Genomic DNA, 66,216 nt, shown 5'->3' on the forward strand with positions numbered 1-66,216 from the left:
AGTATTTATTTCACACTAGAACTCAAAGATGACGACATATTTAAGAGTTCTGTAATTTTTCCAAAAGTCAGTTTTGACTGGATATTAAATATGGAAACATATTTAATAGATGTGGAATCTGGTTTACGTCTGTCTGGATCAAATCAATATATAATCTAAAGATAAATAATCTGATCCGTTTTGGTCAATGTAGAAACAGGTTTAGACAGAACGGGTCAAGTATTCAGTGTTCCATCTGGTGAATGACCTGCTGTGACCGACTCGCTAACGAACCTTAAGGTGTTTACACTGTTACCCCGGAGACCAAGCAGCACCAGAATGACCTTCAGTGTTTCTATTAGAAACCATTGATCAACCATGTAGAAAGCAAACAGCGCCGGGCCCCACCGGGCCCCACCAGGCCCCACCGGGCCCCACCAGGCCCACCGGGCCCCACAGGGACGGGACGCTCACTTCCTTTCCTCCAGCAACCAGGAAGAGGTTCGGCCATGTTGGAGAACATGAACTGTTTACAGAGTCGCTCAGGTTGAACTTGACGGAAACTAAAGTCCCAGAGGCAGCAGCAGCAAACTAGCTGCAGTCCAAAAGAAAAGGCTGGTTCTGGTTCTGATGGCACCCGGGCCCTTTGAGAGTCCTCCACAGGACCACAGTCAGCAGGCAGCCAATCAGCAGGCAGCCAATCAGCAGGCAGCCAATCAGCAGGCAGCCAATCAGCAGGCAGCCAATCAGCAGGCAGCCAATCAGCAGACAGCCAATCAGCAGACAGCCAATCAGCAGACAGCCAATCAGCAGGCAGCCTTCATCTCATTCATTTATAAAATGATTTAGTTCACATCACAAAGTGGACATTGTGTTCCCAGTGCTCCCAGTGGGCCGCCCTGTCTGTCCTGGAACAGTAACCAGTCTCCTGTTCCTCTGCGGACTCTGAGCTCAGCTCCATCACGATGCTCTTTGTCCAAAATAGCATAAAGTTTGACAGAAACATGTTGAGATTCCCCTGCAGCGGCTGAACAAGCTGATTCATGTTTTTTTAATGTTTTCCAATAAAAGCCTCTGAATGATGCTGAATTACTGATCACTGTGAGAAACAATGAATCATTGTGGTTTGACCTTTGACACACATCACTTGGATTAGCTCTGCGATTTAATTTAATCCAGACTAAATCTCATTCCTACCATTCCTGAGCTGACCTCTCAAACCACAAATCACTTCCTTGCTTTAAAATATCGTCGTAAACCAAATGAGACATTATGCCAGGTAACAATCTGATGTTTTATTTAGAATAAATTGTTTTAGTTTCAAACTGCACATTTAAATACTGATTGTCATGTATGGAACTTTGAACCTGATCTGGGATTACAAGATGTTTTAATAAAGAGTAGAATCTATTAAATCCATAAAATGTTCCGACTGCAAAACTTTTATTGATCATACTCTCGTTTTATATAAGATCAATATCTGAAACATTTATGTACGCTTAAGGAACATTCAAAACTGTAATGTGAACATTTACCAAAGTTAGAAATCCTGTGAATTAGTTTGAAATGTTAATTTAAATATTTATTTTACTATTAAGTGAGCAAATAAGTTTAAAATGCCATCATAAACCTGCTTATCCTGTTTGACAGAGTACTGACTTGATTGAAACATTTATTGTCATAATTGTTCAAATAAAGTCATATGACATAAATATAATCATAAAATATGATGACTTTATTCTCATAGTAATATAATTTCATTCTTAAAATACAGTGTTTATTACCATATTATTACGACTTTATTCTGTAATATTACAACTTTAGACTTTATCTCGTAATGTCATTTTCTCAGTGTGACCCCAGTACTCTGCGTGCTGATGACGTTGGTTTATCTGCTTCCGGTAATCTCCCGCCTTCAGCAGGTTCAAACCGGCCGTAGCCCCGCCCCCTGTGAGCCTTTATAAGGGAGCGGCTCTGCGCTGCGTCACAAACTGCTTCCAACTGCCGACCCTTGACTGTCGGAGAGAAGGAGACAGCGGCTCAAAATGGTGAGAAACCCGCATTTATGTCGCAAAAGACGGTTGTTGAAGCTATTTTGGTGAATCGTACTTTAATCATGTTCTTTTCTATTAATTTTCGTCGAACAAGGCCATGTTGGCGCAGATTAAAATGATCGAAATAAAGTTTCACAGTTCCGTTTTCTGGCCTCTGGGCCCGCTGGTGTTTTCACAGATTCAGTTTAGTTCTTTAAAAAGGACGCGGCTCCGTTTTTAATGCCATTTAGCTGAAAGAGTTCTGGGCGGGAACTCCAATGTGAGGCGAACAGATAACGCCCTGCAGGTCCGTGAACGTTACATGGGGTGGGGTGGGGCAGGAGCTCGATGGGGCTTTTCTCCATGATGTGAGGAGTAATAAACTCTCACGTTACCCGGTTGGATCCAACAAGCCTGCATTGAGACACCTGAGGCTGGAATCTACGTCACTGCTCCTGGGGAGGTGCGTTCAAGGTGCACCCGGAAATCCGAGGATTAAACGTAGAAGTTAAAGCCTTGAAACCATAAAGAAAATCTAGAAAATAGATGTAGGAACCTGATTATCACAGAAACCAGATTCTGTGGTAATCTGGTTTCGTGGCTGAACTTGACGAAAAACTGCTTAAGTACTTCACGGCGCAGCATCTGCTAATGTTTACTGATACAGTTCTTCTTAAAGGGCCGGTGTACCGCTCAGCCATTTTTCATACCTGGCATAAAGTCACAAACCATGAAGCCTGATCACTTTTCTCCTCTTCTCCACAGCGTGAGTGTATTTCTATGCATGTGGGCCAGGCCGGCGCCCAGATGGGCAATGCATGCTGGGAGCTCTACTGCCTGGAGCACGGCATCCAGCCTGACGGACAGATGCCCAGCGACAAGACGATCGGAGGGGGAGACGACTCCTTCAAACGTTCTTCAGCGAGACGGGCTCTGGGAAGCACGTCCCCAGAGCCATCTTTGTGGATCTGGAGCCCACCGTGATTGGTCAGTTCTGCCCGCCTGGAAACGCTTAAACATAGAAACATGTTCAGAAAACATGGCTGACACTGAAGGTTTTCCCTCCAACAGATGAAGTCCGTACAGGAACTTACCGGCAGCTCTTCCACCCTGAACAGCTGATCACCGGCAAGGAGGATGCAGCCAACAACTACGCCAGGGGCCACTACACGGTGGGCAAGGAGATCATCGACCTGGTTCTGGACAGGACACGCAAACTGGTGGGTCAGGGTTTTGTTGGATTCAAGGGTGGAGGTGTGGTTGAGACAATGCCCAGCTGAGCCAAGGGGTCATGGTCCGGATGGACTGAGGTCTGGTTGGACTGAGGTCTGGATGGACTGAGGTCTGGATGGACTGAGGTCCGGATGGACTGGGGTCTGGTTGGACTGAGGTCTGGATGGACTGAGGTCTGGTTGGACTGAGGTCTGGTTGGACTGAGGTCTGGTTGGACTGAGGTCTGGTTGGACTGAGGTCTGGATGGACTGGGGTCTGGTTGGACTGAGGTCTGGATGGACTGAGGTCTGGTTGGACTGAGGTCTGGTTGGACTGAGGTCTGGTTGGACTGAGGTCTGGTTGGACTGAGGTCTGGATGGACTGAGGTCTGGATGGACTGAGGTCTGGATGGACTGAGGTCTGGTTGGACTGAGGTCTGGCTGTGTTACAGTCCTGGGTGGCCTCAGAGCGTCTCCTCAGAGCGTCTCTTGCTGAAGTTCTGGGTGTGTTCTGCTTGCAGGCTGACCAGTGCACCGGCCTGCAGGGCTTCCTGATCTTCCACTCCTTCGGTGGAGGAACCGGCTCCGGCTTCACCTCCCTGCTGATGGAGCGTCTCTCTGTGGACTACGGGAAGAAGTCCAAGCTGGAGTTCGCCGTGTACCCGGCCCCCCAGGTGTCCACGGCGGTGGTGGAGCCGTACAACTCCATCCTCACCACCCACACCACCCTGGAGCACTCGGACTGCGCCTTCATGGTGGACAACGAGGCCATCTACGACATCTGCCGCCGCAACCTGGACATCGAGCGCCCCACCTACACCAACCTGAACCGCCTCATCGGCCAGATCGTGTCGTCCATCACGGCGTCGCTGCGCTTCGACGGCGCGCTCAACGTGGACCTGACGGAGTTCCAGACCAACCTGGTGCCGTACCCGCGCATCCACTTCCCGCTGGCCACCTACGCGCATCTCGGCCGAGAAGGCCTACCACGAGCAGCTGACGGTGGCCGACATCACCAACGCCTGCTTCGAGCCCGCCAACCAGATGGTGAAGTGCGACCCGCGCCACGGCAAGTACATGGCCTGCTGCCTGCTGTACCCGGCGACGTGGTGCCCAAGGACGTCAACTCGGCCATCGCCACCATCAAGACCAAGCGCTCCATCCAGTTCGTGGACTGGTGCCCCACCGGCTTCAAGGTGGGCATCAACTACCAGCCGCCCACCGTGGTGCCGGGCGGAGACCTGGCCAAGGTGCAGCGCGCCGTCTGCATGCTCAGCAACACCACGGCCATCGCCGAGGCCTGGGCGCGCCTCGACCACAAGTTCGACCTGATGTACGCCAAGCGGGCCTTCGTCCACTGGTACGTGGGCGAGGGCATGGAGGAGGGCGAGTTCTCGGAGGCCAGGGAGGACATGGCCGCCCTGGAGAAGGATTACGAGGAGGTGGGGACGGACAGCGTGGGCGACGAAGACGAGGGCGAAGAGTACTGAACTCGTTTGATCATGTTTGTGCCTTCAAATGAATAAAGCTGTTCTGAAACCTGATTGGTCGAGTCATTTACACAGGAAGTCACACAGCTGCTGCAACACAAACATTTATTGAAGGTCACACTTACAAAATCAGCTTTATTTTTGGAGTTTTTTCTTGCTGGAGGTTAACGACTACACAGACAGGAACGCGCGGGGGGGCTGGGGGGGTCCATGAGCAGCAGAGGAAACCTGAAGCGGATCCGGCTCCGCAGGTTCTGCTACAACAACACCAGCGGTCTGGGCGGGTAAAGCTCGTGGTGCATTCACATGCACGTTTCACACTCCTGAATGCTCCTGAACACATCGTCCTGAGTCGGTGCCGGGGTCGTCCGGGGGTCACTGGGGCAGCGCCTTGAGGATGGCGTTCACCTCCTCTGCAACCGCAGTCAGAGCAAACTCAAACTGGTCCTGGAGAGGAAGACAAGATGGCGGCGTTCACTTCCATTTCCTGGGGTCACCAAACGTTCTGAACTAGTTCAGATCTGGACTTTAAACTAGAGCGGAGCGACCCAAACCGCTGACCTCAGGGGTGACATGTGGAAATGTTTATTACTATATAAGGGTCATAATTAGTTGTTTATTGAGTTAAAATGTGATAAACATAACAGCAAGTAGAGCAGCTGCTCCGTTTATCAAACGCCTTTTCTTTTTACGTCTTTTATCTCTTGGACCAGGGAGTCCAAACCGTCCGGCACCAACATCCAGTTGTTCTCCCAGCAGCCGCTGAGATTCACCAAACGACACCAAGACACAGAAACTGGATATGAAACCATGTTGATCATTTCTATACAAATATCCATCAGTTCTATCAGAAATGATAGAAAACCTGATGCAGGGACCAGGTTACTGGTTTCAACAGGTTACTGGTTTCAACAGGTTACTGGTTTCAATAGGTTACTGGTTTCAGTAGGTTACTGGTTTCAGCAGGTTACTGGTTTCAGTAGGTTACTGGTTTCAGTAGGTTACTGGTTTCAGCAGGTTACTGGTTTCAGCAGGTTACTGGTTTCAGTAGGTTACTGGTTTCAGTAGGTTACTGGTTTCAGTAGGTTACTGGTTTCAGTAGGTTACTGGTTTCAGCAGGTTACTGGTTTCAGCAGGTTACTGGTTTCAACAGGTTACTGGTTTCAGTAGGTTACTGGTTTCAACAGGTTACTGGTTTCAGTAGGTTACTGGTTTCAGCAGGTTACTGGTTTCAGTAGGTTACTGGTTTCAACAGGTTACTGGTTTCAGCAGGTTACTGGTTTCAATAGGTTACTGGTTTCAGTAGGTTACTGGTTTCAACAGGTTACTGGTTTCAACAGGTTACTGGTTTCAATAGGTTACTGGTTTCAGTAGGTTACTGGTTTCAGCAGGTTACTGGTTTCAGCAGGTTACTGGTTTCAGTAGGTTACTGGTTTCAGTAGGTTACTGGTTTCAGCAGGTTACTGGTTTCAGTAGGTTACTGGTTTCAGTAGGTTACTGGTTTCAGTAGGTTACTGGTTTCAGCAGGTTACTGGTTTCAGCAGGTTACTGGTTTCAACAGGTTACTGGTTTCAGTAGGTTACTGGTTTCAACAGGTTACTGGTTTCAGTAGGTTACTGGTTTCAGCAGGTTACTGGTTTCAGTAGGTTACTGGTTTCAACAGGTTACTGGTTTCAGCAGGTTACTGGTTTCAATAGGTTACTGGTTTCAGTAGGTTACTGGTTTCAACAGGTTACTGGTTTCAACAGGTTACTGGTTTCAATAGGTTACTGGTTTCAGTAGGTTACTGGTTTCAGCAGGTTTACTGGTTTCAGCAGGTTACTGGTTTCAGTAGGTTACTGGTTTCAGTAGGTTACTGGTTTCAGCAGGTTACTGGTTTCAGTAGGTTACTGGTTTCAGTAGGTTACTGGTTTCAGCAGGTTACTGGTTTCAGCAGGTTACTGGTTTCAACAGGTTACTGGTTTCAGTAGGTTACTGGTTTCAACAGGTTACTGGTTTCAGTAGGTTACTGGTTTCAGCAGGTTACTGGTTTCAGTAGGTTACTGGTTTCAACAGGTTACTGGTTTCAGCAGGTTACTGGTTTCAATAGGTTACTGGTTTCAGTAGGTTACTGGTTTCAACAGGTTACTGGTTTCAACAGGTTACTGGTTTCAATAGGTTACTGGTTTCAGTAGGTTACTGGTTTCAGCAGGTTACTGGTTTCAGTAGGTTACTGGTTTCAGTAGGTTACTGGTTTCAGCAGGTTACTGGTTTCAGTAGGTTACTGGTTTCAGCAGGTTACTGGTTTCAGTAGGTTACTGGTTTCAACAGGTTACTGGTTTCAGTAGGTTACTGGTTTCAGTAGGTTACTGGTTTCAGCAGGTTACTGGTTTCAGTAGGTTACTGGTTTCAGTAGGTTACTGGTTTCAACAGGTTACTGGTTTCAGTAGGTTACTGGTTTCAGCAGGTTACTGGTTTCAAAAGGTTACTGGTTTCAATAGGTTACTGGTTTCAGTAGGTTACTGGTTTCAGCAGGTTACTGGTTTCAGTAGGTTACTGGTTTCAGTAGGTTACTGGTTTCAACAGGTTACTGGTTTCAGTAGGTTACTGGTTTCAGCAGGTTACTGGTTTCAATAGGTTACTGGTTTCAGCAGTTACTGGTTTCAGTAGGTTACTGGTTTCAGCAGGTTACTGGTTTCAGTAGGTTACTGGTTTCAGTAGGTTACTGGTTTCAACAGGTTACTGGTTTCAGTAGGTTACTGGTTTCAGCAGGTTACTGGTTTCAGTAGGTTACTGGTTTCAGTAGGTTACTGGTTTCAATAGGTTACTGGTTTCAGTAGGTTACTGGTTTCAACAGGTTACTGGTTTCAGTAGGTTACTGGTTTCAGCAGGTTACTGGTTTCAGTAGTTACTGGTTTCAGCAGGTTACTGGTTTCAGTAGGTTACTGGTTTCAGTAGGTTACTGGTTTCAGCAGGTTACTGGTTTCAGTAGGTTACTGGTTTCAGTAGGTTACTGGTTTCAACAGGTTACTGGTTTCAGTAGGTTACTGGTTTCAGTAGGTTACTGGTTTCAGCAGGTTACTGGTTTCAGTAGGTTACTGGTTTCAGTAGGTTACTGGTTTCAGTAGGTTACTGGTTTCAACAGGTTACTGGTTTCAGAAGGTTACTGGTTTCAGTAGGTTACTGGTTTCAACAGGTTACTGGTTTCAACAGGTTACTGGTTTCAGTAGGTTACTGGTTTCAGCAGGTTACTGGTTTCAATAGGTTACTGGTTTCAGTAGGTTACTGGTTTCAGCAGGTTACTGGTTTCAGTAGGTTACTGGTTTCAGTAGGTTACTGGTTTCAGTAGGTTACTGGTTTCAGTAGGTTACTGGTTTCAACAGGTTACTGGTTTCAGTAGGTTACTGGTTTCAGCAGGTTACTGGTTTCAATAGGTTACTGGTTTCAGCAGGTTACTGGTTTCAGTAGGTTACTGGTTTCAGCAGGTTACTGGTTTCAGTAGGTTACTGGTTTCAGTAGGTTACTGGTTTCAACAGGTTACTGGTTTCAGTAGGTTACTGGTTTCAGCAGGTTACTGGTTTCAGTAGGTTACTGGTTTCAGTAGGTTACTGGTTTCAATAGGTTACTGGTTTCAGTAGGTTACTGGTTTCAACAGGTTACTGGTTTCAGTAGGTTACTGGTTTCAGCAGGTTACTGGTTTCAGTAGGTTACTGGTTTCAGCAGGTTACTGGTTTCAGTAGGTTACTGGTTTCAGTAGGTTACTGGTTTCAGCAGGTTACTGGTTTCAGTAGGTTACTGGTTTCAGTAGGTTACTGGTTTCAACAGGTTACTGGTTTCAGTAGGTTACTGGTTTCAGTAGGTTACTGGTTTCAGCAGGTTACTGGTTTCAGTAGGTTACTGGTTTCAGTAGGTTACTGGTTTCAGTAGGTTACTGGTTTCAACAGGTTACTGGTTTCAGTAGGTTACTGGTTTCAGTAGGTTACTGGTTTCAACAGGTTACTGGTTTCAACAGGTTACTGGTTTCAGTAGGTTACTGGTTTCAGCAGGTTACTGGTTTCAATAGGTTACTGGTTTCAGTAGGTTACTGGTTTCAACAGGTTACTGGTTTCAACAGGTTACTGGTTTCAATAGGTTACTGGTTTCAGTAGGTTACTGGTTTCAGTAGGTTACTGGTTTCAGCAGGTTACTGGTTTCAGTAGGTTACTGGTTTCAGTAGGTTACTGGTTTCAGCAGGTTACTGGTTTCAGTAGGTTACTGGTTTCAGCAGGTTACTGGTTTCAGTAGGTTACTGGTTTCAGTAGGTTACTGGTTTCAACAGGTTACTGGTTTCAGTAGGTTACTGGTTTCAGTAGGTTACTGGTTTCAACAGGTTACTGGTTTCAACAGGTTACTGGTTTCAGTAGGTTACTGGTTTCAGCAGGTTACTGGTTTCAATAGGTTACTGGTTTCAATAGGTTACTGGTTTCAGTAGGTTACTGGTTTCAGCAGGTTACTGGTTTCAATAGGTTACTGGTTTCAATAGGTTACTGGTTTCAGTAGGTTACTGGTTTCAGCAGGTTACTGGTTTCAACAGGTTACTGGTTTCAGTAGGTTACTGGTTTCAACAGGTTACTGGTTTAATAGGTTACTGGTTTCAGTAGGTTACTGGTTTCAGCAGGTTACTGGTTTCAACAGGTTACTGGTTTCAGTAGGTTACTGGTTTCAACAGGTTACTGGTTTCAGTAGGTTACTGGTTTCAGCAGGTTACTGGTTTCAACAGGTTACTGGTTCAGTAGGTTACTGGTTTCAACAGGTTACTGGTTTCAATAGGTTACTGGTTTCAGTAGGTTACTGGTTTCAGCAGGTTACTGGTTTCAGTAGGTTACTGGTTTCAGTAGGTTACTGGTTTCTCAGTCAAAAGCTCGTTGCAAACCTGAGGTCAGCAGCTGTCAGTCAGTTCTGGTGGATCTGAACTTTGACCTCAGTATGAGAAACTGCAGACTGATAGGAGGAACCAAAGAGCTCTGTTAAAGGCAAATCTTCTGAATCTGGGATTTAAATCATTTCATTTCACATAATCATGGTGGCAGAAACCATTTGTTAAAACCTAATCAATATATTTGTCCTATTGATGTTTGACGTTTCCTCCAAACGAACGACGTCATCAGTCCAAGTTTATCGTTTATTGATTGTTCAGAAACTCTGTGATGAACCACAGCAGAGGTCAACAAAGGTCACCAAAGGTGAACCAACTCGGAACCATCACATCTTTTTACTCTCCGTCTCACTTTGCCGTTTAAACACACCCGTTGCCGTGGCAACCGCCTGCGCCCCACATGCCGAGCAGCGATACGTTAAAAACAAGGTTGATATTTATCGATTATTAATGAGCCTCTCATGAACACAGCGGTGGCTGATTGGCTCATTTAAACTCCTATTTTGATAAGTCAGAACAGGAAGTGCTGCCTCAGCTTCCTGGAGGCCCTCAGGTCGTCAGGTAGATTTGGTCCGGGTCGCTCACTCCAGCTTTATTTACTGGCTTCATGATGAAACTTTGCATTTACAATATTTTCATTTCTATGTTTTGGTGAAAATTGTATAACTTCACCTACAACCTTGAGCTAAAAGTTTTTATTTAGTGTCAGGGGCCCTAGGAGGCCCCAGGGGGGTCCCGGAGGTCCCAGGGGGGTCCCGGAGGCCCCTGGAGGTCCCAGGAGGCCCCTCAGGCCCCTGGAGGCCCTAGGAGGCCCCAGAAGACCCCAGGGGGGTCCCGGAGGCCCCAGGAGGTGCCAGGAGGCCCCTCAGGCCCCAGAAGGCCTCTGGAGGTCCCAGGAGGCCCCTCAGGCCCCAGGAGGCCCCAACGGGGTCCCGGAGGCCCCAGAAGGCCCCTGGAGGCCCCAGGAGGCCCAAGGGCCCTCTGGCCTGCACTCAGCACCAGGTCAGTTCCATCTGCCACCAGCAGGTGGCGGCATTGCTCGGGTTAGGGTTAGCAGGAAGAGAATCTGCTCTAGACATTAGTTTTAGGTTTGGGTTAAACGCGTTTGGTGTATCGGGGCGGTCCGGTCCAGGCGGTCCGGTTCGGACTCACCTTGCTGCGGACCATCCCGGGCCGCTGGTCCCGGACGTGCTCCAGCGTGGCGGCGATGTCGATCTCCTTGACGCCTGCGGGGAACCAGAATCAGTGGGTCAGTGTCTGGAGCGGCGGCGGCGCTTCGCCCCGCGTCTACTGCACCTTTAGCCATGCGGTTCAGAACCATGTCGATCAGGATGTACGTCCCGGTCCGCCCAGTGCCGTCGCTGTGGAAACACAGGGAGAACCAATCAGAAACAGTCCCTTGGTTGTACCACCTGGGATCAGCGGACTGTACCTGCAGTGAACGATGATGGGGCAGGAGCGTCCACGGTAGCATTTATTCACCTTCCTGAGAGACAAACGGACACGTGAGGGATTCACATCACCACTGAGGAAAACAACCAATCATCCAGAAACCTGCAGCCAGGGAAACTGCACTACCTGCGGAAGTCCAGCAGGGGGCGCGTGGCGGTGGGGATTCCCTGCGCCGGCCAGCTGAGGAAGTGGAACTGCGTGAGCGTGCGCGTCTCCTGAGTCTGGACGTTCTTCAGGTAGAAACTGCGCACCAGGAAGTCATTACACCAGATGTGCTCCGACACCAGGTTCACCTGCAGGGGAGGGAGAGCGGGGAGTCCCACCTGTCCCACCTGGAGTCCCACCTGGAGTCCCACCTGTCCCACCTGAAGTCCCACCTGGAGTCCCACCTGGAGTCCCACCTGGAGTCCCACCTGTCCCACCTGGAGTCCCACCTGGAGTCCCACCTGTCCCACCTGAAGTCCCACCTGGAGTCCCACCTGGAGTCCCACCTGGAGTCCCACCTGTCCCACCTGGAGTCCCACCTGGAGTCCCACCTGTCCCACCTGAAGTCCCACCTGGAGTCCCACCTGGAGTCCCACATGGAGTCCCACCTGTCCCACCTGGAGTCCCACCTGGAGTCCACCTGTCCCACCTGAAGTCCCACCTGAAGTCCCACCTGGAGTCCCACCTGTCCCACCTGAAGTCCCACCTGGAGTCCCACCTGTCCCACCTGAAGTCCCACCTGTCCCACCTGAAGTCCCACCTGTCCCACCTGAAGTCCCACCTGGAGTCCCACCTGTCCCACCTGAAGTCCCACCTGCAGTCCCACCTGAAGTCCCACCTGGAGTCCCACCTGTCCCACCTGAAGTCCCACCTGGAGTCCCACCTGGAGTCCCACCTGGAGTCCCACCTGTCCCACCTGAAGTCCCACCTGGAGTCCACCTGGAGTCCCACCTGGAGTCCCACCTGTCCCACCTGGAGTCCCACCTGGAGTCCCACCTGTCCCACCTGAAGTCCCACCTGAAGTCCCACCTGGAGTCCCACCTGTCCCACCTGAAGTCCCACCTGGAGTCCCACCTGTCCCACCTGGAGTCCCACCTGGAGTCCCACCTGTCCCACCTGGAGTCCCACCTGCAGTCCCACCTGAAGTCCCACCTGGAGTCCCACCTGTCCCACCTGGAGTCCCACCTGGAGTCCCACCTGGAGTCCTGGAGTCCCACCTGGAGTCCCACCTGGAGTCCCACCTGTCCCACCTGGAGTCCCACCTGGAGTCCCACCTGTCCCACCTGAAGTCCCACCTGAAGTCCCACCCTGGAGTCCCACCTGTCCCACCTGAAGTCCCACCTGGAGTCCCACCTGTCCCACCTGGAGTCCCACCTGGAGTCCCACCTGGAGTCCCACCTGTCCCACCTGGAGTCCCACCTGCAGTCCCACCTGAAGTCCCACCTGGAGTCCCACCTGTCCCACCTGGAGTCCCACCTGGAGTCCCACCTGGAGTCCACCTGAAGTCCCACCTGAAGTCCCACCTGTCCCACCTGAAGTCCCACCTGAAGTCCCACCTGTCCCACCTGAAGTCCCACCTGGAGTCCCACCTGTCCCACCTGAAGTCCCACCTGTCCCACCTGAAGTCCCACCTGTCCCACCTGAAGTCCCACCTGAAGTCCCACCTGTCCCACCTGAAGTCCCACCTGGAGTCCCACCTGTCCCACCTGAAGTCCCACTGCAGTCCCACCTGAAGTCCCACCTGGAGTCCCACCTGTCCCACCTGAAGTCCCACCTGGAGTCCCACTGGAGTCCCACCTGGAGTCCCACCTGGAGTCCCACCTGTCCCACCTGAAGTCCCACCTGGAGTCCCACCTGGAGTCCCACCTGGAGTCCCACCTGTCCCACCTGGAGTCCCACCTGGAGTCCCACCTGGAGTCCCACCTGAAGTCCCACCTGAAGTCCCACCTGGAGTCCCACCTGTCCCACCTGAAGTCCCACCTGGAGTCCCACCTGTCCCACCTGGAGTCCCACCTGGAGTCCCACCTGGAGTCCCACCTGTCCCACCTGGAGTCCCACCTGCAGTCCCACCTGAAGTCCCACCTGGAGTCCCACCTGAAGTCCCACCTGTCCCACCTGAAGTCCCACCTGTCCCACCTGAGTCCCACCTGGAGTCCCACCTGTCCCACCTGAAGTCCCCACCTGCAGTCCCACCTGAAGTCCCACCTGGAGTCCCACCTGTCCCACCTGAAGTCCCACCTGAAGTCCCACCTGGAGTCCCACCTGGAGTCCCACCTGTCCCACCTGGAGTCCCACCTGTCCCACCATGAAGTCCCACCTGTCCCACCTGTCCCACCTGAAGTCCCACCTGGAGTCCCACCTGCAGTCCCACCTGAAGTCCCACCTGGAGTCCCACCTGTCCACCTGAAGTCCCACCTGAAGTCCCACCTGGAGTCCCACCTGGAGTCCCACCTGTCCCACCTGAAGTCCCACCTGCAGTCCCACCTGAAGTCCCACCTGTCCCACCTGGAGTCCCACCTGGAGTCCCACCTGGAGTCCCACCTGTCCCACCTGGAGTCCCACCTGAAGTCCCACCTGGAGTCCCACCTGTCCCACCTGGAGTCCCACCTGGAGTCCCACCTGGAGTCCCACCTGTCCCACCTGAAGTCCCACCTGTCCCACCTGAGTCCCACCTGTCCCACCTGAAGTCCCACCTGGAGTCCCACCTGTCCCACCTGCAGTCCCACCTGAAGTCCCACCTGGAGTCCCACCTGTCCCACTGAGTCCCACCTGAAGTCCCACCTGGAGTCCCACCTGGAGTCCCACCTGTCCCACCTGAAGTCCCACCTGGAGTCCCACCTGGAGTCCCACCTGTCCACCTGGAGTCCCACCTGTCCCACCATGAAGTCCCACCTGCAGTCCCACCTGAAGTCCCACCTGCAGTCCCACCTGAAGTCCCACCTGCAGTCCCACCTGAAGTCCCACCTGTCCCACCTGGAGTCCCACCTGTCCCACCTGAAGTCCCACCTGGAGTCCCACTGTCCCACCTGAAGTCCCACCTGTCCCACCTGAGTCCCACCTGGAGTCCCACCTGTCCCACCTGAAGTCCCACCTGGAGTCCCACCTGAAGTCCCACCTGGAGTCCCACCTGGAGTCCCACCTGTCCCACCTGAAGTCCCACCTGAAGTCCCACCTGGAGTCCCACCTGTCCCACCTGAAGTCCCACCTGAAGTCCCACCTGGAGTCCCACCTGTCCCACCTGGAGTCCCACCTGGAGTCCCACCTGGAGTCCCACCTGTCCCACTTGAAGTCCCACCTGGAGTCCCACCTGAAGTCCCACCTGTCCCACTTGAAGTCCCACCTGGAGTCCCACCTGTCCCACCTGAAGTCCCACCTGTCCCACCTGAAGTCCCACCTGAGTCCCACCTGTCCCACCTGGAGTCCCACCTGAGTCCCACCTGTCCCACCTGAAGTCCCACCTGTCCCACCTGAAGTCCACCTGTCCCACCTGAAGTCCACCTGGAGTCCCACCTGTCCCACCTGAAGTCCCACCTGCAGTCCCACCTGAAGTCCCACCTGGATCCCACCTGTCCCACCTGAAGTCCCACCTGAAGTCCCACCTGGAGTCCCACCTGGAGTCCCACCTGTCCCACCTGAAGTCCCACCTGGAGTCCCACCTGTCCCACCTGAGTCCCACCTGTCCCACCATGAAGTCCCACCTGCAGTCCCACCTGAAGTCCCACCTGAAGTCCCACCTGCAGTCCCACCTGAGTCCCACCTGTCCCACCTGAAGTCCCACCTGTCCCACCTGGAGTCCCACCTGTCCCACCTGAAGTCCACCTGGAGTCCCACCTGTCCACCTGAAGTCCCACCTGTCCCACCTGAAGTCCCACCTGTCCCACCTGAAGTCCCACCTGGAGTCCCACCTGAAGTCCCACCTGGAGTCCCACCTGAAGTCCCACCTGGAGTCCCACCTGGAGTCCCACCTGTCCCACCTGAAGTCCCACCTGAAGTCCCACTGGAGTCCCACCTGTCCCACCTGAAGTCCCACCTGAAGTCCCACCTGAGTCCCACCTGTCCCACCTGGAGTCCCACCTGGAGTCCCACCTGAGTCCCACCTGTCCCACCTGGAGTCCCACCTGCAGTCCCACCTGAAGTCCCACCTGGAGTCCCACCTGTCCCACCTGGAGTCCCACCTGGAGTCCCACCTGGAGTCCCACCTGTCCACCTGAAGTCCCACCTGTCCCACCTGAAGTCCCACCTGGAGTCCCACCTGTCCCACCTGAAGTCCCACCTGGAGTCCCACCTGTCCCACCTGAAGTCCCACCTGCAGTCCCACCTGAAGTCCACCTGGAGTCCCACCTGTCCCACCTGAAGTCCCACCTGAAGTCCCACCTGGAGTCCCACCTGGAGTCCCACCTGTCCCACCTGAAGTCCCACCTGAGTCCCACCTGTCCCACCTGGAGTCCCACCTGTCCACCATGAAGTCCCACCTGCAGTCCCACCTGAAGTCCCACCTGAAGTCCCACCTGCAGTCCCACCTGAAGTCCCACCTGCAGTCCCACCTGAAGTCCCACCTGTCCCACCTGGAGTCCCACCTGTCCCACCTGGAGTCCCACCTGGAGTCCCACCTGTCCCACCTGAAGTCCCACCTGGAGTCCCACCTGGAGTCCCACCTGGAGTCCCACCTGTCCCACCTGGAGTCCCACCTGGAGTCCCACCTGTCCCACCTGAAGTCCCACCTGGAGTCCCACCTGGAGTCCCACCTGAGTCCCACCTGTCCCACCTGGAGTCCCACCTGGAGTCCCACCTGAAGTCCCACCTGAAGTCCCACCGGGAGTCCCACCTGAAGTCCCACCTGAAGTCCCACCTGGAGTCCCACCTGTCCCACCTGGAGTCCACCTGGAGTCCCACCTGTCCCACCTGGAGTCCCACCTGCAGTCCCACCTGAAGTCCCACCTGGAGTCCCACCTGTCCCACCTGGAGTCCCACCTGAGTCCCACCTGGAGTCCCACCCTGTCCCACCTGAAGTCCCACCTGTCCCACCTGAAGTCCCACCTGAAGTCCCACCTGTCCCACCTGAAGTCCCACCTGGAGTCCCACCTGAAGTCCCACCTGCAGTCCCACCTGAAGTCCCACCTGGAGTCCCACCTGTCCCACCTGAAGTCCCACCTGAAGTCCCACCTGGAGTCCCACCTGGAGTCCCACCTGTCCCACCTGAAGTCCCACCTGGAGTCCCACCTGGAGTCCCACCTGTCCCACCTGGAGTCCCACCTGTCCCACCATGAAGTCCACCTGCAGTCCCACCTGAAGTCCCACCTGAAGTCCCACCTGCAGTCCCACCTGAAGTCCCACCTGCAGTCCCACCTGAAGTACCACCTGTCCCACCTGGAGTCCCACCTGGAGTCCCACCTGTCCCACCTGCAGTCCCACCTGAAGTCCCACCTGGAGTCCCACCTGTCCCACCTGGAGTCCCCACCTGGAGTCCCACCTGGAGTCCCACCTGTCCCACCTGAAGTCCACCTGTCCCACCTGAAGTCCCACCTGTCCACCTGAGTCCCACCTGGAGTCCCACCTGTCCCACCTGAAGTCCACCTGCAGTCCCACCTGAAGTCCCACCTGGAGCCCACCTGGAGTCCCACCTGTCCCACCTGAAGTCCCACCTGTCCCACCTGAAGTCCCACCTGGAGTCCACCTGTCCCACCTGAAGTCCCACCTGCAGTCCCACTGAAGTCCCACCTGGAGTCCCACCTGTCCCACCTGGAGTCCCACCTGTCCCACCTGAAGTCCCACCTGAAGTCCCACCTGTCCCACCTGAAGTCCCACCTTCCCACCTGAAGTCCCACCTGTCCCACCTGGAGTCCCACCTGTCCCACCTGAAGTCCCACCTGTCCCACCTGAAGTCCCACCTGAAGTCCCACCTGTCCCCCTGCAGTCCCACCTGGAGTCCCACCTGTCCCACCTGGAGTCCCACCTGTCCCACCTGGAGTCCCACCTGAAGTCCCACCTGCAGTCCCACCTGAAGTCCCACTGAAGTCCCACCTGCAGTCCCACCTGAAGTCCCACCTGAAGTCCCACCTGCAGTCCCACCTGAAGTCCCACCTGCAGTCCCACCTGAAGTCCCACCTGGAGTCCCACCTGGAGTCCCACTGTCCCACCTGGAGTCCCACCTGTCCCACCTGAAGTCCCACGTGCAGTCCCACCTGAAGTCCCACCTGCAGTCCCACCTGAAGTCCCACCTGAAGTCCCACCTGGAGTCCCACCTGTCCCACCTGAAGTCCCACCTGGAGTCCCACCTGAAGTCCCACCTGGAGTCCCACCTGGAGTCCACCTGAAGTCCCACCTGGAGTCCCACCTGAAGTCCCACCTGTCCCACCTGGAGTCCCACCTGGAGTCCCACCTGGAGTCCCACCTGTCCCACCTGGAGTCCCACCTGGAGTCCCACCTGAAGTCCCACCTGTCCCACCTGGAGTACCACCTGAAGTCTCACCTGTCCCACCTGGAGTCCCATCTGGAGTCTCACCTGTCCCCCGGAGTCCCACCTGTCCCACCTCCACCCACCTCGTAGATGTGGTAGAGGGAGGAGCCTTCATCTGGCCAGTAGCGGTCACTGCTTCTCGCCGTCCTCCACCAGAGCCGTCATCATCACGATCACAGTGCAGCCGTTCTCCCAAACCATCTGCTCACACACACACACACACACACACACGCACACGCACACACACACAGCCGCCATGTTGGTTTTCTGACGTGGCGTTGGTCGCATGACGCCTGCTTCCCTCTGATCTCACCTGCCAGAAGTCAGAGATGGTGTGAGGCAGTGGGCCCTGGGTGGCGATGTAGGCCGGCATCCTGGGGTCGTGTTCAATCTGCAAGGTCACAACGAGGTCCAGAAGAGGTCGAGCAGAGGTCAGCTCCCCGACCAGAACCGGACATGGGTCTGAGCGGACTTACGATGGTGCTGGCGTTTGACGTAGTCGGAGCGAGACGGGTTGCCGTCGGCCTTCAGCTTCACCCTGGAGTGGTCATCTGCAGAACACGTGACCCGTTAGGTTCTGGTTCTACCGGGCCGGTGTCAGTGCATGGATAACTCACAGGGCACCGAGTCGGGCAGCGGTTCTTCTTGGCGTTGGCGTCGCTCTGGGCCACTGAGACGGCGCTGGGTTCCGCCTGGTAGGAGCAGAGAGGGCCCACTCCTTCAGGAGCCGGTCCTTGTTCCGCAGGTGGTCCTCCATGTAGGCCTGTGGAGCCAGAGGAACCGGACCGGGTCACACAGGACCGGACCGGTCACACCTGCTGTGATTTGACTAGGACAGTGTGGCGATGTGCGGTTCTGACCAGGATCATGTGACCCGTTGAGATGTCCATGTTGGCCTGCGCCGGCTCCTCGCACCAGGACGGCGTGCTGCTGTGGGAGCTGGGACTGGGCTGGGCGCCGTCGCTGAACTGGGACGACACGCTGCTCACCCTGGAGTCCGGCCCGACCGCCGCCGCGCCGGCTCCGCCCCCCGCCGCGCCGCCGGCCCCGCCCACCGCGCCCAGGGCGGCGGCCTCCAGCCGGCCGAAGGCGCCTTTGGAGGCCATGTGTTGCCGACACAGATCCTGGTGACAATGTTGGCATGATATCAATACATCTGGAGCAATAGTCACCAATAATCAACATCAATCTACATTAATTGATTAATCAACTCATTGGCTGAAGAACCTGAATTATCCATTAAAATCATTTAATTTCACTTCAATCTCCCAGATTTTCCTCCTGGGTCCAGCTGGGTGTCCCTCAGCATCACTGCGTCTCCTCCGTGTCTCCAGGTCATGCAGGTGGGCGGAGCCTCACCTGGTACTCCTGGTGGGTGAAGCCGCCGCCGTTGGGGCCCAGGCCCAGCTTCTTGGCGGCCAGGCGGTGGGCGTGGCGGCGCAGGCAGGCGATGGTCATGGCCGCCACCAGGAAGCCGCCGATGCACGCCACGGACACCAGCGTGGCGAACACCCAGCGCGGGCCGGGCTGGACTCTGGTCGCCAGGGCAACGACGACTTCCTCTCATCCGTCTGCACAGAAACAGTCGTCAGCGCTCGTCAACAGAACCGGAACGGAACCAGGTGTGCGGTCGCACCTGTTGGGCGCTGCTCTGCAGAACCTTTAGGCCCGTCTCAGGATCCAGGAAGTTCTGTCCTGCAATTGAAGAAGGGCTCTGATTGGCTGAAGGGTTCCGATGGAGGATCCGCGCCTGGCCTCTGAGCCCCGCCCACTCTCACCTGGTTGCCGTGCAGCCGTCAGGTTCCTGGAGTTGGGTCTGGTTCTGAAGCTGACGGTCGGTCCGAACGCGCTGCAGAGGAGAACCGAGTCAGAACCCTCAGATCATCGTCATGTTGATCTGGTTTTAGTACCGGCGGGTTTCTGCCCAGAGCGGCAGGGCGGACGGGGCGTCCAGAGGAAGAACGCTCTGACGTGACTCGCTGAAACCACAGGAAGTAGAGGCAGCCGTACCTCTGATTGGTGAGTCCGGACAACTTGGCTCCGCCTCCTGCATCCTGATTGGCTGGCTCCTTCTGTCCTCCGGCAGTTGGGGGCGGAGCCTCCTGCAGAGCCGCCTGATATGCCATTAAGGCCTCTGTGAGCTGATTGGTTGAGACAGAAACGCATCACCTTCCGCTCCGAGGCCGACGCAGTAGCTAAAGCCAACGGAGCCCAGACCGGTTCTGATTGGACCAGCAGGACTCACCTTCTGCTTGGCTGCTGCGCCGTCAACCAGGCCATCTGCTGGAGGACAATAGAGATTACTGACCTCTGACCCCTGACCTCAGACCTCTCTGACTGCTCACCAACCTGCGACTCCGTCCCTCTGCTGGGGGACGGAGGACGAGTCCAGCCGCTCGTCCTGCCGCACTGCAGACGGGTCCAAACCGTCCAGCAGCAGAGACAGTCTGCTGAGAGCGCGGCCTGGAGACAGAGACAGGAAACTACAGGAAACTGATGTCAGAACTCCAGGCTGAACTACGGGACGTGAGGAACTACAGAAACTCCAGGCTGCAGTAGCCAGTGTGTCGGCGAACCGTCCAATCCTGACAGGACGTCCAGGTCCTGCTTCCTGAGCTGAGGATCCTGGGAGTTGTAGTCCTGGCTGTAGTCCAGAGGGAAGTCCAGGTCGGGCAGCGGGGACGAGCCGGCGGCCGGCGCCCCCCGGTGGCGAGGCGGCGCCGACGGGGAGGCCAGGTAGAGGGACAGCAGGTCCTGCAGCAGCAGCCGGTTCCGGTCCACAGCGTCGCCCCGCAGGAAGGTCGGGTTCTGGTCCAGAGAGTTGAGGGAGCGCTGCTCCTGGTTCTGCAGCACAGACAGCGGGTCACTTCCTACTGACGTCACCTGGGGCCGAGCCGAGTCCTACCTGATGGTACGAGTCCAGAACCAGGTAGTCCAGGTACCGCTGCATCAGCTCGGGTTCTGCTGGACCACCAGGGTCCGGTTCTGTGTGAGGGGCCGGGCCTAGCAGCCTGGAGGACCTGGGGAACCAAATGGACCTGGGTTGACTCGTTAACGGGTCTCCTGGCGGTTCTGATTCGTTATTTGACTCGTTAACGGGTCTCCTTACGGTTTGGGCGGGTTCTCCTCCCGGTCCGGGTCCAGATCCGGGTCGGCGGTCGGAACCCGGCTCAGCTCCTGGCTGATGATGGACTGGGTCAGCTCGTCCTGCCAGGTCAGACCTGGAGGTCACATGTCACAGTGTGACTCTGGTGGGCGGGGCCTAACTCCTCCGTTGTGGGCGGGGCCTACACTCACCTTGAACCATCAGGTCTTTCAGGACTTCCTGCAGGCGCAGCAGAACCGGGCCGGAGACTCGGTACCGGACCGGCTCCTGGTCCGGAGCGCGGCAGCGGCCAAACAGGCCGTCTGGACGGGACGACACAGGAGGTCAGCCTGGTTCTGAAGGTCGGTTGACCAGCGTCTCCAACCGTCACCATGCTGAGACTCCGACACGGCTTCACATTTAGCATGAACCCGCTTTCACTGATCGTTAGCTTGGTAACCATAGCAGCAGCTATGAGGGACAACATGAGGGAACTTGGGCTGCTGATGTCACTGTTGTCATGGAGACAGACAGCCACAGCAGCGATTGGCTTAAGCAGAGGTCAAGTTTACTCTGCTGAGGCTTCAGTAATCTGCTGTTTTGTTAAACATTAGCTTCATTAGCTACTAGCTTCTTTAGCTTCATTAGCTATTAGCATCTTTAGCTTTATTACCAACTAGTTTCATTAACTATTAGCTTCATCAGTTTTTAGTTTTATTAGGTACTAGCTTCTTCAGCTAATAGCTTCATTAGCTATTAGCTTCTCTAGCTTTATTAGCTTTTAACTTTTTTAGTTTCATTAGTTTTTAGTTTCATTAGCTACTAGCTTCATTAGAAACTAGTTTCCTACAGAGAAAAGCAAAAACCTGAAAATAATCCACAATATAATAAATATTAAACGTCTCCTTTCTTTCACTCATGAAAACTTTTCTGTGTTTATGGTTTGGGTTTTCTAGAAGCAGTAACTGATGTTAGATCAGCAGAAAGTTCCTGTCTTTCCCTTTTTGAAGAGTCGCTCACAGAAAGTGGCCTCATGCTGCTGGAGGCCTCAGGAGGTTCCTGTCATCTGATTATCATGCATTTAGTATTGATTAGTATTGATTTAAACTGACCGTCGCTGCAGAGCTGACCTCTGGGGCAGATCTTCTTCTCAAACAAACAACCTGCAAAACACAGAAAAACATAAATGTTACCATGGAAACCAGGTGAGGCGACCTGCTGATGTCACAGCGATGACGTCATCTCCATGGCAACTCGCTATCTGCTCCCCAAGGCGGGACAGCGGGTTGCCATGGCGTTGTCATTACCAGCAGCCCCAGTTGGACTCAATCAGCACTTTGTGATGGTTAGATACCTAATCAGCGCTCTGTGATGGTTAGATACCCAATCAGCACTTTGTGATGATTAGATACCCAATCAGCGCTCTGTGATGATTAGATACCCAATCAGCACTTTGTGATGGTTAGATACCCAATCAGCGCTCTGTGATGGTTAGATACCCAATCAGCGCTCTGTGATGGTTAGATACCCAATCAGCGCTCTGTGATGGTTAGATACCCAATCAGAACTTTGTGATGTTTAGATACCCAATCAGCACTTTGTGATGATTAGATACCCAATCAGAACTTTGTGATGGTTAGATACCCAATCAGCTCTCTGTGATGTTTAGATACCCAATCAGCGCTCTGTGATGGTTAGATACCCAATCAGCGCTCTGTGATGGTTAGATACCCAATCAGCTCTCTGTGATGTTTAGATACCCAATCAGCGCTCTGTGATGGTTAGATACCCAATCAGCGCTCTGTGATGGTTAGATACCCAATCAGAACTTTGTGATGGTTAGATACCCAATCAGCACTTTGTGATGATTAGATACCCAATCAGAACTTTGTGATGGTTAGATACCCAATCAGCACTTTGTGATGGTTAGATACCCAATCAGCGCTCTGTGATGGTTAGATACCCAATCAGCGCTCTGTGATGGTTAGATACCCAATCAGCGCTCTGTGATGGTTAGATACCCAATCAGAACTTTGTGATGTTTAGATACCCAATCAGCACTTTGTGATGATTAGATACCCAATCAGAACTTTGTGATGGTTAGATACCCAATCAGCTCTCTGTGATGTTTAGATACCCAATCAGCGCTCTGTGATGGTTAGATACCCAATCAGCGCTCTGTGATGGTTAGATACCCAATCAGCTCTCTGTGATGTTTAGATACCCAATCAGCGCTCTGTGATGGTTAGATACCCAATCAGCGCTCTGTGATGGTTAGATACCCAATCAGAACTTTGTGATGGTTAGATACCCAATCAGCACTTTGTGATGATTAGATACCCAATCAGAACTTTGTGATGGTTAGATACCCACCAGCACTTGTTTGGTTAGATACCCAATCAGAACTTTGTGATGGTTAGATACCCAATCAGCACTTTGTGATGGTTAGATACCTAATCAGCGCTCTGTGATGGTTAGATACCTAATCAGCACTTTGTGATGATTAGATACCCAATCAGCACTTTGTGATGGTTAGATACCTAATCAGCGCTCTGTGATGGTTAGATACCTAATCAGCACTTTGTGATGATTAGATACCCAATCAGCGCTCTGTGATGGTTAGATACCCAATCAGCACTTTGTGATGATTAGATACCCAATCAGAACTTTGTGATGGTTAGATACCCAATCAGAACTTTGTGATGGTTAGATACCCAATCAGCACTTTGTGATGGTTAGATACCCAATCAGCGCTCTGTGATGGTTAGATACCTAATCAGCACTTTGTGATGATTAGATACCCAATCAGCGCTCTGTGATGATTAGATACCCAATCAGCACTTTGTGATGGTTAGATACCCAATCAGCACTTTGTGATGATTAGATACCCAATCAGCACTTTGTGATGATTAGATACCCAATCAGCACTTTGTGATGGTTAGATACCCAATCAGCACTTTGTGATGGTTAGATACCCAATCAGCACTTTGTGATGGTTAGATACCCAATCAGCACTTTGTGATGGTTAGATACCCAATCAGCACTTTGTGATGGTTAGATACCTAATCAGCGCTCTGTGATGGTTAGATACCCAATCAGCACTTTGTGATGATTAGATACCCAATCAGCGCTCTGTGATGATTAGATACCCAATCAGCACTTTGTGATGGTTAGATACCCAATCAGCACTTTGTGATGATTAGATACCCAATCAGCTCTCTGTGATGTTTAGATACCCAATCAGCTCTCTGTGATGTTTAGATACCCAATCAGCGCTCTGTGATGTTTAGATACCCAATCAGCACTTTGTGATGATTAGATACCCAATCAGCACTTTGTGATGGTTAGATACCCAATCAGCACTTTGTGATGGTTAGATACCCAATCAGCACTTTGTGATGGTTAGATACCCAATCAGCACTTTGTGATGGTTAGATACCTAATCAGCGCTCTGTGATGGTTAGATACCCAATCAGCACTTTGTGATGATTAGATACCCAATCAGCGCTCTGTGATGATTAGATACCCAATCAGCACTTTGTGATGGTTAGATACCCAATCAGCACTTTGTGATGATTAGATACCCAATCAGCACTTTGTGATGATTAGATACCCAATCAGCGCTCTGTGATGTTTAGATACCCAATCAGCTCTCTGTGATGTTTAGATACCCAATCAGCGCTCTGTGATGTTTAGATACCCAATCAGCACTTTGTGATGGTTAGATACCCAATCAGCACTTTGTGATGGTTAGATACCCAATCAGCGCTCTGTGATGTTTAGATACCCAATCAGCGCTTTGTGATGGTTAGATACCCAATCAGCTCTCTGTGATGATTAGATACCTAATCAGCGCTCTGTGATGGTTAGATACCCAATCAGCACTTTGTGATGGTTAGATAACCAATCAGCGCTCTGTGATGGTTAGATACCCAATCAGCACTTTGTGATGATTAGATACCCAATCAGCTCTCTGTGATGGTTAGATACCCAATCAGCGCTCTGTGATGGTTAGATACCCAATCAGCGCTCTGTGATGGTTAGATACCCAATCAGCGCTTTGTGATGGTTAGATAACCAATCAGCGCTCTGTGATGATTAGATACCCAATCAGCGCTCTGTGATGGTTAGATACCCAATCAGCACTTTGTGATGATTAGATACCCAATCAGCTCTCTGTGATGGTTAGATACCCAATCAGCGCTCTGTGATGGTTAGATACCCAATCAGCGCTTTGTGATGGTTAGATAACCAATCAGCGCTCTGTGATGATTAGATACCCAATCAGCGCTCTGTGATGGTTAGATACCCAATCAGCGCTCTGTGATGGTTAGATACCCAATCAGCACTTTGTGATGGTTAGATACCCAATCAGCACTTTGTGATGGTTAGATACCCAATCAGCGCTCTGTGATGGTTAGATACCCAATCAGCACTTTGTGATGGTTAGATACCCAATCAGCGCTCTGTGATGGTTAGATACCCAATCAGCGCTTTGTGATGGTTAGATACCCAATCAGCACTTTGTGATGGTTAGATACCCAATCAGCGCTCTGTGATGGTTAGATACCCAATCAGCGCTTTGTGATGGTTAGATACCCAATCAGCACTTTGTGATGGTTAGATACCCAATCAGCTCTCTGTGATGGTTAGATACCCAATCAGCGCTTTGTGATGGTTAGATACCCAATCAGCGCTCTGTGATGGTTAGATACCCAATCAGCTCTCTGTGATGGTTAGATACCCAATCAGCTCTCTGTGATGGTTAGATACCCAATCAGCACTTTGTGAGGGTTAGATACCCAATCAGCACTCTGTGATGTTTAGATACCCAATCAGCACTTTGTGATGATTAGATACCCAATCAGCTCTCTGTGAGGGTTAGATACCCAATCAGCGCTTTGTGAGGGTTAGATACCCAATCAGCGCTCTGTGATGGTTAGATACCCAATCAGCACTTTGTGAGGGTTAGATACCCAATCAGCGCTTTGTGAGGGTTAGATACCCAATCAGCTCTCTGTGAGGGTTAGATACCCAATCAGCACTTTGTGATGATTAGATACCCAATCAGCACTTTGTGAGGGTTAGATACCCAATCAGCACTCTGTGATGGTTAGATACCCAATCAGCACTTTGTGATGATTAGATACCCAATCAGCTCTCTGTGAGGGTTAGATACCCAATCAGCGCTTTGTGAGGGTTAGATACCCAATCAGCGCTCTGTGATGGTTAGATACCCAATCAGCACTTTGTGAGGGTTAGATACCCAATCAGCGCTTTGTGAGGGTTAGATACCCAATCAGCACTTTGTGATGGTTAGATACCCAATCAGCACTTTGTGATGATTAGATACCCAATCAGCTCTCTGTGAGGGTTAGATACCCAATCAGCGTTCTGTTATCCACTAATCGAGTCTGATGAAGTCCGGAGGGACGAACTGTCAGTGACATTTATTCTGAAAGTCCAGAGAAAACCTCTTCCAGTTTGAAACCATAAAGTTATGATGGCTGCCATCATATAAACAGGAACAACCTGACACCGCAAAGTGCTGAGTCGGTGCTTGCTATGGCAACTCACGCTTCTGCAGACACTTGGCCTGAAACACACAGCAGCTAAAGCAGAATAAATGTGAATATTGATCCCACAATGAGATATCAATATCTGTTAGAGGTTCAGCTGCAGGTTCTTCATCTGTTTAAGACAAAAAACTGAAAATAAACATCAACTTGAAGGATCAGAGCAGAAAACGGCAACTTCCTGTCAGCCACTTCCTGTCAGCGCCTCAACATGATCTCTAACAAAACATCATTTAGTTTATTGTGGCTTTAATGTGCAGGTCATGAAACGCTCCGTCATCGTATCAATCGATGTGATAAAGCTGGATAAAACACTGTGATCAATAATATGTGTTCATAACGAAGCAATAACCTGAAACTATTGATCAATAAACATGAACACAATCAGTTCATCTGGGCTTCATTAATGTTCACATAAAGAATGAAAAACACTGATCTGAAAATCAAACCGGAAGTGTGTCTGATTGGAAACTAAAGATAGGAGAACATGTTGAGATAGTTCACTCTGACTGGTATTTAGGATCTGGACATTAATAATATGAACATGACATCTGATGGAATAACTGGAGACGTTCTGTCATGTTGAAGGTCAGAAATCCAGAATCAATAACCAATCAATAACCAATCAGCGGGTCAGGCCTGACGCTGTCCATGGTGCTGAAACATCATCAGCAATGACTCAGAACTGCGTGACGTGGTTCAGCAGCCCGCAACACAAACATGCTGCGGGACGTGGCGGGAGGGAGGGTCTCCTGGGACCAGAACCTGGAACCAGAACCTGGGACCAGAACCTGGGACCAGAACCTGGGACCAGAACCTGGGACCAGTCTGGACTCTGGGTCCAGCCAGGCCCAGATGGTTTACACTCATCATAACAATAATGATCATCATGTTTCCTGGCGGCAGCTTCACGTTGCGTCTCTTCGGAACCACAAACGGAACAGGCGCCGCTCAGTCTTGGCGCCACAGCGGACTGGGCTTCATGCCGGGTCCAGTTCTGGTTCCGACTGACATCAATCCGGTTTCATCCAGAATTAACGCAAACAACTTCCAGAGAAATAAAGCGTCACATTTTAACAGTCCAACTCTCTCCAGTCATCCACATCCCGGACCGAACCGGAGCCGAACCGAACCGGGTCTTACCGTGTCGGGCGGCCGAGCAGAGGCGGCAAGAGGCGGTGAGGAGGAGGCAGAGGGCGGCGCAGAGCCGCGGAGACATCATGGCAGCTCCGCTGGATCCGGAGGAGGAAGAGGAGGAGGAGGAAGAGCAGCCAGCAGGGGGCGCCACAGCGCAGCAGCTGAAGAAGCAGATCAATTAATTATTACATGAATATGATCGGAATATGATAACAGATTTAAATCCTTCATATCAGTGATGATGAAACGAACAGATACACAAACACACACACACTCAGCTACACACACACACTGAGCTACACACACACAGCTAGAAAAACACACACTCAGCTACACAAACACACACTTAGCTACACACACACACTCAGCTACACACACACTCAGCTACACACACACTGAGCTACACACACACACTCAGCTACACACACACTTAGCTACACACACACACTCAGCTACACACACACTTAGCTACACACACTCAGCTACACACACACTGAGCTACACACACACAGCTACACAAACACACACTTAGCTACACACACACAGCTACACACACACACACTTAGCTACACACACACAGCTACACACACACAGCTACACAAACACACACTTAGCTACACAGACACACTCAGCTACACACACACAGCTACACAAACACACTCAGCTACACACACACAGCTACACACACACAGCTACACACACACTGAGCTACACACACACTGAGCTACACACACACACTCAGCTACACACACACACTTAGCTACACACACACAGCTACACACACACTGAGCTACACACACACTGAGCTACACACACACACTCAGCTACACACACACACTGAGCTACACACACACAGCTACACAAACACACACTCAGCTACACACACACAGCTACACACACACAGCTACACAAACACACACTTAGCTACACACACTCAGCTACACACACACACACACTTAGCTACACACACACAGCTACACACACACTGAGCTACACACACACTGAGCTACACACACACAGCTACACAAACACACACTCAGCTACACACACACAGCTACACACACACAGCTACACAAACACACACTTAGCTACACACACTCAGCTACACACACACACACACTTAGCTACACACACACAGCTACACACACACTTAGCTACACACACACAGCTAGAAAAACACACACTCAGCTACACAAACACACACTTAGCTACACACACACACTCAGCTACACACACACACTGAGCTACACACACACACTCAGCTACACACACACAGCTACACACACACACTCAGCTACACACACACACTGAGCTACACACACACAGCTACACAAACACACACTTAGCTACACACACACAGCTACACAAACACACACTCAGCTACACACACACACTGAGCTACACACACACTCAGCTACACACACACAGCTACACACACACACTCAGCTACACACACACACTCAGCTACACACACACACAGCTACACACACACTGAGCTACACACACACTGAGCTACACACACACAGCTACACAAACACACACTCAGCTACACACACACAGCTACACACACACAGCTACACAAACACACACTTAGCTACACACACTCAGCTACACACACACAGCTACACACACACTTAGCTACACACACACAGCTACACACACACTTAGCTACACAGACACACTCAGCTACACAAACACACACTTAGCTACACACACACACTCAGCTACACACACACACTGAGCTACACACACACACTCAGCTACACACACACAGCTACACACACACAGCTACACACACACACTCAGCTACACACACACACTGAGCTACACACACACACTCAGCTACACACACACAGCTACACACACACACTCAGCTACACACACACAGCTACACACACACAGCTACACACACACTCAGCTACACACACACACTGAGCTACACACACACACACAGCTACACAAACACACACTTAGCTACACACACTCAGCTACACACACACACACTCAGCTACACACACACACACTGAGCTACACACACACAGCTACACACACACAGCTACACAAACACACACTTAGCTACACACACACAGCTACACAAACACACACTTAGCTACACACACACAGCTACACACACACACACTCAGCTACACAGACACACTCAGCTACACACACACAGCTACACAAACACACACTCAGCTACACACACACAGCTACACACACACACACTTAGCTACACACACACAGCTACACACACACACACTCAGCTACACACACACTCAGCTACACACACACACTGAGCTACACACACACAGCTACACAAACACACACTCAGCTACACACACACACTGAGCTACACACACACAGCTACACAAACACACACTTAGCTACACACACTCAGCTACACACACACACACACTTAGCTACACACACACAGCTACACAAACACACACACAGCTACACAAACACACACTTAGCTACACACACACAGCTACACACACACTGAGCTACACACACACACTCAGCTACACACACACACTGAGCTACACACACACAGCTACACAAACACACACTCAGCTACACACACACACTTAGCTACACACACACAGCTACACAAACACACACTTAGCTACACACACTCAGCTACACACACACACTTAGCTACACACACACAGCTACACACACACTTAGCTACACAGACACACTCAGCTACACACACACAGCTACACAAACACACACTTAGCTACACACACTCAGCTACACAAACACACACACACTGAGCTACACACACACAAAACACACACTCAGCTACACAAACACACACACACTGAGCTACACACACACACAAACACACACTTAGCTACACACACACACTGAGCTACACACACACACACTGAGCTACACACACACACACACACACACTTAGCTACACACACACACTGAGCTACACACACACACACTGAGACACACACACACACACTGAGCTACACACACACAAACACACACTTAGCTACACACACACAGCTACACACACACTGAGCTACACACACACACTCAGCTACACACACACACTGAGCTACACACACACAGCTACACAAACACACACTCAGCTACACACACACACTTAGCTACACACACACAGCTACACAAACACACACTTAGCTACACACACTCAGCTACACACACACACTTAGCTACACACACACAGCTACACACACACTTAGCTACACAGACACACTCAGCTACACACACACAGCTACACAAACACACACTTAGCTACACACACTCAGCTACACAAACACACACACACTGAGCTACACACACACACAAACACACACTCAGCTACACAAACACACACACACTGAGCTACACACACACACAAACACACACTTAGCTACACACACACACTGAGCTACACACACACACACTGAGCTACACACACACACAAACACACACTTAGCTACACACACACACACTGAGCTACACACACACACACACTGAGACACACACACACACACTGAGCTACACACACACAAACACACACTTAGCTACACACACACACACTGAGCTACACACACACAAACACACAATTAGCTACACACACACACACTGAGCTACACACACACACACTGAGACACACACACACACACTGAGCTACACACACACAAACACACAATTAGCTACACACACACACACTGAGCTACACACACACACACACTGAGACACACACACACACTGAGCTACACACACACACACACTGAGACACACACACACACACTGAGCTACACACACACAAACACACAATTAGCTACACACACACACACTGAGCTACACACACACACACTCAGCTGCTCCTCCCTTCAGCCTCTCAGTAAAAGCTTCAGAACTAAATTCCACCTGAAAGCCTTTTGGAGCTTCAGCTCAACATCATAACTGGAAACACGGCGGCGGCAGCGTCATGCTGTGGGACCCTGTGAACGTTTGCAAATATTGATCTGAAATCTAACTGGGAAAATGTCTGAACATAACCAGCTATGACTGGTAACCATGGGAGCTGTGAAGGGACATTCAGTCTCCAGGACAGGATAGCAGAAGCTGCAGGTCTACGTTGCCCCTCCCCCACCTGATGCTGCTTGTCTGAGCCAGCAGAGCTCAAGCTGCAGCTGCTGAGGAGGAACAAACACACAACTAGAAGAAAGACACCCAGACTCTGATCAGATTCATCAACTTTATTTCTGAAGCTGATCAATAAAATCTTTCAGATTAAATCAGCGACTTCCTGTCATCAACAGGAAGTGGAGAGCCGAGGTCGTCCTGTCCTCAGTCGACGACCAGCGAGTTCCTGATGGACGGAAACAGCTCAAAGAAACCCTGGGGACCAAGCAGACAGGAAGTGGAGGTCAAACAACAGGAAGTAGAGGTAAACAGGAAGTGGCAATGAAAACTCAGGGAGCCGGAGCTCAGCGAGGATCTCCATCTGCCGAGTGACGAGTAGCAGATGGGAGGCCGTGGTTGTTTACGTCTGTTTCCCAGACGACGGCTGGTCCTTTAACACAAACACAGGCTGACCGCAGGTCATGTGACCAGAAGCTAAACCAGCAGCTAAACTAGCAGCTAAACCAGCAGCTAAACCAGCAGCTAAACTAGCAGCTAAACTAGCAGCTAAACTAGCAGCTAAACCAGCAGCTAAACCAGCAGCTAAACCAGCAGCTAAACCAGCAGCTAAGCTAGCAGCTAAACTAGAAGCTAAACCAGCAGCTAAACTAGCAGCTAGTTAGTTTGCTGCTAAACCAGCAATTAAACTAGCAGCTAAACTAGCAGCTAAACTAGCAGCTAAACAAGCAGTTAAGCTAGCAGCTAAACTTGCAGCTAAACCAGCAGCTAAACCAGCAACTAAACTATCAGCTAAACTAGCAGCTAAACTAGCAGCTAAACCAGCAGCTAAGCTAGCAGCTAAAGCAGCTAAACCAGCAGCTAAACCAGCAGCTAAACCAGCAGCTAAACCAGCAGCTAAACTAGCAGCTAGTTAGTTTGCTGCTAAACTATCAGCTAAACTAGCAGCTAAACTAGCAGCTAAACCAGCAGCTAAGCTAGCAGCTAAACCAGCAGCTAAACTAGCAGCTAGTTAGTTTGCTGCTAAACCAGCAACTAAACTAGCAGCTAAACTAGCAGCTAAACCAGCAGCTAAGCTAGCAGCTAAACTAGCAGCTAAACAGCAGCTAAACCAGCAGCTAAACTAGCAGCTAAACCAGCAGCTAAACCAGCAGCTAAAACAGCAGCTAAACCAGCAGCTAAACTAGCAGCTAAACCAGCAGCTAAACCAGCAGCTAAAACAGCAGCTAAACCAGCAGCTAAACTAGCAGCTAAACCAGCAGCTAAACCAGCAGCTGAACCAGCAGCTAAAATAGCAGCTAAACTAGCTGCTAAACCAGGAGCTAAACTAGCAGCTAAACTAGCAGCTAAACTAGCAGCTAAACCAGCAGCTAAACCAGCAGCTAAACCAGCAGCTAAACCAGCAGCTAAACCAGCAGCTAAGCTAGCAGCTAAACTAGAAGCTAAACCAGCAGCTAAACTAGCAGCTAGTTAGTTTGCTGCTAAACCAGCAACTAAACTAGCAGCTAAACTAGCAGCTAAACTAGCAGCTAAACAAGCAGTTAAGCTAGCAGCTAAACTTGCAGCTAAACCAGCAGCTAAACCAGCAGCTAAGCCAGCAGCTAAACCAGCAGCTAAACCAGCAGCTAAACCAGCAGCTAAACTAGCAGCTAAACCAGCAGCTAAACCAGCAGCTAAACTAGCAGCTAGTTAGTTTGCTGCTAAACTAGCAGCTAAACTAGCAGCTAAACTAGCAGCTAAACCAGCAGCTAAGCTAGCAGCTAAACCAGCAGCTAAACTAGCAGCTAGTTAGTTTGCTGCTAAACCAGCAACTAAACTAGCAGCTAAACTAGCAGCTAAACCAGCAGCTAAGCTAGCAGCTAAACTAGCAGCTAAACAGCAGCTAAACCAGCAGCTAAACTAGCAGCTAAACCAGCAGCTAAACCAGCAGCTAAACAGCAGCTAAACCAGCAGCTAAACTAGCAGCTAAACCAGCAGCTAAACCAGCAGCTAAAACAGCAGCTAAACCAGCAGCTAAACTAGCAGCTAAACCAGCAGCTAAACCAGCAGCTGAACCAGCAGCTAAAATAGCAGCTAAACTAGCTGCTAAACCAGGAGCTAAACTAGCAGCTAAACTAGCAGCTAAACTAGCAGCTAAACCAGCAGCTAAACCAGCAGCTAAACCAGCAGCTAAACCAGCAGCTAAACCAGCAGCTAAGCTAGCAGCTAAACTAGAAGCTAAACCAGCAGCTAAACTAGCAGCTAGTTAGTTTGCTGCTAAACCAGCAACTAAACTAGCAGCTAAACTAGCAGCTAAACTAGCAGCTAAACAAGCAGTTAAGCTAGCAGCTAAACTTGCAGCTAAACCAGCAGCTAAACCAGCAGCTAAGCCAGCAGCTAAACCAGCAGCTAAACCAGCAGCTAAACCAGCAGCTAAACTAGCAGCTAAACCAGCAGCTAAACCAGCAGCTAAACTAGCAGCTAGTTAGTTTGCTGCTAAACTAGCAGCTAAACTAGCAGCTAAACTAGCAGCTAAACCAGCAGCTAAGCTAGCAGCTAAACCAGCAGCTAAACTAGCAGCTAGTTAGTTTGCTGCTAAACCAGCAACTAAACTAGCAGCTAAACTAGCAGCTAAACCAGCAGCTAAGCTAGCAGCTAAACTAGCAGCTAAACAGCAGCTAAACCAGCAGCTAAACTAGCAGCTAAACCAGCAGCTAAGCTAGCAGCTAAACTAGCAGCTAAACAGCAGCTAAACCAGCAGGTAAACCAGCAGCTAAACCAGCAGCTAAACTAGCAGCTAAACCAGCAGCTAAACCAGCAGCTAAACTAGCAGCTAGTTAGTTTGCTGCTAAACCAGCAGCTAAACTAGCAGCTAAACTAGCAGCTAAACTAGCAGCTAAACCAGCAGCTAAGCTAGCAGCTAAACCAGCAGCTAAACTAGCAGCTAGTTAGTTTGCTGCTAAACCAGCAACTAAACTAGCAGCTAAACTAGCAGCTAAACCAGCAGCTAAGCTAGCAGCTAAACTAGCAGCTAAACCAGCAGCTAAACTAGCAGCTAAACCAGCAGCTAAGCTAGCAGCTAAACAGCAGCTAAACCAGCAGCTAAACTAGCAGCTAAACCAGCAGCTAAACCAGCAACTAAACTAGCAGCTAAACTAGCAGCTAAACTAGCAGCTAAACCAGCAGCTAAGCTAGCAGCTAAACTAGCAGCTAAACCAGCAGCTAAACCAGCAGCTAAACTAGCAGCTAAACCAGCAGCTAAACTAGCAGCTAAACTAGCAGCTAAACCAGCAGCTAAACCAGCAGCTAAACTAGCAGCTAAACTAGCAGCTAAACCAGCAGCTAAACTAGCAGCTAAACTAGCAGCTAAACCAGCAGCTAAACTAGCAGCTAAACCAGCAGCTAAGCTAGCAGCTAAACAGCAGCTAAACCAGCAGCTAAACTAGCAGCTAAACCAGCAGCTAAACCAGCAACTAAACTAGCAGCTAAACTAGCAGCTAAACTAGCAGCTAAACCAGCAGCTAAGCTAGCAGCTAAACTAGCAGCTAAACCAGCAGCTAAACCAGCAGCTAAACTAGCAGCTAAACCAGCAGCTAAACTAGCAGCTAAACTAGCAGCTAAACCAGCAGCTAAACCAGCAGCTAAACTAGCAGCTAAACTAGCAGCTAAACCAGCAGCTAAACTAGCAGCTAAACTAGCAGCTAAACCAGCAGCTAAACTAGCTGAAACTCCTTCGTCCTCCGACTGACGACCAGACGGACAGTGGCAGGAAAACATCCAGAAGACAAAACATAGTCAGGTGTGGAACCTGAAATGTTCCAGCAGAGGCATGGAAGCATTTCTGAGTCTCCAGGCTTTATGAGGAGATTAGACATGTTGAACAACGCTTATTTACTGAGTTACTACGGCAACACCGTCAGGTCAAAATGGCCGCTGAGCTTCCAGCTGTTTACCCCAGAGACTGGTCACCTTGAACAGGGTGGTGCTCTGCAGCACGCTGGAGGTGCAGCACATCTCCCGGATGGAGTGCATGGCCAGCTGCGGCGCTCCGATGTCGGCCACGGGAACGCCGAGCCGCGCCGCCAGGATGGGGCCGATGGTGGTCCCACAGGGCTGTCGTTACGCACCATCACATCCTGCAGGGGCCACACGGACAGGAAGTCTTATTCTGAAAGGACTCCAGGCATGTAACGTTTGTCCTCTAGTGGTCGTTACTGTGAACTGCAGGCGGAAGCTGCTCTGTTTGCTTCCATTTCTACAGTTTACTTTATTTAGACCGTTCTGGATGCCTGTAGGAAGGGTTGACGAAGTCAATTCAGTGCAGATGCTATGAGTGTTAGCATATCAGCATGGCTGTTTGCGCCAGCTAGCTCCATCATGGCTCAGGTGTTCGGACTAACTGATGTAGATGTGACATGAGATTATCAGCTTCCAGGCGAACAGGAAGTGGGCGTGGCAAACAGGAAGTAGGCGTACCTGCAGTGGCACGCCGACGCGGCCCGCCACCTCCCGGACCACGCAGGCGGTGACGGCGGTGGTGGCGTAGCGCTGGTTGCTGTTGAACTTGATGACCGGGCCCTGAAAGCAGAGAGCGCTTCAGTAAAAGCTGCTGCTATTGGACGGTTGAGGCGGCCAATCGGGGGGCAGACTGACCTTGTGGAAAGCGGTGGTTCTCTTCATGCTTGTCCCTGAGAAAACAAGCACAGCTCCAGGTTAGCAGCTGGTTGGTTGACTTTACCCAGTTAACAACAGACTGGATCCAGCAGCCCGCAGCATGACGCTGCCTCCGCCAGCAGCTGGCTGAAAGCCCCGTCTGGATGAAATGCTTGCTGATTTGGAGCAAAGCGGATCCAGACGTTGCCGTTGAATCAGACTGACGTGTAGTTGGGGTGGACGGCGTGCGCCATGTCGGCGCTGATCATGAAGGAGCGCGGCGCCGCCTGCTGGAAGGCGCTGGGGTTGCAGGCGGAGGCGGCCAGCCGACTGAGGATCAGCTCCGTCAGGTTGGACTGCGCTCCCTGGGCGCTCTCCGACCCCACCTGCAGCGGACGCAGAGTTCACTGAGGGGCTGGGTGGGGGTCGAGTCAGAGTCAGAGGTCGAGTCTACTCACCTCCTCGTTGTCGAACAGAGTGATCATCCTAATGTTGGGGTCAGAGGTCAGAGAGTCTGTGCCGCAGGACTCCACCAGGCCCTGGAAGAGGAAGCAGATGGAGGAAACGCTCTGCAGGAGGCGGAGCTGCAGGTGCAGTACCGGCTCTGACCTGCAGGGCACAGTAGCAGCTGTGCAGGTTGTCCAGACGGGGGGAGAAGATGAACTCCTCGTAGACTCCTCCCAGAGCCTGCAGGAAGACATGGAGGTCAGAACGGGCCGGCCCAAAGCACACGCAGTGGCGGGTGGGGAGGGCGGCGGTGGCGGGTGGGGAGGGCGGCGGCGGCGGGTGGGGAGGGCGGCAGAAAACATTGATGTTCATTTAAATTCTGCACTGATTCAACTGCAGAGCAAATTATTTCAAATAAAACATCTAATAATAATAATTGACTTTGTTACTGCAGACAACTGACATACATGCCTGCTCCTTTTGCTATGTACTAGCATGTAGCGTGTTGTAGCGTGTTCGTTAGCGTAGCTACTCAATATGTAGCCAGTTGCTTTCGTTCAGCTGAACCTTCAGTGGCCTAATCAAAGGCCGTCCTGCTCACAGTGACATTTCCTTTGGCTGGTTCACTCAAAACATTTCAAATATGAAGCAGAAGCAACAACATGGCGGTCGGCCCGTTTCTGATCTCCCTGGTAACCGACAGGAAGTGCAGACTCACCGCCGGCTGCGTGTCGACCAGACACAGCTCGAAGTCCAGCAGAGAGTCCGGCTGGACGCCCAGCTCCGAACACAGAACCCTGACCAGGGCGGGGTGGTGCTTGTCAGCCTGGACCCAAACAGAATCAGGATCAGAACCAGAACCAGAACCGGGCCAGGCGTCGAGAAGAACTGGCTTCACCGTGTTGGTGGCAGAGGAAGCGTCTCCAGACGAAGACGATCCGGTCTCCAGCTCCTCCTGGACCGCCGTGCCGAGGATGGGAACCCTGAAACAAACACGGTGCGTTCACTGCAGCTGGGAAAACACAGAGCCCTTCGTGTTCCCTGCCGCTGGGCTCACAGGTGGTTCTCCTTGTTGGGGCCGAAGGCGTCGTTCACGTCGCGCTGCAGGTGGATGGCCAGGTGAGGCACCCGGAGCAGAGGGCGGGGCACGTGGACCAGGCGCTGGACCAGCTGGCCGTCGCTCTGCGGAGGAGGAGGAGGAGGAGGAGGAAGAGCGCACACATCATCATCTGCAGGATAAAACTGTTACTTTGTATTTCAGCCTGTCCAAGGCCACAGGGAGCCAATCAGATCTGCAGATCATCTCTGAGCCACTGAGCGCAGAAATCCTGTTTCACACCTAAAAGTCACAGACATTCGTCGTTATCGTGAGCTGTAGCTCACTTTGAAGTGATGCGTAACCGTCACCACAGCAATCAGAGTCAGACAGCGTGAGGTCAGAGGTCGAGCTGAGAGCAGATGTGAGTTTAAGGTCTGGTTCACGGTTTAAGGATCGTTGGACGATTTTCCAAACCTCAGTGATCGTTTATTGAATGCTGCTCAATACGTCGATCCCAGAAGGTTTTCAGTTTGTGGACGTAACAAAAAGAAAAGGCGTTTGATGAAAGGAGCTGCTCTATATTTGCTGCTCTATATTTGCTGCTATATTTGGAGGCGAGTTATGGTTTTTCACAGTTAACATTTTAACTGAATAAACATAACCACATATAATAAACATATACAAAAATGACCTTAATATCTTGTAATAAACATTTCCACATATCACGTCCGATGTCAACGGTTTGGGTCCCTCTCGCATCACCGCGCGTTCTGATTGGGTCCCTGTCACATTGGACAGGCTGCGATGATGGAGCCGAGACCCTGCTGCATATTCAACAAGCCGCCACACACTGAACACTGTCATAAAGGGCAAATTGGGGCAAAAAAACAGAAAACGAATAAGCTGACGCACCCCTCCCCGGAGCAAAAAGTGCCAAGTCTCCACCTGTAATCAAAAGGCTGGAGATCACTGACATAGACAACGGCGCCCCCTGCTGCTCCCTGGGTGAACTACCTTCGTCATGACGCGGCCGGCCACCGTCAGGTCTCGGTCGAACCAGGTGTTCCAGATGCCGCCGCCGTAGCACTCCACGCCCACCTGCAGCACGCCCTGCTTGGTCCTCTTGGAGCGCGGCTTCACCTGCAACGGGAAGCAGATGCAGCACCGGTGGAGGCGAGGGGACGGGCGGGGTCGGAGGTCGTACCCTGAGGCAGGGGCTGTCGGTGTGCGCTCCGATCATGGAGAAGCCGTTTCCTGGCACATACTTTCCTCCCACGGCGAAGGCGATCAGGCTGGAGAAATTCCTCGTCACAAAATACTGCAGAGAATATCTTTGTTAGCTTCCGCCCGCTAGCTCCCTCTGACCTTTGACCCCCACACCCACCTTGCTGGCGGGCCGGATGTCCCAGCGCTCCGTCTCCTTCAGCTCGGTGAAGCCGGCCTCCAGGAGGCGCCGCCTGCATCCTCCACCACTGCAGGGAACCACAGAAGAAGAAGAACAGCGTCGCTATGGTGACATGTGTTGAACTGAGAGGGGTCAAAGGTCAGACCATCTGGCCCCTCTATGTCTTATCTAAAGCGGGACCAGGTCAGCCTCCTGCTGACCCAACAGAACCGCTGGTCCAGCCACCAAACCCAACCGGGTCAATCAGAACCAGAACCAGAACCGGAACCAGAACTTGAACCTGGAACCAGAACCAGAACAGGAACCAGAACTAGAACCAGAACCAGAACCAGAACTAGAACCAGAACTTGAACCGGAACCAGAACTTGAACCGGAACCAGAACCAGAACCAGAACCAGAACTAGAACCTTGAACCAGAACCAGAACTTGGAACCAGAACCAGAACTAGAACGGAACCAGAACTAGAACAGGAACCAGAACTAGAACCAGAACTTGAACCGGAACCAGAACTTGAACCGGAACCAGAACCAGAACCAGAACTAGAACCAGAACCAGAACCAGAACCAGTGGGTTGAACAGAAACTGTTCATGTCTCCACTGGGTAAAACTAAAACCTATCAGCAGGAACCGGAACCCAACAGAACCTCGGTGTGAACCGGTCAGAACCCAGAAATGATGCTGTTCATGGGTCGCACAGATGTTGTAAAAGAAGTTTGGATCAAAGTTCTCTCTGCATCCGCAAAGTCATGTTGGACCCTCAGGTTCGGGGTCAAAGTTCAGGTATCATTTTAGATTTTGAGCTGATAATACAATAGCAGCTTCTTGTCAATTAATTACTCTACAAAGTTTGCCGAGTTCAAAAAGCAGCTATAACGAGTTAGGAAAGTGATCACGATAATAATTATTCATTTTAAAACGCCCTGAGAATAAAGAAATGCTTAAATTTACACATTTCTGAACGGAGTTCAGTGCGACGCTTCCGGAGTTTCCAAATGCTAAACATCGCACTTTGCCTGGAGCTTACCGTGATACGGAGACACTCCTCTGTTGACGAACTGCAGGAACTCCTTGGCTGCCGCCTGGACCGCTTCTTTCTTCATGATTAAAGTCTGAAAAACAACCAGTAAGAGCAAGAAAAGTCCAAATCAGAGCTGCGCAGGTTATCACATCCGGGTCACGAGCCTTGGACCCGGGGAGACGAAACAGCTAGCAAAACTTACTTTTCAGGGGTAATAGATTCAAACTTCCACCTGAAGGACACAATCAGTAAATATAAAGTGGATTAAAATGCTAAAAATCAACTGAAGTTTGAAGTTAAAAGGAAAAGTGTAGGGCGTCCGATAAAGGAATCACCGGTTAGCTCATCTGAAAAACAAAGCGACTCTCCGATTTTCCTGCTTTTCTTGTTCTGCCGACCAGTCAGCTCGGCTTTCAGCGAGGAAATAACACCTCCCACATACCCCACTCGTTAGATAATCATTTTCATAACGCTTACCAGCATGAATTACACTTTCAAAGTCTAAACTCCACCGAGAGCAGCGACAGAGAAAAGAGGTGAACGACGTTTGCACCCAGACCACCAGCGCCACCCGGCGGCAAGGAGGTCACAAATTACATCATTATTCAAAAATAAATGATACAATTTATGAACAGAATAATCCGTCCAAACAACTAACCCTAACCCTAAACCCAGCCACAAGTGAAACATTTGTTTTCCTCCTTAGAGCCAAGTTGAAATCTCTTCCCCAGTGTGCTGGACACAGGAAGTCCACATTTAAATGGATCAAGCAAACAAGTTAAAGAAAAATATTTCAAATCAACAACTTCATGATGAAACTTTAGTCATTATTTAAAAGAAAATAACACAAACTCCCAGTAATCCCCCTGTTGTGAACATTTCTGTGTATCGTCAGATGCTTCACCACCACAGGAAGTTGCCTTATATGGACAGGAAGAGGAGGAGGAGGAGGATGATGATGATGAAGGCTCAGGCAGAGAGGAGGTGATGTTTACCTCAGCTGTCAGCTCACATCTTCTGAAGAAAAGCAGAGGAAAACGCACACACACAGAGACACAGAGAGAGACACAGAGACACACAGAGAGACACACAGAGACACACAGAGACACACAGAGAGACACAGAGACACACAGAGACACACAGAGACACACAGAGAGACACAGAGACACACAGAGACACACAGAGAGACACAGAGACACACACAGAGACACACAGAGACACACAGAGAGACACAGAGACACACAGAGACACACAGAGACACACAGAGAGACACAGAGACACACAGAGACACACAGAGAGACACAGAGACACACAGAGACACAGAGACACAGACACACACAGAGACACACAGAGAGACAGAGACACACAGAGACACAGAGACACAGACACACACAGAGACACACAGAGAGACACAGAGACACACAGAGACACACAGAGAGACACAGAGACACACAGAGAGACACAGAGACACACAGAGACACACAGAGACACAGAGAGACACACAGAGACACACAGAGACACACAGAGACACACACAGAGACACAGAGAGACACACAGAGACACACAGAGACACACAGAGACACAGAGAGACACAGAGACACACAGAGAGACACAGAGACACACAGAGACACACAGAGACACAGAGACACACAGAGACACACAGAGACACACAGAGAGACACAGAGACACACAGAGACATAGAGACACACAGAGACACACACAGAGACACAGAGACACACAGAGACACACAGAGAGACACACAGAGACACACACAGAGACACAGAGACACACAGAGACACACAGAGAGACATAGAGACACACAGAGACATAGAGACACACAGAGACACACAGAGACACACAGAGACACACAGAGAGACACACAGAGACACACAGAGACACACAGAGACATAGAGACACACAGAGACACACACAGAGACACAGAGACACACAGAGACACACAGAGAGACACACAGAGACACACAGAGACACAGAGACACACAGAGACACACAGAGAGACATAGAGACACACAGAGACATAGAGACACACAGAGACACACAGAGACACACAGAGAGACACACAGAGACACACAGAGAGACACACAGAGACACACAGAGAGACACAGAGGACACACAGAGAGACACACAGAGACACACAGAGAGACATAGAGACACACAGAGACATAGAGACACACAGAGACACACATTTATTGATAGAGTGAGAGCAGCAGGATGGATCAATGGATCAATGGATCAATGGATCATCGATGGATCGGATCACAGCAACATGTTGGAGGAAAATAAAACATAAAACAGATTTTAAAGAATAAAAGATTAAAAATGGATCCAGACTCTGAACAGTTTGAGAAGGTGAAATAAACTGTGAAGAGGTGACCTTTGACCTTCCTCCAAATGAATCAATTCATCAGTTTTATCGTTTGATTTATTTAAAGTGGAAACAGAAGCTGCTGCAGGTTATCAGCTGAAAGGTTCTGGGCCAAACTGGGTCAAACTGGGCCAAACTGGGCCAAACCCAGAAACAAAAGGAGTTTAAAATAAATACATTCTGCTCGTATTCCCAGTGAAATATTTGACTGGAAATACTTTCAAGTGATGTTTGGAGGTTAAAATCCAGAAACTGTAAGAACGATGATTCATTCATCAGATCGCTTCATGTTTTTGGTTTTAATGGCACGAACATGACGACGTCACGTTGCTCCTGATTGAACTCCCAGTCGCTGCAGCAGCTCCAGGCTGCAGCAGCTCCAGCAGCTCCAGGCTGCAGCGGCTCCAGGCTGCAGCGGCTACAGGCTGCAGCGGCTCCAGGCTGCAGCGGCTCCAGGCTGCAGCGGCTCCAGGCTGCAGCAGCTCCAGCAGCTCCAGGCTGCAGCGGCTCCAGGCTGCAGCGGCTCCAGGCTGCAGCGGCTCCAGGCTGCAGCAGCTCCAGCAGCTCCAGGCTGCAGCGGCTCCAGGCTGCAGCGGCTCCAGGCTGCAGCGGCTCCAGGCTGCAGCAGCTCCAGGCTGCAGCAGCTCCAGCAGCTCCAGGCTGCAGCGGCTCCAGGCTGCAGCGGCTCCAGGCTGCAGCGGCTCCAGGCTGCAGCGGCTCCAGGCTATAAGGCAGCAGAGCATCCTCACATTGTTTCATCATGACGACAGAGAGACTGGAGAAGCTCAGAGCGCCGAGTCACTGAGCTGTGACTCGGCGCTCTGAGCTTCCCTCAACGTTTCCCTGATCGTCAATACAAATGTTTCTGATCAGCTGATCATCTGCAGCATGAAGGTGGAAATAAACCTGACATTCAGCTTTAGGATGGAAATGTGAGGAGTTTGCTAGTTTGATGGTGATGTGACTGAAACCAGGCGGTTCTTGTTTCCCTCTGGAGTGTTGGGGACCGCAGGAGGAGCTGCGCTGGTCCGGTTTGGCCCCCGGGCCTCCGGTTTGTGAGGAAGAGGAGAGGCGATGATGTCATCAGGGGGCTGGAGGGGGGCCAGAGGGGTAAGTAAAAATACCCGGGGCGGTTGGTTCCTCTCAGAGCTCCAGCTGCAGCGCCTCCATCATGGCCTCCTTCTCCTCCTCCGCCCGCTCCGCCTCCTCCTACCGCCGCACCTTTGGCCACGGCTCCTACGCCTCGCCGTCCCTCAACCGCTCCTTCCTGGGCCCCGCCGGCGCCGGAGGGGCCCACGTGACCTCCAGGGTGTACGAGGTGACCCGCGGCTCCGTCTCGCCGGCCTACCGCCCCCTGGGGTCCGCCGGGCCCCTGGGGGCCGCCCGGCCGGCGGCGGGGCGCTACGGCGGCCTGGGGGAGACGCTGGACTTCAGCCTGGCGGACGCCCTCAACCAGGAGTTCCTCGCCACGCGCACCAACGAGAAGGCGGAGCTGCAGACCTGAACGACCTTCGCCAGCTACATCGAGAAGGTCCGCTTCCTGGAGACGCAGAACCAGGCGCTGGTCTGGAGGTCCAGCGGCTCCGGGACCGGAGACCCCGCGCATCGCCGACCTCTACCAGGACGAGATGAACGAGCTGCGGCGGCAGCTGAGGTCCTGACCAATCACAGGGCCCGGCTGGAGGTGGAGAGGGACAACCTGGCCGACGACCTGGACAAGGTCAAAATGAGGTAGGACCAGGGGTCAGAGGTCACGGAGGACTGGGGGTCAGAGGTCAGGGAGGACTGGGGGTCAGAGGTCAGGGAGGACTGGGGTCAGAGGTCAGGGAGGACTGGGAATCAGAGGTCAGGGAGAACCAGGGGTCAGAGGTCAGGGGGAATATTGTGAATTCATGTTCATCTCATGAAACTGAAACTTTTCCTGCTAAACTAGCTGCTTTAGCTTTAGCTTTAGCGATGGCCTGGCTAAACGTTTACTCTTAATTTATAAATGAAAAGGTTTTAGTTTGGACTCTGTTGCGAGACGTTGCAGATTACAGATTATAGATTAGTGCTGATGTTTATGTTAAATTCTTCCATAAAAGGAGAGAGTCTGCCATGCTAGCCTGCCATGCTAGCCTGCCGTGCTAGCCTGTTGTGCTAGCCTGCCGTGCTAGCCTGTTGTGCTAGCCTGCCGTGCTAGCCTGTTGTGCTAGCCTAATTCACAAGAGCTGCAGCATCTTTAATAAAATACATTCAGTTAATTTCTTAGAGAAATGTTTCATGTTGGGTTTGTTTCTAAGGTGTCATGACGCAAATGAAGCACTGTGTGTATCTGTGTGTGTGTGTGTGTGTGTTTGTGTGTGTGTGTGTGTGTGTGTGTGTGTGTGTGTGTGTGTGTGTCCAGGCTGCGGAGGAGATCCTCCAGAAGGAAGAAGCTGAGAACAGCCTCGCTGCGTTCAGAGCTGTGAGTGTCGATGCGATTTAGTAATAACTGATTTTCTGCTGTTTTTGTTACTTATTGTTGCTACACAGAAAACAAAACACTTTTCTATTCATATTTTTATTTTAATGTGGTTTAAATCTGAAAGTTTAGCTTGTTTACATTTCTTTGTGTTATTTTTGAGGCTTTTATTTTGGTGTGATTTCTGCAGGGGGGCTCGTCCGGGATCCTTTTTATTCCATTTTACTCCAGAAACAATAAAATAAAACATAATAATTATCAAACTAGCATTTTAATTTGACAGAAAAGTTTATTTTTGTTGGATATTTGAAAGGAAGAGAATAGAAAGGAAGTTTTCTCTTACGTGGATTCCTCGCATTTTTGACTTGTTAAAGTTGGACTTCCTTTTTTTTCCATTTAACTTCCTGTTTGACTTCCTGTTTCAATGTGTCGCTCAGAGGACGTGTGATTTGTTCTGCAGGATGTGATGCCGCCACTCTGGCCCGTCTGGACCTGGAGAGACGCATCGAGACGCTGCAGGAGGAGATCGCCTTCCTCAAGAGGATCCACGAAGAGGTTCCTGCTCCTCCTCTTCCTTCTCTTCCTCCTCCAGCCGGCCCAGTCCAAGCTGCAGACTCACTGTCTCCCCCTGCAGGAGATCCGGGAGCTGCAGAACCAATGCAGGAGACACAGGTCCAGGTCCAGATGGACATGTCCAAGCCGGACCTGACGGCGGCGCTGAGGGACATCCGGGCCCAGTACGAGGGCATCGCCGCCAAGAACATCGCCGAGGCTGAAGAGTGGTACAAGTCCAAGGTCACCCACTTCCTGCTGCTTCCTGTTTACCTGCATGTGTGTCTGACCCGGCCACTAGAGGGCAGCACTGACAGGGCAGATGAAGACGGAGTTCTGTCTCCACAGGTTTCGGACCTGAACCAGGCTGTCAGTAAGAACAACCAGGCGCTGCAGCAGGCCCGCCAGGAGACGCTGGAGTTCAGGCACCAGATCCAGGCCTACACTTGTGAGACTCCCTTAAAGGGACGGTACGTAGAATCAGAATCTCACAGGCCAGGGAGCGTCCTCAGAACCGCTGGATGGTTCTGATGAACACAACCACAATGATCTGGACAGAAGTTGAAAGAGTGAGCTGTGTGTCCCTGGAGGAGGAACATGTTCTGTAGCTACTGGTCCTGTAGCTAACTGGTTCTGTAGCTAACTGGTCCTGTAGGTAACTGGTTCTGTAGCTAACTGGTCCTGTAGCTAAACTGATTCTGTTGCTAACTGGTTCTGTAGCTAACAGGTCCTGTTGCTAACTGGTTCTGTAGCTAACTGGTCCTGTTGCTAACTGGTTCTGTAGCTACAGGTCCTGTAGCTAACTGGTTCTTGTTGCTAACTGGTTCTGTAGCTAACTGGTCCTGTTGCTAACTGGTTCTGTAGCTAACTGGTCCTGTAGCTAACTGGTTCTTGTTGCTAACTGGTCCTGTTGCTAACTGGTTCTGTAGCTAACTGGTCCTGTTGCTAACTGGTTCTGTAGCTAACAGGTCCTGTAGCTAACTGGTTCTTGTTGCTAACTGGTTCTGTAGCAAACTGGTCCTGTTGCTACTGGTTCTGTAGCTAACTGGTCCTGTTGCTAACTGTCCTGTAGCTAACTGGTTCTGTTGCTAACTGGTCCTGTTGCTAACTGGTCTTGTAGCTAACTGGCCTGTAGCTAACTGGTTCTGTTGCTAACTGGTTCTGTAGCTAACAGGTCCTGTAGCTAACTGGTTCTGTAGCTGACTGCTCCTGTTGCTAAGTGGTCCTGTTTCTACCTGGCTCTGTTGCTAACTGGTTGCTACTAATAGGGTCTTTAGCTACCGCCTTTGTTGCTAACTGTTCCTATTGCTAATCGTTTCTGTGCTAACAATTTTTTGCTGACTGGTTCTGTTGCTAAAACTAGGTCCTGTAGCTAACTGGTCCTGTTGCTAACTGGTCCTGTAGCTAACTGGTTCGTTGCTAACTGGTCCTGTTGCTAACTGGTCTTGTAGCTAACTGTCCTGTAGCTAACTGGTTCTGTTGCTAACTGGTTCTGTAGCTAACAGGTCCTGTAGCTAACTGGTTCTGTAGCTGACTGCTCCTGTTGCTAAGTGGTCCTGTTCTAACCTGGCTCTGTTGCTAACTGGTTCTGCTACTAATAGGGTCTTTAGCTAACCGCCTTTGTTGCTAACTGTTCCTATTGCTAATCGTTTCTGGTGCTAACAATTTTTGCTGACTGTTCTGTTGCTAACTAGTCCTGTAGCTAACTGGTTCTGTAGCTAAGAGGTCCTGTTGCTAACTGGTTCTGTAGCTAACTGGTTCTTTGTTGCTACCTGATTCTGTAGCTAACTGATCCTGTTGCTAACTGGTTCTGTAGCTAACTGGTGCTGTAGCTAACTGGTTCTGTTGCTAACTGGTTCTGTAGCTAACAGTCCTGTAGCTAATGGTTCTGTAGCTGACTACTCCTGTTGCTAAGTGGTCCTGTTTCTACCTGGCTCTGTTGCTAACTGGTTCTGCTACTAACAGGGTCTTTAGCTAACCGCACTTTGTTGCTAACTGTTCCTATTGCTAATCGTTTCTGGTGCTAACAATTTTTTGCTAACTGGTTCTGTTGCTAACTAGTCCTGTAGCTAACTGGTTCTGTAGCTAAGAGGTCCTGTTGCTAACTGGTTCTGTAGCTAACTGGTTCTTGTTGCTAACTGATTCTGTAGCTAACTGATCCTGTTGCTAACTGGTTCTGTAGCTAACTGGTGCTGTTGCTAACTGGTTCTGTTGCTAACTGGTTCTGTTGCTAACTGGTCCTGTAGCTAACAGGTCCTGTAGCTAACTGGTTCTGTAGCTGACTTCCCCTGTTGCTAACTGGTCCTATTTCTACCTGGCTCTGTTGCTAACTGGTTCTGCTACTAACAAGTTCTTTAGCTAACCACCTTTGTTGCTAACTGTTCCCATTGCTAATCGTTTCTGGTGCTAACAATTTTTTGCTGACTGGTTCTGTTGCTAACTAGTCCTGTAGCTAACTGGTCCTGTTGCTAACTGGTCCTGTAGCTAACTGGTTCTGTTGCTAACTGGTCCTGTTGCTAACTGGTCTTGTAGCTAACTGGTCCTGTAGCTAACTGGTTCTGTTGCTAACTGGTTCTGTAGCTAACAGGTCCTGTAGCTAACTGGTTCTGTAGCTGACTGCTCCTGTTGCTAAGTGGTCCTGTTTCTACCTGGCTCTGTTGCTAACTGGTTCTGCTACTAATAGGGTCTTTAGCTAACCGCCTTTGTTGCTAACTGTTCCTATTGCTAATCGTTTCTGGTGCTAACAATTTTTTGCTGACTGGTTCTGTTGCTAACTAGTCCTGTAGCTAACTGGTTCTGTAGCTAAGAGGTCCTGTTGCTAACTGGTTCTGTAGCTAACTGGTTCTTGTTGCTAACTGATTCTGTAGCTAACTGATCCTGTTGCTAACTGGTTCTGTAGCTAACTGGTGCTGTAGCTAACTGGTTCTGTTGCTAACTGGTTCTGTAGCTAACAGGTCCTGTAGCTAACTGGTTCTGTAGCTGACTACTCCTGTTGCTAAGTGGTCCTGTTTCTACCTGGCTCTGTTGCTAACTGGTTCTGCTACTAACAGGGTCTTTAGCTAACCGCCTTTGTTGCTAACTGTTCCTATTGCTAATCGTTTCTGGTGCTAACAATTTTTTGCTAACTGGTTCTGTTGCTAACTAGTCCTGTAGCTAACTGGTTCTGTAGCTAAGAGGTCCTGTTGCTAACTGGTTCTGTAGCTAACTGGTTCTTGTTGCTAACTGATTCTGTAGCTAACTGATCCTGTTGCTAACTGGTTCTGTAGCTAACTGGTGCTGTTTGCTAACTGGTTCTGTTGCTAACTGGTTCTGTTGCTAACTGGTCCTGTAGCTAACAGGTCCTGTAGCTAACTGGTTCTGTAGCTGACTTCCCCTGTTGCTAACTGGTCCTATTTCTACCTGGCTCTGTTGCTAACTGGTTCTGCTACTAACAAGTTCTTTAGCTAACCACCTTTGTTGCTAACTGTTCCCATTGCTAATCGTTTCTGGTGCTAACAATTTTTTGCTAACTGGTTCTGTTGCTAACTGGTTCTGTAGCTAACTGATCCTGTAGCTAACAGGTTCTGTAGCTAACAGGTTCTGTAGCTAACAGGTTCTGTAGCTAACAGGTCCTGTAGCTAACTAGTCCTGTTGCTAACTGGTCCTGTAGCTAACTGGTCCTGTAGCTAACTGGTTCTGTAGCTAATTGGTCCTGTAGCTAACTGGTTCTGTAGCTAACAGGTTCTGTAGCTAACAGGTCCTGTAGCTAACCTCTCCTGTTGCTAACTGGTCCTGTTTCTACCTGGCTCTGTAGCTAACTGGTTCTGCTACTAACAGGTTCTTTAGCTAACCGCCTAACAGGTTCTTTAGCTAACTGTTCCTATTGCTAATCGTTTCTGGTGCTAACAATTTTTTTGCTAACTGGTTCTGTGTGGTTAAGTTGCCGTGTGGTTCTTCCCGGTTGGTTCTGGTCCAGAATGAGTCCCTCCTGAGGCAGATGCGGGACATGGAGGAGCGCCACGGGCGCGAGGCGGGCGGCTTCCAGGACACGGTGGCCCGGCTGGAGGCCGAAATCGCCACCATGAAGGACGAGATGGCGCGCCACCTGAGGGAGTACCAGGACCTGCTGAATGTCAAGATGGCGCTGGATGTGGAGATCGCCACCTACAGGAAGCTGCTGGAAGGCGAGGAGAGCAGGTCAGAACCTGCACATAACCTCCAGAACCTTCAGAACCACCCGACTCTAACTACCTCCTCTTCCAGGATCGCGCTGCCCATGCAGAGCTTCTCCACACTGAGCTTCAGAGGTACGTACCGGCTGCCGGTCCCTGAACGCACCACCAGTCCCTGAACGCACCATCTCTCCTGACTGTTTGTTTGAGCAGAAACCAACCCAGAACCGCCGCATCGCTCCGCAGAGACCCACTCCAAGAAAACGGTTCTGATCAAGACCATCGAGACCCGAGACGGAGAGGTAGCACCGATACACACCGCTGGACCGACACACACACCGCTGGACCGACACACACACTGATACACACCGCTGGACCGACACACACTGATACACACCGCTGGACCGACACACACACCGCTGGACCGACACACACACCGCTGGACCGACACACACACTGATACACACCGCTGGACCGACACACACACCGATACACACCGCTGGACCGACACACACACCGATACACATCGCTGGACCGATACACACCGCTGGACTGACACACACACCGATACACACAATGACCTCCCAGGTTGCTCTGTGGCCTATTCAAAACATTTAGTGGTTGGGTTGAAGATGTTCGGGAAGTAAAACTACAAGTGAATTTATGTTAGATTCTCTTTCATTGATGAGTGGATCGGCTTTAAAACCGATCGTCTGTATCGATCGGCACTGGAAGCAGGTCAGGTTGATTTTCTGTTAGTTCTGCTCTAAATGTTTAAACGACGTTTTTCCTTCCTGCTCTCAGTTTTTCATCTGGATTCAGGATTTAAAGATTCCTTTGTTACGCAGACCAACGGCTCAGAAAAACTAAACGAAGCATAAAGTAGAAAATCCCTCCCTGTTGCCGTAGTTTTTCTGTCAGAACAAATGAAGTCAGCATCAGCTTTAGCATTAGCATTAGCGTTAGCTTTAGCATTAGCTTTAGCAGAGCTGTTCCTGACTTGAGTTTGTGTCCCCAGGTGGTTAGCGAGTCGACGCAGCACCAGCAGGACATCATGTGAGGATCTGCAGACGACACGACGCTCCGCAGCAATCTGACCAACTCAAACTAATCCAGCTGAACTAAATGGAGCGCTAGCATTAGCATTAGCCTGTGCTGATTTCATCCTGCAGTGAATCGATTCATTTATCTCCAACCCTCTGAGAAACTGCAGCAGATAAACGTCAGGAACATCAGGTCTCCACTTATCATCAGAAAGTTATCATCATATCAGATTCCAATATGTGATCATTATAGGAAAAGGATGAAATGATTGCTGGAGATATTAGCCTCAAATAATAATTCATCCTAACTACTTTATGTCATTGTATTTAATCATGGATGGAAATGTGATCATTAAACTGACAACTAAACATGATCATTTATGGAGCATCAAAACTGCCACAATTCATCCATTTCTTAAAATATGTTAACATCTTTTAACAAGATACAATTTTTAAAAATTGAGACATTTTAAATGTGTCAATAACGGAAGAATATAAACATTTGATTCAACAGTTAATTATTTCTAAAACTTCATTATTTAATATTTCATGAAATGCATAAAACTGACACTAACTTCTGATTGGTTGACCTGACTAGCAACACAAGCACGGACCAATCACCATGCGCAGAGCAGAGTTAGCCCCGCCCACTGACTGTCAAAAAATTAAACTCCTGATTAATGACAAGAAATAATTACCATAAAAATGGTTGCAATTATTTATTCTTTTAACATGTAACAAACTTTATAAATTATTGTTCTGTTTTTAAAAATCAGTGATAAATACAGACAGTCATTTTTTAAATTGATTACATTTACAAACGTATTTATGAACTAAATTTTTCCTCTATTAAAATAATTCTTTAGACATTAATTTACTTAAATTGATTAAAGATTTCACATTTGTATTGTTGTTTTGATAAAGTATTTGGAATATGAATTCAACCAGTTGTTGCATTTCTGATGTTTAAAATTTCGCTGCATTAATATTACAGGACTTTAACGAGCTGAAGATGAAATATGATCAGAACTGATGATTTTATGATGCTGATCGTCAGACGATGATAAAATGATTTGAATGTTTTTATTGTTTTAACAGAGCAGGAACACATGCTTTAATTATGACCAGTCTTTAGAAACATGATGACTTTAAACTGCTGAGCAAAATAAATAAAACTCCAAATAAATAAATAAATACAGCATGTCTTCATTCCTGTTGGACATTAAAATAAGTGCAGAGTGATTCTGTACAGGTTTCCTGCTTGTTGCCGATCGCAGCAGGAAACTAAACGCATCACTTCCTGTACACGGTTCTCCTCTAAAAACAAGTTTCACATTTTACCAGACATGTTACATCATCCTAAATAAAGAAAACACCATGGAGGAACCAGACGGTCTTTCACCCGTTCACACCGGCACCTCAGGCTGGATCAGAACCAAAGAGGCTAACGCTAGCTTTATGTTAGCTTCTTATTAGCAGAAGGTACACACAGATATATCTATGTTCATGGGCTAATTGGACAAACTAATGTGTAATGTAGCACATTAGCATTGTGCTACATTACACATTAGTTTATGTGGCCGGTAAACTTTCAGTGAAATAAAGTTTTGGAATCTGTGTAAAAGTTTTGTTTACATGAATCAATTTCAACTCAATCTTTTAATGTAAAAAGTAAATAGCTCCAACATTCAAAATGGCTGCCATGCTAGATGCTGCAGTGTTAGCAGTTCAGTACTCAAGATGTTTTTTCTAAAATCCAGTTCAGACTTTAGCTTCCGCTAAGACGGTTCCACTTGACGTCTGAATGGATGTTGAGGTGAGTTTGGTGTTTGCATGATGAAACAAAAAGATAAACATGTTTTTAGAGGAACTTCAGCTGTTTGAGGCGGCGCTGGTCCCACACCAAACGGGTTTCTGAAACCAGTTTCCAGGTGTTAGGGAGGTACCGGTGTAAACAGAACACTCTCTGTGGGAAACAACTAAACCCGGTTTGGTATTGCAATGGGTACCAAAGAGAAGCGTCCAACTGAGCAATTGGGTTGGCTGACCTGGCAGTCCAAGGAGAGGCGAGGCAGTTTGACACGACAGCAGAGTTCTGTCCAGCACCAGGGGAGACCAAGAGAGTCCAAGGGAGACCAGGGGAGACCAAGAGAGTCCAAGAAAGTCCAAAGGAGACCAGGGGAGTCAAAGGGAAACCAAGGGAGACCAAGGGAGACCAGGGGAGACCAAGGGAGTCCAAGAAAGTCCAAGGGAGACCAGGGGAGTCCAAGGGAGTCCCCTCCATTACACAGAAAATGTCTCTTCTGGTTTCACAGAAGGTCATCGTGGTCCAGATTGCACAAAGAAAACACGTTCAGTCGGTGTTGAGCTGTTCTTTCCTGGTCAAGCTCAATGATTTGTTTGAGCCGGTTGCTTCTGCAGAACTAATGGACAAGTTGAATGGTGACCCAGAGATGGATGGTGACCCGGATCTTTGACCAATCTGGTGTTAGAACCTGAGCTGGGTTCACAGTGGAACCACTGGAGTTGATGTCTGAAGATGGAGACAGAAAGCTCACAACCGGGTCACTGGGTTCCTTCAGGGTTGGAGTCGTGGTGTGTGTGTGTGTGTGTGTTTATCGTCTGCATGCATCACAAAGTCAGTGGCTAGCTTAGCTCCTTAGCTACAGCAAGCCCAGCTCATCTGTCAAGACTTTGCAGATTGTCCCTGCCGGGTCAGAGGTCAACACCAGGAGGTTGCCTGTCAATCCGGTGGTCGGTGGCTGTAGGCCGTTCCTCCTGATCAGGCCTGTGAGGGATCAGAGGTCAGGCCCGGAGAGGCGGCCCCGCGGCCCCGGTGAGGGGCGTCGTGGAGCTGCAGTCGTAGCCCATCTCCACCACAGCGTGAGCGCCTCCTACCAGCCGGCCAGGGAAGGGCTGCGCCTGAACCTGCCGGTCCCGGAAACTCTGGATGTAACTCTGGAAGGAAACAAAGAGACGGTTGAGACTGGGAGACTCTCCACCATCCGCCGGGACACAGACGGCGCGACGCTGGCTACCGGCGACAGGACGTCGGTGTCGTAGCGGCGGATGGGGTTGGGCTTGCGGCGGTAGGCGGGCTCGGTGTTGAGCTGCTTGGCCTGGTTGTGGTGGGAAGAGCCATGTTGCTGCTTCTTCTTCTTCTTGTTGCGGTAGCGGTCGTCTCGTTGACGAATCCGCATCACCTGCATCCTTCGCTGCTGGCGGCTGATGATCACTGAGGACAGACAGGAAGTGTCGCAAACATCAGGGCGCGGCGCCTGGCGGCCGGCGCCCGGGTCAGGTTGGGTTTCCTCACCTTTGGTGTGGGAGTATCCCTCGGCGGTTACCTTCCACTGAACTATGACCCCCAGCAGGGTGAGGGACGGCCACACCCCCAGCACCAGCCAGGTCATCCAACACACCGGCTTCCCCGGCTCCACCTTGATCCGCTCGTAGATGTAGAGCAGCAGCGCAAACAGCTCCAGGAAGTAGTCCAGGGCCACGGTGATGACGGCGGCGCCGAACGCAGCGGTGGACAGCGTGGTGAAGAGGCGCTGCCACTGCAGCGTCAGCACGGCGAACAGCATGCCGAGGCCCAGCAGCACGCCCAGCGGCACCCAGACGGAGCGCGACGGGGCCTGGGACAGCTCCGCCATACCCACCAGGGTGGCCACGCCCACCAGCAGCCCCAGCAGCAGCCCCACCATGAACAGCCCCACGCTGCGCACCAGCATGGTGACCAGGCCGCACAGCGTGCCGACGCCCAGCCCGATGCCCACCGAGGCCTCCACGCTCAGCTGGGTGTCCAGGACGCGCTCCTTGTAGCACAGCATGAAGATGACCACGGAACCGAACATCAGGCCCGTCAGGAACATCACCGCCTTGAAGCAGCGGTAACCTGCGGGAACGCAGGAGGGTCACAACCAAGATGGAGGTCGAAGGCAGGAACCGGTCAGGTTCCGGTCGGATCCATCAGAACTCACCGAAGAAGCAGTAGATGATGCCGAAGAGGCAGCACATGGAGCAGACCACAGAGGGGACCACCGAGTAGCGGCCCCCGGGGTCCAGGCAGGCGTCCTGCTGGGCGTCCTGCTGGACGTCCGGCCAGCCGGACCGCGGCTCCAGCAGCGTCGTCTCCAGCGTGGTCGCCATGGCAATGAGGAGCAGGTCAGGAGGTCAGAGAGCGGCGCTCAGGTGAACGATTTCACCTGCAGAGACGGACAAGAGAAACAAAGGAGAAAGATTAAAGAACAAAGAGAAACTAAACTCAGAAGACATGCAGAGAGAACGGAGACATCAGGAGACATCCAGAGAGATCCGGACAGATCCAGAGAGATCCAGACAGATCCAGAGAGATCTGGACAGATCCAGACAGATTTGGACAGATCCAGACAGATCCGGACAGATCCAGAGAGATCCGGACAGATCCAGAGAGATCCGGACAGATCCAGAGAGATCCGGACAGATCCAGAGAGATCCAGACAGATCCAGAGAGATCTGGACAGATCCAGACAGATTTGGACAGATCCAGACAGATCTGGACAGATCCAGAGAGATCTGGACAGATCCAGAGAGATCCGGACAGATCCAGAGAGATCCGGACAGATCCAGAGAGATCCGGACAGATCCAGACAGATCTGGACAGATCCAGACAGATCTGGACAGATCCAGACAGATCCGGACAGATCCAGAGAGATCCGGACAGATCCAGAGAGATCCGGACAGATCCAGAGAGATCCGGACAGATCCAGAGAGATCTGGACAGATCCAGACAGATTTGGACAGATCCAGACAGATCTGGACAGATCCAGAGAGATCCAGACAGATCCAGAGAGATCTGGACAGATCCAGAGAGATCTGGACAGATCCAGACAGATTTGGACAGATCCAGACAGATCTGGACAGATCCAGAGAGATCTGGACAGATCCAGACAGATCCAGAGAGATCCAGAGAGATCCAGACAGATCCAGAGAGAACGTCCTCATATTTAATGACGAGACCAGAGGTGGGGCTTGAAGCCCAAAGCTTTGTTGCGCTGTACAAACTGACCTTGTGTGAAATGGAAGGTCGTCATCAGACCCTGTGGGTTTTCAGTTCCTGGATCTGCTGGGGCTTGAATTTCTTTTCATTTCTCGTTTTCATGCGTTGCCGCGTCCAGGCCGGACAGTTCTGGGACAGAGCAACAGGTTCTGCTCGCTGGCTCTTTCAGGCTGAGACGTTCACATAAAACCAGGACGCCACTTGATCTACCTTCTTCCCCCAGCAGCAGTTTCGCCTGCAGACGGAATTTGGCGCAGCGGATCTTTACAATCCATCGTCTTTTTAAGTCAGGATCGATTGCAGATCCATGAAAACTGAAATAGTAATTATATTTGGAAGACGCTCTGTTGCAACGCCACAGAGTTCATGGAGTTGCTGAAATTGCTGTTGAAATGCAATCAGCGTCACTCAAAGTGGAAACAACGAGCCGCATTTCCATGAAGACGTGATGTCATCACAAAGAGTCCAATCAGGCTGCTGCATGCCTATAGAGCCCCAACATGGCAACCTGTCAACTCAACATGGCAACCTGTCAACTCAACATGGCAACCTGTCAACTCAACATGGCAACCTGTCAACTCAACATGGCAACCTGTCAACTCAACATGGCAACCTGTCAACTCATCATGGCAACCTGTCAACTCTACATGGCAACCTGTCAACTCAACATGGCAACCTGTCAACTCAACATGGCAACCTGTCAACTCATCATGGCAACCTGTCAACTCATCATGGCAACCTGTCAACTCAACATGGCAACCTGTCAACTCAACATGGCAACCTGTCAACTCAACATGGCAACCTGTCAACTCAACATGGCAACCTGCCAACTCAACATGGCAACCTGTCAACTCAACATGGCAACCTGTCAACTCTACATGGCAACCTGTCAACTCAACATGGCAACCTGTCAACTCAACATGGCAACCTGTCAACTAAACATGGCAACCTGTCAACTCAACTCATCATGGCAACCTGTCAACTCAACATGGCAACCTGTCAACTCAACATGGCAACCTGTCAACTCAACATGGCAACCTGTCAACTCAACATGGCAACCTGTCAACTCAACATGGCAACCTGTCAACTCAACTCAACATGGCAACCTGTCAACTCAACATGGCAACCTGTCAACTCAACTCAACATGGCAACCTGTCAACTCAACATGGCAACCTGTCAACTCAACATGGCAACCTGTCAACTCATCATGGCAACCTGTCAACTCAACATGGCAACCTGTCAACTCATCATGGCAACCTGTCAACTCATCATGGCAACCTGTCAACTCATCATGGCAACCTGTCAACTCAACATGGCAACCTGTCAACTCAACATGGCAACCTGTTAACTCAACATGGCAACCTGTCAACTCATCATGGCAACCTGTCAACTCATCATGGCAACCTGTCAACTCATCATGGCAACCTGTCAACTCAACATGGCAACCTGTCAACTCAACATGGCAACCTGTCAACTCATCATGGCAACCTGTCAACTCAACATGGCAACCTGTCAACTCAACATGGCAACCTGTCAACTCATCATGGCAACCTGTCAACTCATCATGGCAACCTGTCAACTCAACATGGCAACCTGTCAACTCAACATGGCAACCTGTCAACTCATCATGGCAACCTGTCAACTCAACATGGCAACCTGTCAACTCAACATGGCAACCTGTCAACTCAACATGGCAACCTGTCAACTCATCATGGCAACCTGTTAACTCAACATGGCAACCTGTCAACTCAACATGGCAACCTGTCAACTCAACATGGCAACCTGTCAACTCAACATGGCAACCTGTCAACTCAACATGGCAACCTGTCAACTCATCATGGCAACCTGTCAACTCATCATGGCAACCTGTCAACTCATCATGGCAACCTGTCAACTCATCATGGCAACCTGTCAACTCAACATGGCAACCTGTCAACTCAACTCAACATGGCAACCTGTCAACTCATCATGGCAACCTGTCAACTCAACATGGCAACCTGTCAACTCAACTCAACATGGCAACCTGTCAACTCATCATGGCAACCTGTCAACTCATCATGGCAACCTGTCAACTCAACATGGCAACCTGTCAACTCAACATGGCAACCTGTCAACTCAACATGGCAACCTGTCAACTCAACATGGCAACCTGTCAACTCAACTCAACATGGCAACCTGTCAACTCATCATGGCAACCTGTCAACTCAACATGGCAACCTGTCAACTCAACATGGCAACCTGTCAACTCAACATGGCAACCTGTCAACTCAACATGGCAACCTGTCAACTCAACTCAACATGGCAACCTGTCAACTCATCATGGCAACCTGTCAACTCAACATGGCAACCTGTCAACTCAACATGGCAACCTGTCAACTCAACATGGCAACCTGTCAACTCAACATGGCAACCTGTCAACTCATCATGGCAACCTGTCAACTCAACATGGCAACCTGTCAACTCATCATGGCAACCTGTCAACTCATCATGGCAACCTGTCAACTCAACTCAACATGGCAACCTGTCAACTCATCATGGCAACCTGTCAACTCAACATGGCAACCTGTCAACTCAACATGGCAACCTGTCAACTCAACATGGCAACCTGTCAACTCAACATGGCAACCTGTCAACTCATCATGGCAACCTGTCAACTCAACATGGCAACCTGTCAACTAAACATGGCAACCTGTCAACTCAACATGGCAACCTGTCAACTCAACATGGCAACCTGTCAACTCAACATGGCAACCTCTCAACTCAACATGGCAACCTGTCAACTCATCATGGCAACCTGTCAACTCAACATGGCAACCTGTCAACTCAACATGGCAACCTGTCAACTAAACATAGCAACCTGTCAAATCAACATGGCAACCTGTCAACTAAACATGGCAACCTGTCAACTCAACATGGCAACCTGTCAACTCAACATGGCAACCTGTCAACTCAACATGGCAACCTGTCAACTCAACATGGCAACCTGTCAAATCAACATGGCAACCTGTCAACTCATCATGGCAACCTGTCAACTAAACATGGCAACCTGTCAACTCAACATGGCAACCTGTCAACTCATCATGGCAACCTGTCAACTAAACATGGCAACCTGTCAACTCAACATGGCAACCTGTCAACTCAACATGGCAACCTGTCAACTCAACATGGCAACCTGCCAACTCAACATGGCAACCTGTCAACTCAACATGGCAACCTGTCAACTCATCATGGCAACCTGTCAACTCAACATGGCAACCTGTCAACTCATCATGGCAACCTGTCAACTCATCATGGCAACCTGTCAACTCAACATGGCAACCTGTCAACTCAACATGGCAACCTGTCAACTCAACATGGCAACCTGTCAACTCAACATGGCAACCTGTCAACTCAACATGGCAACCTGTCAACTCAACATGGCAACCTGTTAACTCAACATGGCAACCTGTCAACTAAACATGGCAACCTGTTAACTCAACATGGCAACCTGTCAACTCAACATGGCAACCTGTCAACTCAACATGGCAACCTGTCAACTCAACATGGCAACCTGTCAACTCAACATGGCAACCTGTCAACTCAACTCAACATGGCAACCTGTCAACTCAACATGGCAACCTGTCAACTCATCATGGCAACCTGTCAACTCATCATGGCAACCTGTCAACTCAACATGGCAACCTGTCAACTCAACATGGCAACCTGTCAACTCTACATGGCAACCTGTCAACTCAACATGGCAACCTGTCAACTCAACATGGCAACCTGTCAACTAAACATGGCAACCTGTCAACTCAACTCATCATGGCAACCTGTCAACTCAACATGGCAACCTGTCAACTCAACATGGCAACCTGTCAACTCAACATGGCAACCTGTCAACTCAACATGGCAACCTGTCAACTCAACATGGCAACCTGTCAACTCAACATGGCAACCTGTCAACTCAACTCAACATGGCAACCTGTCAACTCAACATGGCAACCTGTCAACTCAACTCAACATGGCAACCTGTCAACTCAACATGGCAACCTGTCAACTCAACATGGCAACCTGTCAACTCAACATGGCAACCTGTCAACTCATCATGGCAACCTGTCAACTCATCATGGCAACCTGTCAACTCATCATGGCAACCTGTCAACTCAACATGGCAACCTGTCAACTCAACTCAACATGGCAACCTGTCAACTCAACATGGCAACCTGTCAACTCAACATGGCAACCTGTCAACTCATCATGGCAACCTGTCAACTCAACTCAACATGGCAACCTGTCAACTCAACTCAACATGGCAACCTGTCAACTCAACATGGCAACCTGTCAACTCAACATGGCAACCTGTCAACTCATCATGGCAACCTGTCAACTCATCATGGCAACCTGTCAACATCATGGCAACCTGTCAACTCAACATGGCAACCTGTCAACTCAACTCAACATGGCAACCTGTCAACTCAACATGGCAACCTGTTAACTCAACATGGCAACCTGTCAACTCATCATGGCAACCTGTCAACTCATCATGGCAACCTGTCAACTCAACATGGCAACCTGTCAACTCAACATGGCAACCTGTCAACTCATCATGGCAACCTGTCAACTCAACATGGCAACCTGTCAACTCAACATGGCAACCTGTCAACTCATCATGGCAACCTGTCAACTCATCATGGCAACCTGTCAACTCAACATGGCAACCTGTCAACTCAACATGGCAACCTGTCAACTCATCATGGCAACCTGTCAACTCAACATGGCAACCTGTCAACTCAACATGGCAACCTGTCAACTCAACATGGCAACCTGTCAACTCATCATGGCAACCTGTTAACTCAACATGGCAACCTGTCAACTCAACATGGCAACCTGTCAACTCAACATGGCAACCTGTCAACTCAACATGGCAACCTGTCAACTCAACATGGCAACCTGTCAACTCATCATGGCAACCTGTCAACTCATCATGGCAACCTGTCAACTCATCATGGCAACCTGTCAACTCATCATGGCAACCTGTCAACTCATCATGGCAACCTGTCAACTCATCATGGCAACCTGTCAACTCAACATGGCAACCTGTCAACTCAACATGGCAACCTGTCAACTCAACATGGCAACCTGTCAACTCAACATGGCAACCTGTCAACTCAACTCAACATGGCAACCTGTCAACTCATCATGGCAACCTGTCAACTCAACATGGCAACCTGTCAACTCAACATGGCAACCTGTCAACTCAACATGGCAACCTGTCAACTCAACATGGCAACCTGTCAACTCAACTCAACATGGCAACCTGTCAACTCATCATGGCAACCTGTCAACTCAACATGGCAACCTGTCAACTCAACATGGCAACCTGTCAACTCAACATGGCAACCTGTCAACTCAACATGGCAACCTGTCAACTCATCATGGCAACCTGTCAACTCAACATGGCAACCTGTCAACTCATCATGGCAACCTGTCAACTCATCATGGCAACCTGTCAACTCAACTCAACATGGCAACCTGTCAACTCATCATGGCAACCTGTCAACTCAACATGGCAACCTGTCAACTCAACATGGCAACCTGTCAACTCAACATGGCAACCTGTCAACTCAACATGGCAACCTGTCAACTCATCATGGCAACCTGTCAACTCAACATGGCAACCTGTCAACTAAACATGGCAACCTGTCAACTCAACATGGCAACCTGTCAACTCAACATGGCAACCTGTCAACTCAACATGGCAACCTCTCAACTCAACATGGCAACCTGTCAACTCATCATGGCAACCTGTCAACTCAACATGGCAACCTGTCAACTCAACATGGCAACCTGTCAACTAAACATAGCAACCTGTCAAATCAACATGGCAACCTGTCAACTAAACATGGCAACCTGTCAACTCAACATGGCAACCTGTCAACTCAACATGGCAACCTGTCAACTCAACATGGCAACCTGTCAACTCAACATGGCAACCTGTCAAATCAACATGGCAACCTGTCAACTCATCATGGCAACCTGTCAACTAAACATGGCAACCTGTCAACTCAACATGGCAACCTGTCAACTCATCATGGCAACCTGTCAACTAAACATGGCAACCTGTCAACTCAACATGGCAACCTGTCAACTCAACATGGCAACCTGTCAACTCATCATGGCAACCTGTCAACTCAACATGGCAACCTGTCAACTCAACATGGCAACCTGCCAACTCAACATGGCAACCTGTCAACTCAACATGGCAACCTGTCAACTCATCATGGCAACCTGTCAACTCAACATGGCAACCTGCCAACTCAACATGGCAACCTGTCAACTCATCATGGCAACCTGTCAACTCAACATGGCAACCTGTCAACTCAACATGGCAACCTGTCAACTCAACATGGCAACCTGTCAACTCAACATGGCAACCTGTCAACTCAACATGGCAACCTGTCAACTCAACATGGCAACCTGTCAACTAAACATGGCAACCTGTCAACTCAACATGGCAACCTGTCAACTCAACATGGCAACCTGTCAACTCAACATGGCAACCTGTCAACTCAACATGGCAACCTGTCAACTCAACATGGCAACCTGTCAACTCATCATGGCAACCTGTCAACTCAACATGGCAACCTGTCAACTCAACTCAACATGGCAACCTGTCAACTCATCATGGCAACCTGTCAACTCATCATGGCAACCTGTCAACTCAACATGGCAACCTGTCAACTCATCATGGCAACCTGTCAACTCAACATGGCAACCTGTCAACTCATCATGGCAACCTGTCAACTCAACTCAACATGGCAACCTGTCAACTCAACATGGCAACCTGTCAACTCAACATGGCAACCTGTCAACTCAACATGGCAACCTGTCAACTCAACATGGCAACCTGTCAACTCATCATGGCAACCTGTCAACTCATCATGGCAACCTGTCAACTCATCATGGCAACCTGTCAACTCAACTCAACATGGCAACCTGTCAACTCAACATGGCAACCTGTCAACTAAACATGGCAACCTGTCAACTCAACATGGCAACCTGTCAACTCAACATGGCAACCTGTCAACTCATCATGGCAACCTGTCAACTCAACATGGCAACCTGTCAACTCAACATGGCAACCTGTCAACTCATCATGGCAACCTGTCAACTCAACATGGCAACCTGTCAACTCAACATGGCAACCTGTCAACTCATCATGGCAACCTGTTAACTCAACATGGCAACCTGTCAACTCAACATGGCAACCTGTCAACTCAACATGGCAACCTGTCAACTCAACTCAACATGGCAACCTGTCAACTCATCATGGCAACCTGTCAACTCAACATGGCAACCTGTCAACTCAACATGGCAACCTGTCAACTCATCATGGCAACCTGTCAACTCAACATGGCAACCTGTCAACTAAACATGGCAACCTGTCAACTCAACATGGCAACCTGTCAACTCAACATGGCAACCTGCCAACTCATCATGGCAACCTGTCAACTCATCATGGCAACCTGTCAACTCAACATGGCAACCTGTCAACTCAACATGGCAACCTGCCAACTCAACATGGCAACCTGTCAACTCAACATGGCAACCTGTCAACTCAACATGGCAACCTGTCAACTCAACTCAACATGGCAACCTGTCAACTCATCATGGCAACCTGTCAACTCAACATGGCAACCTCTCAACTCATCATGGCAACCTGTCAACTCAACATGGCAACCTGTCAACTCATCATGGCAACCTGTCAACTCAACATGGCAACCTGTCAACTCATCATGGCAACCTGTCAACTCATCATGGCAACCTGTCAAATCAACTCAACATGGCAACCTGTCAACTCAACATGGCAACCTGTCAACTCAACATGGCAACCTGTCAACTCAACATGGCAACCTGTTAACTCAACATGGCAACCTGTCAACTAAACATGGCAACCTGTTAACTCAACATGGCAACCTGTCAACTCAACATGGCAACCTGTCAACTCAACATGGCAACCTGTCAACTCATCATGGCAACCTGTCAACTCAACATGGCAACCTGTCAACTCAACATGGCAACCTGTCAACTCAACATGGCAACCTGTCAACTAAACATGGCAACCTGTCAACTCAACATGGCAACCTGTTAACTCAACATGGCAACCTGTCAACTCAACATGGCAACCTGTCAACTCAACATGGCAACCTGTCAACTAAACATGGCAACCTGCCAACTCATCATGGCAACCTGTCAACTAAACATGGCAACCTGCCAACTCAACATGGCAACCTGTCAACTCATCATGGCAACCTGTCAACTCATCATGGCAACCTCTCAACTCATCATGGCAACCTGTCAACTCAACATGGCAACCTGTCAACTCAACATGGCAACCTGTCAACTCATCATGGCAACCTGTCAACTCAACATGGCAACCTGTCAACTAAACATGGCAACCTGCCAACTCATCATGGCAGCCTGTCAACTCATCATGGCAACCTGTCAACTCAACATGGCAACCTGTCAACTCAACTCACATGGCAACCTGTCAACTCAACATGGCAACCTGTCAACTAAACATGGCAACCTGCCAACTCATCATGGCAACCTGTCAACTCATCATGGCAACCTGTCAACTCAACATGGCAACCTGTCAACTCAACATGGCAACCTGTCAACTCATCATGGCAACCTCTCAACTCATCATGGCAACCTGTCAACTCATCATGGCAACCTGTCAACTCAACATGGCAACCTGTCAACTCATCATGGCAACCTGTCAACTAAACATGGCAACCTGTCAAATCAACATGGCAACCTGTCAACTAAACATGGCAACCTGTCAACTCAACATGGCAACCTGTTAACTCAACATGGCAACCTGTCAACTAACATGGCAACCTGTTAACTCAACATGGCAACCTGTCAACTCAACATGGCAACCTGTCAACTCAACATGGCAACCTGTCAACTAAACATGGCAACCTGCCAACTCAACATGGCAACCTGTCAACTAAACATGGCAACCTGTCAACTCATCATGGCAACCTGTCAACTCAACATGGCAACCTGTCAACTCAACATGGCAACCTGTCAACTCAACATGGCAACCTGTCAACTCATCATGGCAACCTGTCAACTCATCATGGCAACCTGTCAACTCATCATGGCAACCTGTCAACTCAACATGGCAACCTGTCAACTCAACATGGCAACCTGTCAACTCATCATGGCAACCTGTCAACTCAACATGGCAACCTGTCAACTCAACATGGCAACCTGTCAACTCATCATGGCAACCTGTCAACTCAACATGGCAACCTGTCAACTCAACATGGCAACCTGTCAACTCATCATTGCAACCTGTCAACTCAACATGGCAACCTGTCAACTAAACATGGCAACCTGTCAACTCAACATGGCAACCTGTCAACTCATCATGGCAACCTGTCAACTCATCATGGCAACCTGTCAACTCATCATGGCAACCTGTCAACTCATCATGGCAACCTGTCAACTCAACATGGCAACCTGTCAACTAAACATGGCAACCTGTCAACTCATCATGGCAACCTGTCAACTCATCATGGCAACCTGTCAACTCAACATGGCAACCTGTCAACTAAACATGGCAACCTGTCAACTCATCATGGCAACCTGTCAACTCATCATGGCAACCTCTCAACTCAACATGGCAACCTCTCAACTCAACATGGCAACCTGTCAACTCAACATGGCAACCTGTCAACTAAACATGGCAACCTGTCAACTCAACATGGCAACCTGTCAACTCATCATGGCAACCTGTCAACTCATCATGGCAACCTGTCAACTCATCATTGCAACCTGTCAACTCAACATGGCAACCTGTCAACTCATCATGGCAACCTGTCAACTCATCATGGCAACCTGTCAACTCATCATGGCAACCTGTCAACTCAACATGGCAACCTGTCAACTAAACATGGCAACCTGTCAACTCATCATGGCAACCTGTCAACTAAACATGGCAACCTGTCAACTCATCATGGCAACCTGTCAACTCATCATGGCAACCTGTCAACTAAACATGGCAACCTGTCAACTCATCATGGCAACCTGTCAACTCATCATGGCAACCTGTCAACTCATCATGGCAACCTCTCAACTCAACATGGCAACCTGTCAACTCATCATGGCAACTGTCAACTCAACATGGCAACCTGTCAACTCATCATGGCAACCTGTCAACTCATCATGGCAACCTGTCAACTCATCATGGCAACCTGTCAACTCAACATGGCAACCTGTCAACTAAACATGGCAACCTGCAACTCATCATGGCAACCTGTCAACTCATCATGGCAACCTGTCAACTAAACATGGCAACCTGTCAACTCAACATGGCAACCTGTCAACTAAACATGGCAACCTGCCAAATCATCATGGCAACCTGTCAACTCAACATGGCAACCTGCCAACTCAACATGGCAACCTGTCAACTCATGGCAACCTGTCAACTCATCATGGCAACCTGTCAACTCAACATGGCAACCTGTCAACTAAACATGGCAACCTGTCAACTCATCATGGCAACCTGTCAACTCAACATGGCAACCTGTCAACTAAACATGGCAACCTGTCAACTCAACATGGCAACCTGTCAACTCAACATGGCAACCTGTCAC

The 66,216-nt window shown here is 50.1% G+C and overlaps 3 protein-coding genes and 2 pseudogenes across 3 annotated transcripts; 2 read left to right on the forward strand and 3 right to left on the reverse strand.

Moving 5' to 3' along the window:
• Positions 1–1,941: 1,941 nt before the first annotated feature.
• On the forward strand, positions 1,942–4,767 carry LOC129357690 (tubulin alpha chain-like; annotated as a pseudogene).
• A 187-nt stretch (positions 4,768–4,954) lies between these two features.
• LOC129357691 (receptor-type tyrosine-protein phosphatase-like N) lies at positions 4,955–27,588 on the reverse strand. Its single transcript, XM_055026765.1, is given in 26 exon segments — positions 4,955–5,160; positions 10,760–10,833; positions 10,904–10,968; positions 11,040–11,093; positions 11,186–11,352; positions 17,585–17,633; positions 17,635–17,702; positions 17,815–17,892; positions 17,978–17,992; positions 17,994–18,052; positions 18,106–18,210; positions 18,213–18,264; positions 18,362–18,625; positions 18,861–19,045; positions 19,048–19,072; positions 19,138–19,196; positions 19,280–19,350; positions 19,512–19,642; positions 19,747–19,784; positions 19,851–19,964; positions 20,078–20,345; positions 20,407–20,521; positions 20,611–20,722; positions 20,799–20,909; positions 21,699–21,749; positions 27,306–27,588. Coding segments are annotated over 26 exon segments (2,481 nt in total). The 5' UTR covers positions 27,385–27,588; the 3' UTR covers positions 4,955–5,088.
• Positions 27,589–31,510: 3,922 nt separating this feature from the next.
• On the reverse strand, positions 31,511–40,877 carry LOC129357694 (aspartyl aminopeptidase-like). The gene is given in 17 exon segments (XM_055026767.1): positions 31,511–31,667; positions 35,358–35,503; positions 35,506–35,524; positions 35,865–35,966; positions 36,042–36,051; positions 36,053–36,076; positions 36,267–36,427; positions 36,500–36,580; positions 36,651–36,728; positions 37,207–37,314; positions 37,387–37,471; positions 37,546–37,670; positions 38,542–38,667; positions 38,732–38,845; positions 38,912–38,984; positions 39,941–40,041; positions 40,153–40,877. Coding segments are annotated over 16 exon segments (1,395 nt in total). The 5' UTR covers positions 40,033–40,041; positions 40,153–40,877; the 3' UTR covers positions 31,511–31,616.
• A 2,615-nt stretch (positions 40,878–43,492) lies between these two features.
• LOC129357693 (desmin-like) lies at positions 43,493–51,716 on the forward strand (annotated as a pseudogene).
• A 211-nt stretch (positions 51,717–51,927) lies between these two features.
• Positions 51,928–56,224, reverse strand: LOC129357692 (transmembrane protein 198-B-like). The gene is made up of 5 exons (XM_055026766.1): positions 55,573–56,224; positions 54,506–54,730; positions 53,839–54,420; positions 53,561–53,757; positions 51,928–53,480 (listed from the first exon to the last, which is right to left on the reverse strand). The coding sequence occupies exons 2-5, from the start codon at positions 54,672–54,674 to the stop codon at positions 53,328–53,330; spliced, it is 1,101 nt and encodes a 366-aa protein (XP_054882741.1). The 5' UTR covers positions 54,675–54,730; positions 55,573–56,224; the 3' UTR covers positions 51,928–53,327.
• Between the last annotated feature and the right edge of the window lie 9,992 nt (positions 56,225–66,216).

The sequence above is a fragment of the Poeciliopsis prolifica genome, unplaced genomic scaffold (assembly GCF_027474105.1).
Source record: "Poeciliopsis prolifica strain line A6 unplaced genomic scaffold, Auburn_PproV2 SCAFFOLD283, whole genome shotgun sequence".
NCBI lineage: Eukaryota > Metazoa > Chordata > Actinopteri > Cyprinodontiformes > Poeciliidae > Poeciliopsis > Poeciliopsis prolifica.

Coding starts and splice junctions, on each gene's coding strand:
- LOC129357692 (XM_055026766.1), bottom strand. CDS start 54,674: ATGGCGACCACGCTGGAGACGACGCTGCTGGAGCCGCGGTCCGGCTGG. Junction 54,421..54,505: donor CATCATCTACTGCTTCTTCG/GTGAGTTCTGAT, acceptor GCGTTCCCGCAG/GTTACCGCTGCTTCAAGGCG. Junction 53,481..53,560: donor ACACCGACGTCCTGTCGCCG/GTAGCCAGCGTC, acceptor GTTTCCTTCCAG/AGTTACATCCAGAGTTTCCG.